This window comes from Pituophis catenifer, unplaced genomic scaffold (genome assembly GCF_029215685.1).
Source record: "Pituophis catenifer annectens isolate HBS135680 unplaced genomic scaffold, rPitCat1.0.hap2 SCAF_6, whole genome shotgun sequence".
NCBI classification, from domain to species: Eukaryota; Metazoa; Chordata; class Lepidosauria; order Squamata; family Colubridae; genus Pituophis; species Pituophis catenifer.
This window is the reverse complement of record NW_027256886.1, coordinates 68,118,728-68,190,816: the sequence shown is the minus strand read 5'-3', so window position 1 is coordinate 68,190,816 and position 72,089 is coordinate 68,118,728. Positions and strand designations below refer to the sequence as shown.

Here is a 72,089-nt window from a genome sequence, read left to right as displayed (position 1 = left end):
AAAAAGTAACTTTGAGGGAATTGAAGCCTCTGCGCTTTCTTTCTTTCTTTCTTTCTTTCTTTCTTTCTTTCTTTCTTTCTTTCTTTCTTTCTTTCTTTCTTTCTTTCTTTCTTTCTTTCTTTCTTTCTTTCTTTCTTTGAACCCTAACATCACCAGAACAAGCGGACAATATATTGACTGTAAGCATGGGAAAAAAGCAAGAGATGGTGAGCTGGTTGGACCTGAAATCCCATGGTACAGGAGTGGGGGGGGGGAACAGGCGATTATTGAAGGAGCAGATTGTATTGAATATATATAATTCTGAGATAAATGCAGGTAGATGGTCTTCAAAAAGACAGATAGTGACCTCTTTGTCACAGCTTACTCGGTGTGACAAGGGGGCAGTAGATTTGGCAGCATATGAACATCTTCCACAACATGATAATTATTTCAGAATTCTTTTTAAGTTCAAACAACAGCTCTTCCCAAGCCTGCTTATGCGAATGAGAGGATTCTTGGCTTATTATCAAATTTTACCTACCCGAGTTTTTTCTAGTGGTGAGGTCATCCCGCTAATTCAGAGAGCCCCTAGGGAGAGTGTGGCAGTGCATGGGACAGCTGTTTGGGAAAGTGGACTGAATAGGGAAAGCAAGCTGGCCGAGGTAGGGAGGAGATTTAGCGTTACAGAGGAAATGTCGGTTAGGGTTTTGGACCCAGCTGAAGTGAAACTTCCTTCAATTGGCTTGGATGAGACATTCGATTCTGCCTGTTTGGAAACTTTTTCCTCACTTTCACAAATGGAGCAGCAAGAAGTACTTAAAAAACTTAAAGAGACGAGGAAGCTGCTGAAGCAGACTATTTCCTCTGCTGCTCCTTTAGCGTCGATAGCTCTACCCCCTTCAAGGCATGATGCAGCTCCGGAGAGTCAGCAGCCTATAAACCCAGGAAGCCTGATGCCCACGTCTATACAGCACAAGGTACCAGAGACAGTAGATTTGATAACACAAAGTGTTGTGGGACAAACATCAGAGATGGAAGGCACCCAGGAAGGAATCCCCCAATCCCCCTTAGTGGCAAAGATGATACGACACAAACGCGGTGCCTCATGCAAAATCATTTACCGTGGAGGCAGAGATTAATAGAGCCCATGGACCTGCAAGTCCGAAAGTAACAGGCAGTGCAATGACGCCCAAACAGACTTCTATTGAACTCAGGCGATTAAATGGGTGTGTGTGTGTAAATGAGGTAAATGGGGTAGGAGAGATTATCCAAGAAGCCTGACTAGGAAATAGCGAGCAACCACGTCCTTCAAGAGTGCACTTCCTCTCTTGGAATGTGGCAGGATGGAGAGGAAGTTGGTGCACAGATGACTGTATTAAATTTTTAAATAGGTACCATGTAATTGCCTTGCAGGAGACATGGGTTAGCAGCGATGAGACCCCAATTGAGCTCCCCGGGTTTAATATTTGGCAACTGCCAGCAAAGAGAGTAGCTAAAAAAGGAAGAGCCTCAGGAGGATTGGGTATCTTGGTAAAAGCCGAACTAGGATGGAAGGGAAATGAGATATGCTTGGAGGATGGCCCTCTATTTTTTCAAGCAATCCATTTGGCATATGAAGGGAAGTCAATGATATTTGCAAATGTGTACGTCAACCCAGCAATGGGGGATTTGTGGGAGGCTCTAGAGGTAAAAATATTAGATATACGGAAAAAATTCACAAAAACACCTCTAATTTTGGCAGGAGACTTTAATGCGCGTGTGGGTCCCTCGTTGGAACCTTTTATTGAAAACAGTACAATTCCAGAGGGATATTTACATAACCAACAATCATGGGTCTCCCAAGACAGGAAAAAGAACAAAGATGGGGGGAAATTTCTAACTATGGTATACAACTGTAACCTCCAAATTGTAGGCCAGTACTCGGAGCTCAGAAGGTACCCCATAACTTTTTTTGGCCCCAAGGCATGTAGTTCTATTGATTATTTTTGTGTCTCTCACAGCCTAGTAGCAGGGGCAACTTCGGTCTTGACGTTACCAAGGCCAGAAAGTGATCACCTTCCGATTGCGACATCCCTGGCAATCTCTTCAGATTTAAGGAAAAGGAATCAAACAATCCAACAAATAGGCCTCAACTTAGAAACAGCCCAAGAGAGAAGATTAACATGGAAGAGGGTTGATAGCAAAGCAGAGACTGAATTCATGATTTCACCATGTATGGAAGCCTTAGCGCATATATGCGCAAACAGTACGGGTGAACAAGAGCCTATAGTTTGTTTTGCGGAAATATGCCATAAATTGAAGCATTTTTCCATGACCACCAAGCCAGTGGGCCAGTCTGATTCTAGTAACTCAACATGGTTTGACAATGACTGTAAGGAAAAGAAAAAACAGCTTAGGAAATCACTTAGGAGATACTTAAGCAGCCCAAACATGGAACTACAGAAGGAGTATATTACCATAAGGCAGAAATATAAGCAGCTACTGAAGAGAAAAAAGGCCTCCTATATTGACAACTTATGGGCTGGTCTAGAACAGGCAGCAAAGCTGGCCTCACCCACACTATTCTGGTTGGAAGTCTCAAAAATTATTAGAGATAGAAAACCAATAAGTGACCCAAACATTAGTGCAGAAAGATGGGAGAAGCATTTGGCCACTCCAGCAGCAGTGGAAAGCTCTGATGAGCTTATATCCTCTCCGAGCTTGATACAGGAATATGAAGACTTACCGCAGTGGGAAGAAGTGTCAATCACGGAGGTGAGGAGTTTAATCTCCTCCCTGAAGACAAACAAAGCTCCAGGACAGGATGCGCTCCCGGCATCGTTATTTAAAGATAACATAGCCTGGTGGGCACCCGTCCTGGCGGGTCTCTTTACTTTTATCAATAGAACAGGGCAAATTCCTGCCAGTTGGCATTCATCAATAGTTATCCCCTTACATAAAAAAGGCTCTAGAGATAACCCAGATAATTTTCGATTTATTAGTCTAATCGATATTTCAGCAAAAATTTACGCTAAGCACTTGCTTCATAAATTAGAGGACTGGATAATGAGAAATAACATCTTAGCTGAAGAGTAGTCAGGTTTCAGGAGCGGAAGATCTACTATGGATAATTGTTTTGTGCTGGACCATCTAATAACAAAGTTTAAGTCTTGGAAAAAACCTCTGTATGTGGCATTCATAGATTTGAAGGCAGCTTTTGATACAATTGATAGAAAAAATTTATGGGATAAATTAGAGGCTATGGGAATAGAAAAAAAATTGTTATATTTAATTTGACTGTTATACACGGAAACCCAAGTAAGAGTTCGAGTGAATAGGTCAGGATCGGTAACAAATGCAATCCCATTAAAAAAGGGCGCCAGACAAGGTTGCATTTTAGCCCCAACACTTTTTAACTTATATTTAAATGTCCTCCCAAAATGTCTGGAAGATACATCACTCCATGGGCCTAGTATAGGAACAAGACAGGTCAATTGCTTGTTATATGCCGATGATATAATTTTGTTGTCGGCCTCACAGGTGGGGCTACAAAGGTCACTTGGGAGGTTGGCAGCATATTGTATAAAAAAATCGCCTGACAATTAATATAGAGAAATCAAAGGTAATGATATTTAGCAGGCAACAAAATATAAGGAGATGGGTTTTAAATGACAGAAGAATAGAACAAGTTCAGTCATTTACCTATTTAGGGCTAGTATTTCAGACAAATGGCAAATGGAATAAGCAGGTAAAAGCCGGAGCTCGGAAGGCCATGGCTCGGATGGCTCAATTAAACAAACTTATTTTAGAGAAAACTCCATCTTCATTAATCCCAGTGCTAAAGGTCTTCCAGGCGAAAATCGAACCAGTACTTACCTATGGGGCAGAAATATGGGGGTCAGTTAAGCTGCCTGGGCTGGAAACCCCTCAAAATAAGTTCCTGAGGAGAATTTTGGCAGTGTCCCCCAGAACCCCAGCATGTGTAGTAAGGGCAGAAACAGGAGTCCATGCGACTGGCACTAGGGCCTTGTTGAAGACTGTTTATTATTGGTTGAGAATAATCGAGATGGAGGAAGGGAGGTTACCAAAATTAGCGCTAATGGAGCAGATTATCTCAAGTAATAAAAATAACTGGTTATCAAGAGTTCTGAAGCAGGTATCTAGCTCTGGTATCCCTTTAAATTGGCAGCAGTACGACTATAGGCAGATCCGAAATTGGATTGCACAGAGATTTAAGGACATAAGTGCCCAATCGGATATTGCACAGGTGACAGCAGTAAAAGTTTGCCCCTGGTTATCAGCCAATAAACAAATTTTCAAAATAGAAAAATATTTAGCTGTGCCTTTGTTTCCCGTCCTGAGAAGATTCTTTACAAAATTGAGGTTGGACCAACTTGGAACAAATATGCTCTGGGGTAGATATAAGGGTATTCCTGTAAGGGAAAGGGTCTGTCTATGGGGGACGGGGGAAGTCGAAACAACGTCCCACGTAATTTTTGATTGCCCCCTATATTCAGACCTGAGGGAACATCAACTGGGCAGGATCTTTTATACCAGCACCCCTAAGTCTAAAGAGCACTTTTTGCGATATTGTTTGTTAGGTTCCAACTTGCAGTTGGTAAAATGGATTGCTAAATTTGTGGTAAAGTTGATGGGAAGGAGGACAAAGTTGGTGCAGCAAAATGCGGTAGATTGTAAGAATGATCACTTGATCTAACAATGTAATTTTAATAGCAGTTAACACTGATTGAGTAGATACAGGGGCGACATTATAATATAAATTTAATTATATTTAAATGGTACTTTAAATTATTGTATTTTATCCCGATTTTATTTTAGATCGTATTTTATTCTAATTGTATTTTAATTGCGAGTTATTCCAATCTTACTTAATTTGTTTTACCAAACCTTTGTAATGATTTGTCTTTGTAATTCTGCACTTGATATGGCCCAAAGGGCTAATCAATAAATAAAATTGAATTGACTGCCAAAGCAGCCATAAAGGCACTCCGCAAACTCTTTGCCACCCATGGGCTCTCCGACACCCTAGTGTTGGATAACGGGCCCCAATTCACAGTCACCCAGTTCGAGGGGTACTTGGCAGAATTAGGCATCCGGCACACACTCTTGGCCCCATTCCATCTGGCCAGTAATGGATTGGCTGAGAGATTTGTAAGAACAGCCAAAGAGGCACTGGCACGGCTGGATGCGGGAAACTGGCAAGCCCGAATAGACAAATTCTTAGCAGTCCAACATGCCACCCCTTGGTGGGCTGCCATGGGGCACAGTCCAGCCGAACTCCTCATGGGTAGAAAGCTCAGGTGTACCTTGGACCGATTGCACCCTAACTACTCCCCGGATAGGTTTAGAGGGGCTGACCAGAAGTTACGCGGGTTTCAGATAGGAACACTGGTGTTCTCTAGGAATTACTCAGAGGGGCCCCTATGGGTGGCCGGGGTGATCTCTGAGAAAAAGGGGCCCAAATCATACACGGTGGACGTGGGAGATGGAAGGATCTGGCATAGGCATATCGATCAACTTAGGAAGAGGGTGGCCGGACAGCCAGAAATGTACGCAGAAATACCAGGCCCTGACTACCAAAGTTTTCCTACAACAGCTAAATCAAGCCCGAGAAGGTCAGAAGACTTAGCTGGGGACTCAGGGATCCAGCGCCGCCTCAGCGAGATGCCACTCCCAGCCGGAGACTCCAACGCCCCCGACGAAATCCAGGAGGTTCCACTGGCAGAGCCGGGAGAAACAAAAGGTCCCTCCGACCGGTTCGATGCCACACCTCAGACTGAACTGTGCAGGTCAACTAGGGCCCAGAGTCGCCCTGGTCACCTGTGCGATTTTGTATGCCAATCTATAGACTAAGTGCCTTCTGGGAGAGGAAGGGTGTTATGTATATAGTTTTGGCGGGAGATTTAAACAACAATAGGTAACTTGTGATTGGTCAGCTGCCCAGCTGGCCGGGTATATAAGGAGGGCTGTTTGCCTGTAACTTTTGCTGAAGTCTCACTCTACATTAAACAGCTGTTGTCACTACCTTGCTTCTGCCTCCTCAATCGCCCAACTCAACAATATTGCTTTACATTTTGGCAAATATCTTCAATATTTGATAAATAATTTTGATTTTATGGACTCCTTAGAAGGTTTTGAGGGACCTCAAGAGGTCCTGGGACCATACTTTAATAAACATTTCTCTAGTTCATTCTTATTTTGCAAACAATTCATAAACTTAATTCCTAAAGCTTAATATACAGGCAGTCCTGAGGGTACAGTGGGAAAATATAACAAAGGAATACAATCTAGATACATAGCCTAATTATCACTAATTGATTTCTATACATTCAATAAAAGGTAGTAAAAAAGTAGTATAAAACTATGAATTGAATTTCTTTGTCCACAAACTGTACATCTCTTTCGTTCTCTTTCCTTTTGTCCTGCAGTCTCCTCTCCCAGGAAGGTTTAAAGGAGATTCTCCAAAAACTTGAATGCCATTTTACATGGGAGTTGCAGAAAAAGCATATTAATCCTGATGAATTGGAGGAAAGAATTGCTGAGGAGATCCGGTTCTTAATCAATAAATCCAAAGTTCGAAATTACAACCTTCTTGCCTATGTGAAATTCCTGAACAACAAGAAGGACGAAGCCCTGGAAAACCTGCAGAAAGCTGAAGAGGCTGTGCCCATAGAATACCCTGAGGATGTTGAAAAGGGAAGCCTGGTTACCTGGGGCAACTATGCCTGGGTGCATTACCACATGGGCAATCTTACTGAATCCCAAGCCTACGTGGAGAAGGCAGAAAACACCTGCAAGCAACTTGGAAGTGAGTCTCCTTATAAGGTGGAGCTCCCACAGATCGACTGTGATAAGGGTTGGACGTTCCTCAAATTTGGAGCCAGGAATTATGAAAAGGCCAAGGAGAGCTTTGAAAAAGCTCTGGAAAAAGAACCCGAAAACCCAGAATTTAACTCGGGCTATGCAATCACGGTATACCACTTGGAAGATCATTTTGCCAAAAACCCTTCACGGAAAGAGTCATCTCTGGAAGTTTTGAAGCGCGCATTAAAACTGAATCCTGAAGATGTTTTTGTTCTTCCTCTACTTGCAATAAAGCTTCAAGAATCAGACAAAAAAGAAGAAGGAGAAAAGTGGATTAAAGAAGCCCTTCGAAAGCATCCAGGCATTCCTTATGTATTAAGGTACGCTGCCAAATTTTACAGGAAGAAAGGAGATGTAGAGACATCATTGCAACATTTGGAGAAAGCTTTGAGCTTGACCCCAAACTCTGCATTCTTGCACCATCAGATTGGCCTTTGCTATAGGGCACAGTATTTAGTGATGAAAAATGAAAGCCGATATGACAAGTGCCAAGTCAATGATAAAATGGACGAATTGACCAGATTATGCATTTTTCATTTTGAAAAAGCAGTGGAGAATAAACCCGAGTTTTTCTATGCTAATATTGACCTTGCAAAGAGGTATGCAGAACAAGGAGAGCTACAGAAAGCTGATGAAATATACCAGAAGCTCTTTACCATGAGGAACCTAACTTCCTTGGAGAAGCAACAGGCCCATTTTAATTATGGGCGTTTTCAAGAATCTGACAGAAGGTTGCAATCAGAAGCCATCAAACACTACTTTGCAGCGCTGAAGATTGAAAATGACTCTATAGAGAGAGACAAATGCAAGTGTATATTGAAGAAATTGATGGACAAGAAAATCAGGCATGGTGAAGCCGATGCTGAGAATTTCGCCATCCTTGGATTTATTCATCAGCTCAATGGGGACAAGGAACAAGCAATGAAAGCCTATGAAAAAGCCTTTGACCTTGATCCTGTGAATGAAGGATATTTCAATAAAATTAGGAAGTTGAGGTTATCTTTATAAAACAATACATGCCAAAGTGGGAATTTTTCCAGGAATACTGGTTTTAAAAATGCATGGAAATATGCTGCCAGTCTGCTTTCTCCATTTGGCAGAATATAGAATAGGATAGCATAGATTAAGGATAGAGTAGAGTAGAGTAGAGTAGAGTAGAGTAGAGTAGAGTAGAGTAGAGTAGAGTAGAGTAGAGTAGAGTAGAACAGAACAAACAGAGTTGGATGTGACCTTGGAGGTCTTCTAGTCCAACCTTCTGGAGGAAACTGTACACCATTCTGGACAAATGGTTGCCCAATCTCTTCTTTAAAAACCCCAGTGTTCTAGCACCCATAACTTCTGAAAACAAGCCTTCCCATTCTAGGTAGGGTCTCTCTTTGATAAGATTGTCTTGACTTCAGGTTCCTTGGAGAATAGGTTGCCTTCCTCTTCTTTGTGACAGCCTCTCAAATATTGGAGTACTGCTATCATATCACCACTCGTCCTTCTCTTTGTTAGACTAAACATACCCGGTTCCTCAACTGTTCATCATATGTTTTAGCCCCCAAAATACTTTTGTTGTTCTTTTCTGCACTCTTTCTGAAGTCTCAACATCTTTTTTGTAATGTGGTGATGAAAATTGATGTATCAATAATATAAAGTATCAGCCAAGTGTCAAAAATGGATAAAGGAATATCAAACCAGAGTTGGGGATGTGAAAAGGAACAAGGGACCTCCTAATCATGCACGGTGGAGTTGTAACAAAGCAAGGAAATTTTGGGCGCAAATACATATAATGATGCAAAAGTTATTGTGAACTAATATTATACTGGAAATAGCATTCTTTCTATTGGGTTTTATGTACATTGAACTAGGAAAAAAAATATCTGATTAATGTATGAACAAAGATAAAATAATCAAATGCCCCTGCTCCCTATAGAAAATTGGATTATAAAATTGAGAGAACCTGCAGAAATGGCAAAGCTGACCAAAATGCAGTAATGATCTTCTCGAAAGACACAGAAAAGAGAGAAAGAGAGAGAGAAAGAAAAAGAAAAAAGAAAGAAAAAGAAAGAGAGAGAGAGAGAGAGAAAGAAAGAAGGAAGGAAGGAAGGAAAGAAAGGAAGGAAGGAAGGAAAGAGAGAGAGAGAGAGAAAGAAAGAAAGAAAGAAAGAAAGAAAGAAAGAAAGAAAGAAAGAAAGAAAGAAAGAAAGAAAGAAAGAAAGAGAAAGTAAGTAAGTAAGTTATATAGTATATAGGGGCTAAAATAGCATATTGTTATGTAGAAATGTATAGTGCACAGGGGGGAGAATAGAGGGGTGGTAAAGTATGATATAATATAATGTGGACGGATTTCACCTTGGGGAAGTCATGGGAAGAGGGGAGGGTTATGGGGGTTAGGGAGGGATGGGGGGGGAAATGGGGAAAAATTGGTTTTTGTAAAACTTTTTCAATAAAAAAAAAGTAAGTAAGTAAGTTATGGTTCCATATTCTTCTTTATATTTTGGTTCTTTATACTTTATTCTTTTACTGTATTGTACAACCTAATAAATAACTAGTGTGTGTTATAATGGCAAACATTCGAATGTTGGCATGTTTCAAAATGTTTCATCCAGTATATTTTCAGCTGGCTTCATGTTGAACGGCCTGATTTTACCAGAACTCTCTCCATGTACTTTTCCAAGTTTACATATTATTCAGTTCCTTATTTATTTAACAGAAGGATCATTGAAGAAACATGGGGGGGGGGGTTTGTTCATTAGAGATTATAGTAGATACAACGATGATGTAAAGTGAGTATGGGCACCTATAAACATGGACAGGGCAAATTTCCCCCCATTTGGGGATTTTTCTTTTCAGTTATGTAATATATTTGAGAATATATACTGGAATCCTCTCTCTTATTTTTACCACTACACTGGAAGTTTGGAGGGGATTCTGAGGGCCACGAGAGCTTTTCCTGCACTTGTCCTATACATCTGTTCTGAGAAAATGCGTTTGGAACTAAAACTTTAAATATTTTAAATACACATATATTATACATATAAAAATTATCATGCTTACAAAAATACATATTTCATCGTATCAACTTACAAATGAGCAAGTCACATCCCAAAACGGATGTCGTTCTGCTTATCAATCAATCAAAAGCTTGATTTTCCATGCATTCAACACTAGGGGGCAGAATGTTCCTATCTCCAAGGTCCATTCCAACTCTATTATTCTGTTACGTATTTGCATTTTTTTTTTTTGTCCTTTCATAAGGTCGCCATTCATGGTAAAATGACCTTTCATTTTTTCTGTTTTCCACATTTCCAACACAGATTCAAAGTAGTTCTGTACATCTTAGATATATCTACACTTTTGAGAAGAGAAGAGAAGAGAAGCGTTTCATATTTCTTCATATTTTTTCCAGCTCAACCTTCATAACCTTTTTAAGGTTCTAACCAGGCCAGCTGTACAGTACATCTTTTTCAAAAAAAAAAAGAAGAAGAAGAAGAAGAAATTAAGCTAACATTTGTGCCAAGGCTCTGAAACTCTGCCAAAATAAGCAGAATTACACATCACACTGATATTATGCGGATTGAACAAACTGGTTAAAACTCCTGTTTGTGTTTTATAAGAGAGCAATTAAACCTAAGGTACCATGGTAAGGAATGCTGGGATTTGTAGTTTTAATGAGACTATTGCCCCATCAAATCTATGAAAATGGTCAGCGGAAGCTGTGCAAGAGGTGAGGTCAAAACTTGCAAGATGGTGGACAGACATTGTGATGGAGTCCCTATTTGAAAGGATATACAGTAGAACCAGTGGTGAAATATAAAATTTGCTACTACCAGTTCTGTGGGCGTGGCTTGGTGTGGGGGGGTAATGTGACTGGGTGGGTGTGGCCAACTTTTTTTTTTTAACTTTTAAAGGCATTTTCTCTAGAACCTCTTCGACCGAAGAGGTTGTAAAAAAACGTTTTTAAAAGGCTCTGACGATCCCAATTGAGCTGCGTTATCATCAGAGGCTATTTTTTTTACCTTTAAAAGCATTTTTTCGGCCGAAGAACAAATTTATTTATTTATTTATTGGTTCGATTTATATGCCGCCCTTCTCCAGAGACTCAGGGCAGCTTACAATGCGTTAAGCAATAGCCTTCATACTTTTTGTATATACCTGCTTAGTAGGGCTTTTGGCCCCGCCTAAGCGGTGTTCTTTTTATACAAAGTCAGCTTATTGCCCCCACAATCCGGGTCCTCATTTTACCTACCTCGAAAGGATGGAAGGCTGAGGCAACCTTGAGCCTGGTGAGATTTGAACTTGCAATAATTGCAGGCAGCTGGTGTTGCTTTTAAAGTAAAAAAAAAGCCTCTGATGATTGCGCGGCTCAGCTGGGCATGGGGGGGGATTGTTGCTACCAGTTCTCCAAACCACCCACCGCCATCGCTACCGAATCAGGCGATCTGGTTCAAACCAGGAGCATTCCACCCCTGAGCAGAACCTCTGGTCACAAACGCTTCTGACCACGACCAAATCAGGGTCCGACCAAAAAATTCACAATTTTTTTTTTCACGTCCGATTTCCCCTTCCACCCCATTTTTTTTGTAAGCACCAAATTTCCAAAATTAGGTTCAGGTCTCAACCAACTCGGAACAAATTATGGTTGTGACTAGAGGTTCTACAGCAATGCAATCCCATCTCTGCTCAGGACCAGCAGATCTTCAAAAGACTGGGATCTACATCACAATGCTGCGCCCACCATTTTGCCCAGCCATACATGGACACCATTGAGAATAGTTGTAGGGTTTTTTTTCTTCACATACACGTCTCATCCTAGAGCACGGGTGTCAAACTCAACACCTGCAGGGTGCTTAGATCTGGCTCGTGGGGCTGCCCTGGAAATAATGAAGGACCAACTCACGGTGCCTCTGTCAGCGAAAACAGAGCTTGCTAGGAGAGGGTTGCAGGAGGCCATCACGGAGCTTGAGAGCCTGTTTTCGCTGGAAGAGGGCTCAGGCCACCACAGACACCCCCAACACGCAGGCGGCGCAGTTCTAGATTGTCCAAGCCCAAAATTTCGAGCCTGGTGGCATAAGGGATTCCTCTGAGGAATTTCCCTCGTCTCATTCACACACTCACAAAGCAACACTCCCCTCCCCACCCAAAAGAAAAAATCTCTACTCACCTAGCAGAGGACAATCTTCCCCAATACCCAGTTCAAGCCTCAATTAGGGTGTTCAGGTCCGGCTGGAAACAGAATCTGCCGACGGCCGACCAGGTCGAAGTCACCGGTTTAAACTTGCCGGGAGCGCTCTTGACGTCGTCTCTGGTCCTCGCCGGTTTCTTCCGTCCACCGTTGGTGAAGGCCGCCAAACCACAAGGGGGTTGGCTGTATGGGGGGCCAAACGTGGCAACCTTGAAGGAAAACTTTGCCTTCAAGCCCCACGTGCGTTGGGCGCCAGAAATATAAGGTCCGGCTATACGCTTAAGCTCTAAGTGAACCAAAAAGAAAGACTTAAATGAAGGCTTGAATAAGAATCAACATTTAATCTTTGATCAAAGACAAAAGGCTGGGTAAAACCATTCCAAACACATACAAAGAGATATGTATATGGGAGGGTTCACATCTTCAGAGAAGATGTAACCACGTTTTATACCTTTAAAGCATCAGTTAGATCCCCAATTCTGGCCCCTTAATTTATGTTTGTGTATTCTTTGTTGCCCTGCAAAGGAATCTAAACTTCCAATTAGTCTTATCTTTGTTTACTTAATTGGCCACTTAGCCCCTGGCTCCTGAAGACCAGATCTTATCCAGATCAGACATAAATTAGGATTGAGATGTAAATTACCCCTTTGTTGATGGCTGGAGTTCCAACAGATACGTACCATGTTTTTAGGTGGCACAGAAAGAGATTGATATGAGCAGGTCAAATGGCAGGGACATACGTTTGACAAATACCAGATACATTTCAGAGGCCTAATGACAATATGTTTGTAACAGGAGATACAAATAGAAAGGAATAATATATGTGATACAAAAGCACAATATATATGTTACAGGAACCTAATGATTACAGAATAACAAGCTTTTACTAAATCTAGTATATCAGTATTTTATATTCTATATTATTGTTTCCCTACATTTCACTCTTTTTATTTAAACGATGGAATGCTTTCCATCATGCTGTGAAAGAGGTACATATTTAGTAGGGATGGTTTTAAGGATATCAGTATTTTAGTATATCAGTATTTTATATTCTATATTATTGTTTCCCTACATATCCATATGTGTGCTATTTTCCCAATTTATACTTTCTACTGTTTTCTATTAGTTTTTAATACAATCACCATATTACCAAATATTTTATCTCTATCCATCATCTCTTACTCTTTTTCAATATTTATTGTCTTTTTGGTGACTTTTTTATATTTCTCTCTTGGTATTCTGTATTTCTTTCTAACATTTTTGCACCAACTAAATGTTACTATATCACATCTTTCAAGAACAAGAAAATTCCACTCATCATACCTTTAGCATTGCTGTTTAACAACAAATCAAATACAGAATTTCTTTACAGAAAAGAATCTTCTAGAATGCTGAATCTTCTATCGTCACTGTACCGGAACAACACAAGCAAGATCAGAAGAAATAGAAACTGATTCTACATCTGGGTGGGCTAATACAGCAACTTGCAGTTTCCTCTTCTAGGAACAGGAAACGAAACTCTATTCCTTTCCTTTTAAAAGCGAGTAGCAACAAAGCAATGCAATATTTCAGATCTGATCATCGGAAAGAGAAACCCATTATTTTCAGAGAAGCAAGCTCTCTTTAAAAAACTTCTAATCTGGCAATATGAGGTAAGTGAACAAGAAGTAACATTATATTATCCTTCTCAATTATTTTTCTTATAAAGTGTTTAGTGTTTAAAAGCTCTTTTTCATCGTGTTTTCTTAAAAAAATACACAGTTTGTTTTATAAATGTATAATATCATAAAAGAACTTAAAGCAGTTATCCAGAGTATAAATCAACTGCAATGAATCCAATTTAATCGGTATCATTAGGTCTCAGAGCCAATTACTAAATAGTTTTCATGCACAATTTATCATTTCTAATATAAATGATAGCTTCTGTGAGCATAGGGAGGGAGATTTGAACAGTTGTTGGGAAAATGGTGTTTTTCTTTATACTAGACCTCTAAATAGATTAAATGATAATACTCTTCAGGTAGTTCTTAATTTATAATTCATTTAACAAGGGCTCAAAGCTATAACAGCCTTGGAAAAAGTAATGCCCTTTAGTCCCACTTATGACTGTCAGAAATATCACACACACACACACACACACACACACACACACACACACACACACTTGGTCACAATTTGGGAGTTTAGCAACTAGCTGACATTTACTACCAGTTGCAATATTTTACAGTGGAGTGATCACAATCAGGGTAGATAAAAATTGATGGGTTTTTTTAAATCAAAAAAATCAGATTTTTAAAAAATTAAATCGGATTTTTTTATATTTTTATCAAATTTATTTTAATAAAATGCTTTTGAAATAAAAACCTATCTAGAAAAAGTTGGTGAGCACTGCTGCTAGATGGGTAGAGGGCTAATCCTATTATGTCCTGAGGGTCATGTCTTAATCCCATCAGGCTGGAGCTGAAGGTCTAATTGTCTTGTAGATAGGCTGGCCGAGTCTTAATGTGCATCAAATATCTGCTGGGGGCAGGGAGCTGTTCTTTGTCTTTAAAAACCTGTTTCTCCTTTTCTCATCCAGGGAAATATAATATTCTGCCTTCTTAATATTTCCTAGAATATTTAATTCTTCTAGGAGGGGTGGGTGCTAATTGTCTTCAAATGAATCCAAGCTCTGCAATATTAAAGATTCTGACTACCAGCAAGAATGAGTCCTCATGTTTTAAGAGCACCTGTCATTTCAGATCCATCGTGGCAGCAGCACCTGTTAGCGGGCATCCACTCACCTGCTGCCTGCCACGCTCCTCACCTCCTCAAATGCACCCTGATCGCAATATTTTTTATTAATTTCCAGCAAAAAAGCCCATTGAGGAAACAAAAATTGCTTAATGACCTTCATGATTCACTTTACAACTTGTTGTAAAATTGGGTCCAATCACATGGCATCTCCACTTATGACGGCAGATGGAAATTCATGCCCCAATTGTCATACGTTGAGGACTACCTGATTTATTGAGGGCTATCACAGCTACCTTTGCTTTGGGGAGGAAGAAAATCTGTATTTGCATGTCATCATTACCAGTGGTGGGTTTCAATTTTTTTTACTACCAGTTCTGTGGGTGTGGCTTGTGGGCATGGCATGTCTTGGTGGGCGTGGCAGGGGAAGGATACTGCAAAATGCCCATTTCCTCCCGATCAGCTGGGACTCGGGAGGCAGAGAATAGATGGGGGCCAGGCAGAGGTGGTATTTACCGGTTCTCCAAATGACTCAAAATTTCCGCTACCGGTTCTCCAGAACTGGTCAGAACCTGCTGAAACCCACCTCTGATTATTACCCATATTTAACTGAATCATGATTTATTAATAAAGCAGTTTTCTACCTGTATATGAGAAGTAGAACTTAAAAGAAGTAGACAAGGTTCACACAACATACATACTGGGCTCCCTTGTTCAGTGTGTTGTGTAATCACTTTTCTTGTTAAACTACAGGTAGTCCTTAACTTACAACAGTTAAGTGAGTTATGACCATTTTTCACACTTACGACCATCACAGCATCCCCGTGGTCACGGGATTTACATTCGGATGTGACTCATATTTATGACGGTTGCAGTGTCCCATGGTCTTGCGATCCCCTTTTGTGATCTTCTGACAAGCAAAGTCAGTGGTGAAACCAGATTCACTTAACAACCATGTTTCTAATTTAAGAACTGCCATGATTCGCTTAACAAATGTGATGAGAAAAGTCCTAAAATGGGGCAAAAATTTTAAAAAATGAGAAGAATAATATTGATTTACATTTTGGCAAATATCTTCAATATTTGATAAATAATTTTGATTTCATGGACTCCTTAGAAGGTCTTGAGGGACCTCAAGAGGTTCTGGGCCATACTTTAATGAACCTTTCTCTAGTTCCTTCTTATTTTGCAACCAATTCCTAAACACTGATCATACCACAGTCATAGAGGTTTTAATACATTTTTGGCAGGCATAAAGCTTAATATGCAGGCAGTGCTGAGGTTACAATGGGAAAATATAACAAAGGAATATAATCTAAATACATAGCCTAATTATCATTAATGATTTCAATAAAAGGTAGGAAAAAAAGTAGTATAAAACTATGAATTGAATTTCTTTGTCCACAAAGTGTACATGTCTTTCATTCTCTTTCCTTTTGTCCTGCAGTCTCCTCTCCCAAGAAGGTTTAAAGGAGATTCTCCAAAAACTTGAATGCCATTTTACATGGGAGTTGCAGAAAAAGGATATTGCTCCTGATGAATTGGAGGAAAGAATTGCTGAGCAGATCCAGTTCTTAACCAACAAATCCAAAGTTCGAAATTACAACCTTCTTGCCTATGTGAAATTCCTGAACGACAAGAAGGACGAAGCCCTGGAAAACCTGCAGAAAGCTGAAGAGGCTGTGCCCATAGAATACCCTGAGGATGTTGAAAAGGGAAGCCTGGTCACCTGGGGCAACTATGCCTGGGTGCACTACCACATGGGCAATCTTACTGAATCCCAAGCCTACGTGGAGAAGGTAGAAAACACCTGCAAGCAACTTGGAAGTGAGTCTCCTTATAAGGTGGAGCTCCCACAGATTGACTGTGATAAGGGTTGGGCGCTCCTCAAATTTGGAGCCTGGAATTATGAAAAGGCCAAGGAGAGCTTTGAAAAAGCCCTGGAAAAAGAACCCAAAAATCCAGAATTTAACTCGGGCTATGCAATCACGGTATACCGCTTGGAAGATCATTATGAAGAAAACCCTTCAGGGAAAAAGTCATCCCTGGAACCTTTGAGCCTTGCAGCAAAACTGAATCCTGATGATGTTTTTGTTCTTCCTCTCCTTGCATTAAAGTTACAGGAAACAAACAGAGTGGAGGAAGGAGAAAAATACATTAAGGAAGTGCTTGGAAAACATCCTGACGTTCCATATGTATTAAGGTACGCTGCCAAATTTTACAGGAAGAAAGGAGACATAGAGACATCATTGCAACATTTGAAGAAAGCATTAAGCTTGACCCCAAATGCTGGATTCTTGTACCATCAGATTGGCCTTTGCTATAGGGCACAGTATTATGTGATGAAAAATGAAAGCCGATGTGACAAGGATAAAATGGAGGAATTGATCAGACTTTGCGTTTCTTATTTCGAAAAAGTGGTGGAGCGTAAACCCAAGTTTTTCTTTGCTAATATTGACCTTGCGAAGATGTATGCAGAACAAGGAAGGCTACAGAAAGCGGATGAAATATACCAGAAGCTCTTTACCATGAGCAACCTAACTCCCTTGGAGAAGCAACAAGCCCATTTTAATTATGGGTGTTTTCAAAATTTTTACAGAAGGTCACAATCAAAAGCCATCAAACAATACTTTGCAGTTCTGAAGATTAACTTTGAGTCTTCAGAGAGAGAGAAATGCAAGGGTATATTAAAGAAATTGATGGACAAGAAAATCAGGTATGGTGAAGCCGAGGCTGAGAATTTCGCCATCCTTGGATTTATTCATCAGCTCAATGGAAAAAAGCAACAAGCGTTGAAAGCCTATGAAGAAGCCTTGGACATTGATCCTGGGAATGAAGAGTATCTGAGTGCACTTATGAACTTGAAGCTTTCTTTGTAAAACAACATATACATAAGTAGACTTTTTTCCCAGCAATACTGGTTTTAAAAATGCATGAACATATGCTGCCAGTCTGCTTCTTCCATTTGGCAGAATATAGAATAGGATAGCATAGAATAAGGATAGAGTAGAGTAGAGTAGAGTAGAGTAGAGTAGAGTAGAGTAGAGTAGAGTAGAGTAGAGTAGAGTAGAGTAGAGTAGAGTAGAATAGAATAGAATAGAATAGAATAGAATAGAATAGAATAGAATAGAATAGAATAGAATAGAATAGAATAGAATAGGAAATTGTACACCATTCTGGATAAATAGTTGCTCAATCTCTTCTGGAAAACCTCCAATGTTGGACACCCACAACTTCTGAAAGCAAGCCTTTCTATTGTCAGGAAAAAAATACTTAATTCTAGGTAAGATCTCTTTTTGATAAGTTTTCATCCATTACTTCTTGTCTTGACCTCAAGTGCCTTGGAGAATAGGTTGTCTTCCTTTTCTTTGTGGCAGCCTCTCAAATATTGGAGTACTGCTATCATATCACCGCTTGTCCGTCTCTTTGTTAGACTAGATGTACCTGGTTCCTGCCACTGTTCATCATATGTTTCAGCCCCCCAAATATTTTTCTTGTTCTTTTCTGCACTCTTTCTGAAGTCTCAACATCTTTTTTGTATTGTGGTGATGAAAATTGATGTATCAATAGTATAAAGTATCAGCCAAGCTGTCAAAAATGGATAAAGGAATATCAAACCAGAGTTGGAGATGTGAAAAGGAACAAGGGACCTTTTATCGTGCATGGTGGAGTTGTAACAAAGCAAGGAAATTTTGGGTGCAAATCCATATAATGATGCAAAAGTTATTGTGAACTAATATTATGCTGGAAATAGCATTCTTTCTATTGGGTTTTATGTACATTGAACTAGGAAAAAAAATATCTGATTAATGTATGAACAAAGATAAAATAATCAAATGCCCCTGCTCCCTATAGAAAATTGGATTATAAAATTGAGAGAACCTGCAGAAATGGCAAAGCTGACCAAAATGCAGTAATGATCTTCTTGAAAGACACAGAAAAGAGAGAAAGAGAGAGAGAGAGAAAGAAAGAAAGAAAGAAAAAGAAAAAAGAAAGAGAGAGAGAGAAGGAAGGAAGGAAGGAAAAAAAGGAAGGAAGGAAGGAAAGAAAAAGAGAGAGAAAGAAAAAGAAAGAAAGAAAGAAAGAAAGAAAGAAAGAAAGAAAGAAAGAAAGAAAGAAAGAAAGAAAGAAAGAGAAAGTAAGTAAGTAAGTAAGTTATATAGTATATAGGGGCTAAAATAGCATATTGTTATGTAGAAATGTATAGTGCACAGGGGGGAGAATAGAGGGGTGGTAAAATATGATATAATATAATGTGGACGGATTTCACCTTGGGGAAGTCATGGGAAGAGGGGAGGGTTATGGGGGGTTAGGGAGGGATGGGGGGGAATGGGGAAAAATTGGTTTTTGTAAAACTTTTTCAATAAAAAAAAAGTAAGTAAGTAAGTTATGGTTCCATATTCTTCTTTATATTTTGGTTCTTTATACTTTATTCTTTTACTGTATTGTACAACCTAATAAATAACTAGCGTGTGTTATAATGGCAAACATTTGAATGTTGGCATGTTTCAAAATGTTTCATCCAGTATATTCTCAGCTGGCTTCATATTGAACGGCCTGATTTTACCAGAACTCTCTCCATGTACTTTTCCAAGTTTACATATTATTCAGTTCCTTATTTATTTAACAGAAGGATCATTGAAGAAACATGGGGGGGGGGATGTTGTTCATTAGAGATTATAGTGGATACAAAGATGATGTAAAGTGAGTATGGGCACCTATAAACATGGACAGGGCAAATTTCCCCCCATTTGGGGATTTATCTTTTCAGTTATGTAATATATTTGAGAAGATAGACTGGAATCCTCTCTCTTATTTTTACCACTACACTGGAAGTTTGGAGGGGATTCTGAGGGCCACGAGAGCTTTTCCTGCACTTGTCCTTATACATCTGTTCTGAGAAAATGCGTTTGAAACTAAAACTTTAAATATTTTAAATAGACATATATTATACATATAAACTTTATCATGCTTACAAAAATACATATTTCATCGTATGAACTTACAAATGAGCAAATAACATCCCAAAACGGATGTCGTTTTGCTTATCAATCAATCAAAAGCTTGATTTTCCATGCATTCAACACTAGGGGGCAGAATGTTCCTATCTCCAAGGTGCCTTTCAACTCTATTATTCTGTTATGTATTTGCATTTTTTTTGTCCATTCCCAAGGTCGCCATTCATGGTAAAATGACCTTTCATTTTTTCTGTTTTCCACATTTCCAACACAGATTCAAAGTACTTCTGTGCATCTTAGATATATCTACACTTTTGATTAGAAGAGAAGCGTTTCATATTTCTTCATATTTTTTCCAGCTCAACCTTCATAACCTTTTTAAGGTTCTAACCAGGCCAGCTGTACAGTACGTCTTTTTTTTTCCCCAAAAAAAGAAGAAGAAAATAATTAAGCTAAACTTTTGTACCAAGGATCTGAAACACTGCCAAGATAACCAGAATTACACATTGCACTTATAGTATGCTGATTCAGCAAACTGGTTAAAACTCCTGTTTGTGTAGTATAAGAAAGCAATTAAACATAAGGGAGAATCAGTGGCAGAGGTGGGTTTCAGCAGGTTCTGACCAGTTCTGGAGAACCGGTAGCGGAAATTTTGAGTAGTTCGGAGAACCGGTAGTAAGAATTGTGACTGGTCCCGCCCCCATCTATTCTCTGCCTCCCAAGTCCCAACTGATCGGGAGGAAATGGGGATTTTGCAGTAACTTTCCCCTACCACACCCACCAAGCCATGCCACGCCCACCAAGCCATGCCCACAAAACCAGTAGTAAAAAAATTTGAAACCCACCACTAATTAGTGGACTTTCAGGTACCAGTCACCAATTCTCAGGAGAATAGCAATCTCTTTGTGCACAGTTCATGGGAAGGGATACTGGGATTTGTAGTTCTAACAAGACTGTTTCCCCATCAAACCTATGAAAATGGTCAGCTGTGGAGGAGGTGAGGTCAAAACCAGCAAGATGGTGGACAGACATTGTGATGGTGTCTCTATTTGAAAGGATATATGACAATCCCATCTCTGCTCGGGACCAGCAGATCTTCTAAAGACTGGGGTCTACATCACAATGCTATGTCCACCATTTTGTTCACCTGTACGTGGACACCATTGAGAATAGTTGTGGGTTTGTTTGTTTCTTCACATACGCATCTCATCCTAGAGCATCTTCTACTGAGCAATTTGGCCTCAATTTCTGAAAATTAAAGACTTATACAAATGGGGCAAGGGACTAAAACAGCTGTTGGGCCATCTTGTTTTTGAAATTGTGGAAGGACTATCCCCCTTTAAGATAAACTTCTGCCTCTACAGTTGAAGGTTTATTCCCTCCTGAACTCCAGGGAGAGTTGACCCCTTATGAATGCAAAGTAATCTGGACATGGTGGAATGAAGAAGTGAAATGGTTTGATTTCTACAGGAAAATGATTAGTCGTTCATTTAAGCGCCTTATCAGACTGCTCAACTTGCAAAAATGGGAGGGGGAAGGACAACAATAAAAGCAGAATATAATCAGTCATATAAACGGAAACAAAAGTCCTAGCAAGGCAACATAAATTTTTGGGGAGCCCCTTCATATGTCCTCACATGATGTGCTCATCAATACTCTGGCCTCAACATCCAAGGGAACATCCATCTTAAGTGCCCTCCTAAAGAGTAAACAGGGTACGGATTGATTGAATGGATGTGCCACTAACTTTAGAATAAGAATGGATGTGTCACTTAATAATTTAGGATATTGTATTGTTGTAAGAGTACGGAAACTCTTTTCAAGACCTGTTGACTGGATTCATAGGCTTTGCTAAGTTTCAAAAAGAAACACACCCTCTCCACTATTATTTGTACACCATGGTTTATACCACACTGCATAAACCCAACTGTCAATAAACCATGATTTTCAAAGTTAATTTAACTAGTCCAAATGTGATCTTGCTTCTATCCCTCTGTTAATGCCATATAGGATTACATTGGCTGGTTTGGCTGATGTCACAGTATGGGCAGTGGTGAAATCCTGCCAGTTCTGTCCGGCTTGCGCAAACCGGTAGTGGTGGCAGCACGAGGCTCCACCCACCCATCCGGATGTCATTACTTCCTGGTTTTAACCAGGAAGTAACCCATTTTTTATCCTCTGCACCAGTGGTGGGTTTCAAAATTTTTTACTCCTGGTTCTGTGGGCATGGCTTGGTGGGCATGGCTGGGGAAGGATACTGTAAAATTTCCATTCCCTCCCCGCTCCAGGAGAAGGTTACTGCAAAATCCCCATTTCCTCCCGATCAGCTGGGACTCGGGAGGCAGAGAATAGATGGGGGTGGGGCCAGTCAGAGGAGGTATTTACCTGTTCTCCGAACTACCCAAAATTTCCACTACCGGTTCTCCAGAACTGGTCAGAACCTGCTGAAACCCACCTCTGCTCTGCGCATGTGCAGAGGGTCAAAAATCAGATATGACAATGGCGCAGCGCGCACACTTCCAAACCAGTAGGGAAGGTAAGTCGATTTCACCCCTGAGTGTGGGCTCATATTTGATTGTCCACTAGGACTCCAAGATCCCTCTCACAGTTACTGCTATTAATTCAGATTTCACCTAATCTATATCTGTAATTTTGGATTTTCTTGCCTAAGTGTAACACCGTACTTTTCTCTATGTTCAATTTCATTTTGTTGGTTAGGGCCCCGTGTAACATACCTTCTAATTAATGTCAAAGAACAATCTTTCATCTGGATTACATATTCACTGGAAATTGGCTCTGGAAGGCTGAAGAGGTCAGTGGTTTACTATTCAACACATCTGAGACCCATTCATTACTGATGGAAATTTTCAAAGGAACCTCTCTGCTTTTTCTAAAATACTATCCAATATCAAATGTTTCCAGCTGATTTTTTCCCATCTATCAAGTTTAATGGAAACTGGAGAATGTTCATCATTATTGATGCTGGTGTCAAGTTTCTGACTGCATTCACACATTTAATTTAATAATTTAATTTAATTTAATTTAATTATCATATTTCTATGCTGCCCTTTATTGCATTTTTAAATGCAATAAAGTTTCCAGGCATGGCTGCATTAGCTGCAGTGGAAAATCCTGATAGCGATTGCTGGAGGTAGGAACCACACATTTAATCAGGTGCCTTCTGGATTTCCTAATGGCGTTATGTTAACCTCTAATTACTTTTAGCGTGTGAAACAGAGGGCTTATTTAGAAAGCACACCACAGGGCTGCCAAAACTTCCTAGGTTTATCCCTATGCTACCCTAATGAGTGTTGGCTTCAATTAGTTTCAGCCAAATCCTTTGGGGCAGTGTTTCTCAACTTTGGCAACTTGAAGACATATCAACTTCGACTCCCAGAGTTCCCCAGCCAGCAGTTCCACATTTTCAAAGTTGACATGGTTGAGAAACACTGCTTTGGAGTATCAGATACTTCAGAGGTCACTGTGACCCCTTTTTAAACAAGTGTCTATACGTAGGAATTCTTGTTTGTGAAATGACCATGTTGAAATGACACTGTTATAGCCACGTTTATTTCCTAAAGCAGTCTTTGTGACTTCAAATGTTTGGACATTTCTCAGAGGTAGATGTATTTACAAAAATATAAAAACAGATAGGAATCTTATGGCTCATTACGTTTATTGCAGCATGGGAAAGTTTGCCATTCTTTCGCAGCTGTATGCTAAATACTGGTACTTGGTGGACTTGATGGAAATCTGTTCAGAGTCTCTAGCTCAACTATTGAATATATTATCTGATCTGCAACAGAATTTGGAAATTGCTGTATCAGCAACTCCACCAGTGTTGCTAAAGCTCGGTAGGAACTTAAATTCAACTTTGAACATATTGGGGGAAAAAATCAAAAGAAAAATGGCAAAATTGTCCTCCTCTCCTCTTTTCTTCTTCCAGTTGAGGATATTTTGCCAGCAGCTGATCCAAATGCTTATAAACATATTTTAGAAATATAAGAGAGAGGAGGGAAAGAGGGTTTAACTAACTATTGGATGCTTATGCCCCCAAGTGTGTTTATGTGTATATAAACATACATAAACACACTTGTTTACAATAAATTTGTAGAGAATTTTAATCAGGATTTTCTCAACAGTAGCAGCCTCATTGAAGATATCCAGTTGCATGAATACACTTCGTGGTTCTGAATTATGTATCTTTGGTGTTGTCATTTTCAATTTTCACTGTTGCTTGATAAAACAAATTATTCTGCAGTCTGATCCTTCCTTTAGAAACCAAACTGTTTGTTGAATTCATTTGCAAACATAGCTAAACAGTTTCTACATAAACTGATTGTGTCCCTTCATCGGTTTCAATGCAAGGTGAAGTAACCCACATTTTCATCCAAATCAACCTACTGAAGTTCAGAAAGCACTTTCCAAATTGTTGATTAGATTTAATTACTGGTTCTCTTGTTGATACTTCCAAATAAGCTATAAGGTATTATCTGTGATGGATCTCAACCAACATGGAGTCCTAGTTCTAGCTCCTTTATACATATGTTAAATTTCAGAAATTGTGGCTGTTCTAGCAAGAAGAGATTCTGAGACTTGAGTGAGGGGGCTAATTGTAGCACAAGAATTCACACCATACTGTAGTTTGCTCCTCCAAATCTTTAATGCACATTTCCCAAGAGAAGACATGAAGAACGTTTTTGCAAGGTCCTTTATTTCTGGGATGGTTTCGAGAGCATCATTGACCAAGGTGGTGATGCAGTGACTATTTTGAAAAGAATAGGGCATAAATTTAGGAGCCTCTTTCACTTCTGATGGGTTTGTGTTGAAAAACTGACAAAAATAAATTTTAGTAGTATGTAAACACAATGAGTTTCCAAAGTTTGATAGTACTGGGAACTGCAGGCTACACACAGTCAAACAAATAGTATATTTTCTGTCTCTGCTATAGCAACTTGCAAAGTCTTAATGGACAATGGAGAGGTTATGAGATTATCTGTTTTTTTCCAAGATGAAAGTGGCAACTTCATGCTTTTCAATAGGAAATCATCAATTAGAAACTTCAAATGTTGAAGATGTCCCATTAAATGCCCGAATTGAACTAAATAATTCTTTGCTGTGTCCAAAATATTGTATTCTGTATTTTCCTGATTCAGTGGTCTTTGGGATGTGCCATTCTATTATAGATGTACTTTGGCCCATCATGCCTTTCTTCCAGATCAACCTAATGGAAAAAAAGAAGTTTCATGAATGAAAGTCTTAATGCAGGTTGATTTAATCAAATGCAGATAAATCTCAAGTTTCAATACGATTTCAACTCAGGGTTTAATCATATAATCGCATTTTGCAGTTTCTGAAAAATTGCTGCATTTATACCCATACAGCAGCGCTACTTAGTTAACAAAATAAATTCAATCAAAAACTAGCAAACAGTCTCTCAAAATTCCATGCTTTGAAGACATAATCCATTCTGTGGACTCTTAAAACACCTTCATTAGTGGAATACTGATCTGAACAGACATTTTCTATAAATTCTTCCCTTTCCAAATTCAGATTTCCATAGAAAGAAAAATGAAGATGCTACCAAATTCTGTGGGATAGAAAAGGTTTTCTCATAAAAATTTCTATAGCTAAGGTGAACTTGTCCATTGTTTTGCCAAGTACTAATCCAACACTTTCTGTACCAGAACACAGTAATATGGGGATGATGAAAGTCAAGAACAAAGTCAGAGAAACCATGTTTGATGTAGCATTATAGGTAAAGACAAATTGGATTATATGTAGAAGAAAGATAAGCAGAGACAAGAGGTGGAGTCAAGAGTGGAATCATTATAGCCTATGATTATAGGAATTCATTCATTGTGGGGAAAGGAGGAACAGTACCTGCCTTGTACTTTTAAAGCCAATGTCTTCAGAGAAAGAGTGTAAAATAAAAAAAAAAAACAACCTTGGAAATTATCTTTCATTTATGCTCAAAGTCTTTAACAGCATAATATGTACAAATGGATGATTGCATCATATATCAACAGCATAAATGGCTGGATTATTATATTTACACAACTCAGCCTCTCACTTCATCACCTTCAAAGCTCACAGAAGAACTGGAACAGCCTCCACATTAAAGAATCATCATTATATCTTATCTACATAATGTTTATATGTTTTGTTTCTCCCCCTCCCCTACAATTAACACTAGAGCACATCCATAGAACCTGGGAATAGATCAGTGATGAAATGCGAACTGGTTTACTACCGGTTTGCTGACTGCGCATGTACAGTGCGGACCAAATGCGAGGTGCGCACGTGCAGTGCACCCCAAAAGGAAGCATGCGGTAAGTCAAACAGCTTGTGAGGGCGGGTGATCAGCTGTGGCGTGCAATCTTTTTTTTTTAACTTTTAAAAGCATTTTTTTCTACAACCTCTTCGGCCCAAGAGGTTGTAGAAAAAAATGCTTTTAAAAGGCTCTGACAATTCCAGCTGAGCCGCGTGATCATCAGAGGCTTTTTTGTTTACTTTTAAAAAGCCTCTGATGATCGCGTGGCTCAGCCGGGCATGGGCGGGGGGGCAGGGATTTTTGTTACCGGTTCTCTGAACCACCCACCGCCATCACTACCAGATTGGTTGATCCAGTCTGAACCAGGAGTATTTCACCCTGGAATAGATGCATGCCATGCCTTTTGCCAGATCCTATGATTGCACTGATTCGGGTGCAATTGGACGTAGAAAAGTGTTGAAATCATTCCTCCCCATAGTTGTCTACTTTCAAGTATTATTTGACCAGAAAAGGAACTTTCCAGAGATGAATGAACCTTTACATTTCTTTCTGTGCAGGTCCTGATCCTGATTTTTGACCTCCCTGCACTGTTTCAATATTTAAAAAAAGACCGAAGTGACATCAAATGATTCTGCGCATCTGTTTTTGGAAAATGTAGCATATCTGCTGAAATATATAAAGTCTTGACGGGATTGCTTACCGAGTATCCCACGAGGCATCATCATGCAGCACTTGCCAGCTTTTAGAAATGTTATCATGTTTCTCCACCGTAAGGAAAGTAAAATTGGCCTGGAAAGAATAAGCAGTGATAGAGACATGAAATACCCACCCGTAAAATAGCTCCCCAGAAATATATCAATTATGGATATATATTGGATAAGATCAGAGGATCTCCTTAGATTGTCTAATGGTTTATTATTTAAATCTCCTTCACAGTTGTATCTTTTGCGTTCATTTGTTTCCTCTTCCCCGTCCTCCTTCTCCGTATAGGCGATTATGATGAGAAAGAGGAAGGGAGGAAGAGAGAAAGAGAAAAAAATAAAATAAATAGACATTGCATCTCAGAATTATTCGGTCAAATGCAGGAAATCTAAGGACTCGCTGAATTTTTCTTTGCAGTTTTTCCATTGGTTTCATATCTCACCATATTTGCAGAACTCCTTGGATTTGCTCCTACAAAATGCACTTCAGCAACCTCTCCCTGGGTGAAAGAGATGGAATGAGCGTTGAGAAAATCAACTGTAAATCACATCCATGGTATAAATCAATCAATTCTGCTATGGCACAAGAACTTCAGAGCTTTTCCTATGCTCAAAATGAGCAGCTTTCCTGATGGCCATTCAACTCTTCAAATACAAATGGGTAAGGAGATGTGTATATATCTGTGCAGGTACACATCCTACTAGGCATTTCTTTAAAGAGTGGAAATATCCTTAATGCTAGAAACCTTGTAGTATGAATGCAGGCATATATACAACAGCATTCAGAGCTTCAACATAGAAGATAATCACCCTTTCCTGAAATGTCAATGAAAGGATACAAATGGCGCACAAAGTGAAGTGGTCAGTGTATTGACTCAATGGCTGGTGGCTGTTCAGGAATAGCCTGGAGCAGCAACTATGAGTTCAGGAGGAACCCCAAATTATTCACTACTCTTGAATGGAGAAATGCAATCCTCCGTCATTATAACTAAGTGTTTCACCCACCAAGCTAAATACTGTAGCCTCCAGAGTCTAGGTCAATACACTGATAGCTTCAGCTATGCAGCTTGGGCTTGAGATGTACAATTAGGGATCAGTTACAAGACTTTTACTGGAACAACCTTCTCTACAGCTATAATTATAAATTACTCTCAAATATTGCTGTCCAGCTAAGGTGATTGAGGAAGTTATGACCTCAAAGTTCCAGATGCATTTGGATGAAGCTGACCCATTTCAATTAGACTTTCATCTAGGACCATGATGGCGAACCTATGGCACGTGTGCCACAGGTGGCACACGGAGCCATATTAATAGGCACATGACCTCAGCTCTGGCGCACATGCACGCGCTGGCCAGCTGATTTTTGGGCCTTCTGGGCCCACTGGAAGTCAACAAACAGGCCGTTTCCAGCCTCTGGAGGGGTAGGGAAGGCCGTTTTTGCCCTCCCCAGGCTCCTAGAAAGGCTTTGGAGCCTGGGGAGAGCGAAAAAACAGGCCTACCGGGCCTACCGGGCCATCACGCACAAAAGCAGGGGAAGCGCAGGAGGGTCACGCACACATGCGCAGGGGCGGGGCGCATAGAATTATGGGTGTGGGCACAACGCGTGTGACCCCCACGCGCTCCCCATGCTTTTTTTTTTTTTTTTTAATTTGATTTATATGCCGCCCTTCTCCGGAGACTCAGGGCGGCTTACAATGCTTTAAGCAATAGCCTTCATTCTTTTGTATATTTTATACAAAGTCAGCTTATTGCCCCCACAAACTGGGTCCTCATTTCACCTACCTTAGAAAGGATGGAAGGCTGAGTCAACCTTGAGCCTTCGGAGAGATTCGAACCAGCAGAAATTGCAGGCAGCTGTGTTAATAACAGGGTGCACTAAACCCTTGTACTATCAAGGCTCTTTTGGCACGCGATGGCAAAAAAGTTAGCCACCACTGATCTAGGATATGATATTGAGACTGCATTGGTTGCCTCTGTGAATGACCTATACTGGAAATTACACTAAAATGGAGAAGGGGTTCAATCCTACCAATTGTTCTGAATATCGCGAGATAGGTGGCAAATAAATTTGAAAAGTAAATAAAATAAATAAATACATCAGTAGCATTTAATATCATCAGCTATGGTATCTTTTTGTCCATCTGATGAAGTCGAAGATGCTGGTTTCCAATGTGTTTGATCCTTCTTCTTGGGTTATGTTTAGAAGCTTTCTAAGCTTTTAATTGACAATTAGGATCCTTATTTATTTTATCAATTTTGTATAGCTGATCATCTCAACTAATGACTCTGGAAGATATCAGAGTCAACAATTACTAGTACAGCCAGGAGATGAGTCCCTTCATATCCTCTGGAGCCCCAAGCCCACAACCTGGCCTCTTAAGGTCTTACAAAAAAACAGAAGGATTGGCACCTTCCTTAGGATGGATGCCACAACAGAAAATGTACAATCCTTATTTTCATTTTACTGTCATGTTTATATTTTGCACTTTCTTTGGTATACATTTCATGAGAGATCTGATGCAAAGGCTCTCTGTGAACTTCCATACTTGAGGTTTCCTAACCCTGATCCTAATTTAATGTCCTCACTGCTGCACCACTGGAAATTCTTGGAACACCAAGACACTGTTATGTAGTGAGCTAGTATAATGCCCCTCAAAATGATATGATTACAAGGTTTAAAAATACAGCCACATAAAATGGTTGGGGGGGGGAGGGAGGAATATACATACCACTTTGTATGTTGGTTGAACATCTTGTAGAACATCACCATACTTCTGACCAAGTGGCTTTTTATCAATAACAGGAGGCAAAAAATTCAGGTTTGTTATGTTTAAGATGGGTGGCTCTGGAACTTTTGGTAAATCTTGAGTGGTATTCTGAAAAAAATGTAATTCAGTTTGAAATGAAAGGTGCTTTAATCTTAACCAGGAAATAAAGCAAAGGGAAAAAGGAGAGGGAATATATAATAAAAATATTCTGCTGCATGGAGTTGAGAGATCCTGTTCAATATTTCTGTATCCTCTTCCAAATCTTCAGTTCTATTTTTCTTCTTCCCTTGTTTTTTATTTACGGGCTCCTTGAAATGGGTCTACAACAGTGGTGGTTTGCCCCCGGTTTGGACCGGTTCGCAAGAACCGGTAGCAAAACTGCTGAGAGGCCCCGCCAACCACCCCAGATGTCGTCATTGGCGATCTGCGCATGCACAGAAGCAAGGTGCGTGCGTGAGCGAAGTGAGAGTGAGCATGCGATCCCATTGCGAACTGGTAGTAAAAGGTAAGTAGAACCCATCCCTGGTCTACAACAACTTGCAACAGCCAACACGTCATGGTTAACTCACCATGGCCAATTCACTGCTGGACAACACGCAATGGGGCAGAAATTACACTAATATCGAAGAAATAATGGAATAGAACAGACAAACTAGCGGCTCACAGGCCAGATGCATCACGTGCAGGCCACGCCCACCCTGGCTCCACAAAGGCAAAAAAGGTCATGAAACATCACATGATGTCACATGACATGATCGAGTTTGACATCCATGGAATAGAATCATTAAAGAAAGAATACCAAAGGAGGGACAAAATGAAATGTAAATGACAAAAATTAAAATAATTTTCAATTATTTTAAATAATTAAATTGAATTGTTGAATTGTCTTGCAGTGAGTTGTCCAGTGGTGAGTTCTCAGTGGTGAGTTGGCCATGGTGAACTGGTGGTGAGATGGCTGTGGCGAGTTCTCCCATTCTGCCTTGAAACACACAGGCCTAGTTTTAAACTTCCATAGCAAACTATAGAAGCAATATTATTCACACTTTGCTGTTTGTTTACTCTGGGAATGTACTTGGCAAAAAAAAATAATTCTCTTGAATAATTTTTGCATGGATTGTAGTCAGTAGTCAGCATAGATTAACAATACATTTATGGCAGTGGTGAAATCCAATTTTTTTTACTACCAGTTCTGTGGGCGTGGCTTGGTGGGTGTGGCAGGGGAAGGATACTGCAAAATCTCCATTCCCACCCCACTCCAGGTGAAGGATACTGCAAAATCCCCATTCCCACCCCACTCCAGGAGAAGGATACTGCAAAATCCCCATTCCCACCCAACTCTGGGGCCAGCCAGAGGTGGTATTTGCCAGTTCTCCGAACTACTCAAAATTTCTGCTAGCGGTTCTCTGAACTGTTCAAAATTTCCACTACCGGTTCTCCAGAACCAATCAGAACCTGCTTGATTTCACTCCTGATTTATGGGTGATGGGAGGTGGTGGGATAGACAACAAAATCACTTGTTTGGAGTTTATATTGTTGGAACATCTCCACATCTGAATGCAGCTCTTTTGAAACCATCTATCATATGTGCGTCTCTACAGATTGCAATCTATTTCCACTTGTAACTAAGAATCAGGAATTCTTTAACACTGCATAGTTGCAATTTGTTATTACCGCAGCAAGAGCTCTGGCCAGGCCTTGAAATAACTGTATATAGGCAGAAAGGGTGTGTGGTCCAAAAATGGTGGACCCTCCTTCATATCGTTGAACCTACAAAGTGAGACATGAAGATCTATGAATTCATGATTGCCTCATAATCCTAACAGAAAACTAAATTTTCTACAAAGTGTAGTCACAAATCATTCATGCTACTTATTTTTGTTTTAAGAATATTACTGGTTAATTACCTGATATTCTTCATAAGTAGTTATGTAGTGGGTGTAAAGGCCGCTCAATCCTGAAATTATAATATCCATTCCTGCTTTTCCTTGAATTTCAAATTCCTATGCAACAGAAAAAGAGTGAAGGAAGGAAGGAAGGAAGGAAGGAAGGAAGGAAGGAAGGAAGGAAGAGAGGGAGGGAGGGAGGGAGGGAGAAAGAAAGAAAGAAAGAAAAAGAAAGAAAGAAAGAAAGAAAGAAAGAAAGAAAGAAAGAAAGAAAGAAAGAAAGAAAGAAAGAAAGACCATTCTGAATTCAGAGCACAGATAGCATTTATTCATGTGTTCAAGTTTTATACCATGGCTAGCAATTTCAAAAAAAAGGAAAATATGATGAATAATTAGAATAGACTATTTTTATTAGGGTCATTGACCACAATGGCAAACAGAAAGAAACATGTTAGAATTTAATAGGCTATCCTTAAAATAATTACAACAGGCATTAATGTCTGCAAAAAATCCCTCTACTCCAAAGAAACCTGCTGGCAAATAAAATAGTCGTGTATTATAAAGCCAGGAGGAAAAAAAATATTTTCCTTTCTGCTTAAATGAAAACTTGTAGATACTAAGCAAAGATATCAACATGTAAAGAACTAGTATTGAAAAGAATCAGGTATCCCAAACTTTGCCCCATACTTAAACAGCAAAGAGTTCACAAATTTGCCATATTTAAATTACTCTAAAATATCTTGTTACCGAAGGGTTCAAATATAAATATAGTCAAGGTCCAATTATAAAACTGATTTACTGATCTGACCAAACAAGTCTTCCTCAAGAAGACAGTTGTTTTCTCTCTCATCTAATCTAGGCTATGGATTTAGTCATATTGATCCATGATCATAGAATACATGAATAAGAAGAAATTCAAAATTCTAAGAAGATATTCTGGAGAGCCAATAAGATTGTCAGAATATGAATATTCATGGATTGGAATAGATCAGCCAATGGGGACTGAATGGAGACATGGTAACAAGGTCAACCAATGAATAGGCATGGTAACAGGCTCAGCCAATGCAGTTTATTTGGAAACAGAAACTTAAGTCTGAAGTCTGGGCGTGGCTTAGGCAACTGAGTCTGTGCAGAAGCTTAACTGCCCTGTATAGAGGAGGCTCTCTTTGTATTAAGCTCTGTGATCAGCTCTGAAATCAAACAAGCCTGGGCTTGTCTGTCTCCTGAAAATGAAACTGAAAACTGATCTCTCTACTTGTTACCAAGTTGAAAGAACTCTGCTATTGGTACTGTAAAATTTACTTCATCTGTTATTATGTATATGAAGAGAAGTTAATGAATCCTGCTGAATCAGTTATCTGTGTGTGCTTCTGATTTAATTTCTGCAACAAACTCTGACAAAGATATAATATTTTAAGGTTCTAGACAAAGAAGAGGAGATCCTGGGTTCTAGGCCTCTCTTAGGCATGGAAGCCAGCTAGATAACCTTAGGCAAGTCACTCCCTCTCAGCTGAATCAGCATCAGACTGTGAATTAAAGAACAAAATTCATTCCATCGTGCACAGATAATTTTATTGCAAGAACTGCAGCAAGCACAGTGTAAGACAAGCAAATCCTGCAGAAACTGGAAGAACAACAACAAGAAGAGGCATAAGATTAGATTCTGCAGGGAGACAAAGAATTGGACCCAGTCGGATGCAAGAAACATCTTGCAACTCAGTCCCTTCATCGTTCTTTAGATTCTAATCCCTAATAAGCAAAGCTCTGAAAACAAAAGTTTCTGAAGCAGGCTACTGAAGTAGTGCTGTAATTTCATGCACAGGTTGTGGATTTGTGATGTTTGTGATTTGAGTGGGAGATTGGTTGCAATGCAGTGTGAAATAAGCACCTGAGTGGGAAAGGAGGTGGGGGAGGGAGAATTACCAGAAAAAACTAGAAGAGAGATAATAATGAAGAATTTATTTAATAGCGTTTCCAAGAGTTTATTATTATGATTATGGCAGGTAAATTTGGTCAATGTTAATTTATTCCCAAAACAAACTTAAAAGAAATTATTTCCTTTTCTTATCAAATGAAACATTTTTAATCACAAAAAGTATTACCTCAGTTTAATTAAGTCTTGTGTATTAAACAATTCTGAAGTCAAGGAGAAATTGAGAAGCCATTAAAAAAAGGAGAGAAATTCATCTAAAATCCATCCATTCTAGAAATTGAGAATAAATCTATTTATTTATTCAATTTGTCTGGCCAATCATAAGACAATTTTTTTAAAAAAATTACCATCATGATACAAAAATTAAAATGCAAACAGCAGGGCTTTTGAAATTCCTCAATAAACATACGAACGGAGAACCTGGAGTGGATTTCTCCTATTTTTTCCACAGGAAGAAAATATTCTCCAATAGTTGTTGGTTTTTTTTTTCTTTTTGCAGTGACACTAATCCTGCTATTTAAAAAAATCAAGGAGTTGTTAGTAAGCTAACTATGTAATGAAAGGCAAGACATTCTTATATGTTCACAATATCGTAGTCCTTGGCTCATAAATACAGGTTGGTCTCGATTTACAACCACAAGTGGGACTAGAAATTCCATTGCTAAGTGAGATGAGTCATGTCCAATTTTATGAGCTTTTTTGCTGTGTTATTACGAGGAACCACCATAGTCATTAAATAAATCACACAGTTGTTAAGCAAATCTAGCTTCCTCCGTTGTCTTTGCTTGTCAGAAGCCAGCTGGGAAAATGACCCCAGGACACTACAACCTTCATAAATACATGCCAGTTGTCAAATTTGATCATGTGCCCATGGGGATGCTATGACAGTTGTAAGTATGAAAACCTGTTGTAAGTCACTTTATTTCAGTGCCATTGTAACTTTGAATGGTCACTAAATGAATGGTCATAAGTCAAGGACTACCTGTATGTGCAGCAATGTCATACTCGACTCTTAAGAATTTCTCAACTTCTTCCAAAGACAAAGCGTCTTTTGTCAAGTTGAATGAGTCCTTTAAAAATTGCAGGGAAAGGTCTCTACCACTGTTCAGTAATTGCTTTCTTATTCTAAAATCACCAACTTACTTTTTTCACAGCTTCACGGACTCTTCGGCCAGACATTGTCCTGGAAGACACACACACATACACAAAAGGAGTATCAGTTTCCATACCCTTTGATTCTCAAGGAAGGTTGTTAGATTATTCTCGTTACGAAAAACTTAAAGATAATCATTAATATTTCTGAATAAGAGAATAAATACCAAAACGGTTTCCTATCTCCTCTTATTCAATGCTAACCAAATAGTTGAGTCATTATTCACTTGTCACATTAAAAAAGGGGGAGGGACTTAATCATGCTATTCAAGAGTCAGTTAATTTAGGGGGTTGTTCACCAAAGAAAGTGGTAGATTGCACCTTAAGCACCTTAAATTAAATCAAGAATATTGTAATGTCGATCACTGGCTTTAATTTTGCCCTGTTAAATTTATAGTACATAAGCAGAGTATTGCCTGCAATCTATTGCCTTTCAGATATATGTGGGTTTCAGTTCAGTTTTAGTTCCCCAAATTTCCATCTATCACACCAATTCAGCTGGTCTCGTCTGTCTTTCTATATTTCCCACTATCTGTCCTCTAGAACAAGCCTTTCCCCCTAAATAAACCTGCTTTCTTTTTCTAAGCTAACCATAAAACACGAAGCATGTGCATGAATTATATTATAAAAGACAGAATATGAATTCATACGTAAACTCTCCTGGAACAGCCACAAAGGCTGCAGATCCAATGGTAAACATCTGGATATCAACTATACTGGACTGCCACGGGTAAGGTTTGGTAAGCTTAAGCAATTCAAAAGAGAAGAAGAAATTTTAGCCTTTCTATTAAATAATATCATCAACAATAAAACCACATTTACTCTCCTTTGTCACTCAAGGGATTTGTGAAAGATTAGAAGTGGGTTGGCAAAGTGAGCACATGGAACTCTCAAACCAACCCCTAGAACAGGGATGGGTTTCAAAACTACCGGTTCTATGGGTGTGGCATGACTTGGTGGGCGTGGCAAGGGAAGGTTACTGCAAAATCCCCATTTCCTCCCGATCAGTTGGGACTCGTGAGGCAGAGAATAGATGGGGGAGGGACCAGTCAGAGGTGATATTTACTGGTTCTCTGAACTACTCAACATTGCCACTACTAGTTCTCCCTGGAATTGATTCGTTACTGTTTTCCAGCAGAACACTTTAGAAATACAATACACAAATTGTTTGATGGATTTAGCACACCTAAACACAATAAATCTTGAATTCCAAATTTCTGAAACTTCAAAAAATATGTCCACTATTTCGCGGAAGTCATGAAGTTTCTACTTTGTTGTTGTTGTGGCTTCCGTTGCCCAAATGATGATGATGACAGTCTTGGGCCCTAAAGAGTATAGCAACAGCCAAATATGAGTATTTTGCCAATATTCTGCCTTTTCTGGAGCTGATCAAGTGGCTAATCTGATTGTATTGTTGGTGCCATTGGCGGTGGATGGGTAGTAGGGATTTTAACAGTTTTATTAAATAGTGGATTTTTAACTTTTTAAACTGTTGTAAACCATCCAGAGTCAAGTATGGGTAGGTATATAACTTAGCTGAATGAATGAATGAATGAATGAATGAATGAATGAATGAATGAATGAAAATAAATAAATAAATAAATAAATAAATAAATAAATAAATAAATAAATAAATAAATAAGCAAGCCGTGGTGGTGCAGTGGTTTGAATGCGGTATTGCAGGCTAAGTCACTGCTTACTATCAGGAGTTTGATTCTGACTGGCTCAAGGTTGCCCCAGCCTTCCATCCTTCTGAGGTGTGTAAAGTGAGGACCCAGATTGTTGTGGCCAATATGCTGATTCTGTAAACTGCTTAGAGAGGGCTGTGAAGCGATATATAAGTCTAAGTGCTATTGCTGAATGAATGAATGAATGAATGAATGAATGAATGAATGAATTCTGAACAGCCCTGTTTTTGCCTTTAATACAATATTTTGTTTCCAATATTTTGCGCCAGTTACTAAGTAGAATGCAAAACTCCCATGTTGTGAAGCATAATATTTCATGCTCGGCTTTGCTTTCTTCTACAACCTCCTCAGAACAGAATTCTGCACAGGAAGATGATAAGAGAAGACTGGAAGGTACCAAGTGCTTCAAAGGAGATGGCATTGCCTCTTTCCTTCCATTTGTTTGCTGCTTGCTTGCTTACACGTATTTGTATGGATCATCTACACTACAAGTTCTGGATAGCTCACACCCATAAAATAATAAATACCTAATAAATAAATGTGTCCTTTTTATGATCTTTCCTAAAACAATACATCTGAGCAAGGGCTGCACTTCTTGCTGCTCCTGTGCAATAAATATAATCTGTGAGGCAATAATTAGTTTAAACCTGTGGTCACCAATAGGTGGTCCGTGGACCACTGGTGGTCCATGAGAAAATTTTGGTGGTCCGCAGAAAAATAATTTGCATTTTTTTATATTGCACTAAATCAGGGGTCCTGAAACTACGGCCCCTGGGCCGGATATGTGCAATGAATGTTTCTGTTGCTGCAGAGAGTCTCCCCCTTTGGGGTCTTTTTGTGTGGGGCAGAGGGGGGCAGAAATTCTGACTTGGGGTCTGCTTCAGCCTCCTGGTGCGGGGCTTTGGCCGAAGGCTGGAGGGAAGGGCCGCTGGTGGCGAAGAGCCAGAGGGCCTTGTTCCAGTGGGACTGCATCATGGCCTGGAACTGGCTAACCATCTCAGCCCGCGGAGCCTCCAGGCACCAGTACCTGGCCTTGTAATCCCGCAGGTCTTCCCTCTGCTTGGAAAGCCTATGCTTGTAGTCCTCAGTGAGGTGCTTCTGCTGAGCCTTGGTCAGATCCAATTTGAACTGAGCCAGCTGTTTTGCCAACCCTTTCTCATGGTGGCTGCTTAGCTCCAACAACTGCTTCCTGTTGGGGCCCTAAGGAGCCCAGGCGGGCAGGCGAGGAGTGGCTGGGAGGGGAGGGGCAAGTAGAGGCTGTTGAGGTGTCCCTTGGCGTGAGTGACATTGAGTTGACCACACCCACCCAATCACATGACCACCTAGCCATGCCCACCCAGCCGGTCATTAGGCAGATTATATTAGTGGTCCACGGGATTTAAAATTATGAATTTAGTGGTCCCTGAGGTTCGAAACATTGGGAACCCCTGGTTTAAACAATGAGCTTGCTTCTCCCAGTAAGACCTAATGGTGCATACCTCTCCTACAGGAAGTAGAATAGGCTTAGGTTTGTGGCATTCTATCGATTCATTGGATGGTCGAACAAGGAAAGCATCACGGATAGAATCCCAGAATGGATGGCCTTCAGTGGTGCCTGTTTTTTTTAAAAAAAGCATGTAATAGTAGAATGTTTTCCACCATGTTAAAATACATTATTGAATTAATATAAAATATTTAAGAACATCTAATTGCATTGTAGCAAATGCCATTAAAGAAGAACCAGTTTGGTGCAGGAGTTAAAAAGAAAAAAGGAAGGAAGCTGGGAATCTAGGAGTTGTAGACCTGCCATAGGATGAGTTTGGGCCAGTCCTCTCTCTCATTCCTAAGAAGAAGATGATGGGAAACCACTTCTGAAAATGTTGATTTAAAAAAAACCCACAGGAATTTGTCCATGTAGTTGCCAGAAACCAAGACTAACTTAAAAGTTTGCGTGCTTTTATTTTGTTTTGGAAAAAAACAACAACCCAGTATAATGTATACAACCTATAACTATCAAAAGGCATTTAACAGATTTCTAATTTCCTTTTGCCTTTTGACAAACAAACAAGAAACTCATCTAAAAATGTTAACAAATATAAACCATTTGTTTTGACTGATAGTGAGGACTAATTGTAAAGTTAAGGATGACTGATATTTACAGCAATCTAATTTTTTAACAGAAGTTGCAGATGTGAGAAAGATTGTTGGGAGCCTAGGAAAGAAACAAAAAATGGAGTAGACTTCCAATCAACAGATAATGGGCAAGACACTTGGCAGTTTATCTCATCAACCTATCCCAGCAAGCAAGAAATCTGGGGGTAAAGTGCTACAGATCATTCAAAAATACTTAATCACCTCCTTATGAATGAGGATTGGAAATTCCTCTTATAATTTCTAAGAATTTTTAATGATGCCCAGATTAGCATTAAATATGCTTTATTGTAATTAAATATGCTTTATTGTATAGGTTTTGCTATCTTGATCTTCCCTAGTTTCCTAGGTAACTAATTAAATAAACTTCAGGGCAGAAATACAATGTAGGTAGTACTAACATTCAGATAACTGGAACATGATTTGTTTTCAGTAACTTCGCTGATACTCCAAACCCATGGGCTGCTATGCCATTTTATAAGAGTGGACTATTAATACATTAATATTAATAATAATTAATATTATGTATTAATTACATCTTTAAATCATGTATTCACTGATTATTTTATCTCAGTTCATTTTGTTTTGTTGATGACATTCTTATCTTGTGTCCTTTGCACTGTGGTGATAGAAAGCTTGGAAACTACCCTACTGAACAGTGTTTTATTGCCTGGTGAAACTAGACAAAGAAAGCAGCAGGTCTTGTTCTACCTAGAAGTAAATTGGATGATGCTACTAATAAATTAGGAAGAACCCCTTCTGAGCCTCATCTTTGCCCACATTGCCCTCTCTTATCTGAGTCTTCCTTAAGCAGCATCTATTAGTCTTGTATCCCAAGGTCTTTCCCACATACCATTACAGGGACAAAAATCCACGCTGTAGAAATTTCTAGAATAAAACGATTTTAAATATTTAAATACAAGTTCACAAGTTTTTCAAAATCTATTTCTTCATATTGCAGGGTCAAGGCAGAATGCACACTTTTAAAAAAAATATATTATTAGATTTACTTTTATTTTTCGGTCAACTCAAGGCAGTGTACATACCTAATGCTCTTATTTTCCCCACAATAACAACCTTGTGAGATGCATTGAGCTTAAAGAGTGTAACTGGTCCAAAGTCAACCTTGGTTTTGGGAGGCCTACAACTCACAGTCTCATTTTTAGCCCAGCACCATAGCCATTTCCCCAAGCTGGCTCTCCAAATTTGTCTTCCAGACTCAGATGCTTTGCAGAATATGGTGGCTGAGAATTTGAGAATCTGTAGTCCAGGGGTGAAATGCTCCCTGTTCAGACCAGATCAGGTGATCTGGTAGTGATTGTGGCAGGTGGTTCGGAGAACCAGTAGCAATGGCGGCATAAGGCTCCACCCATCTTCCCGGGTGTCGTTACTTTCTGCTTTTAAAAAGTAAAAAAAAAAGGCTCTGATGATCACAACTGTAGTGTGTGATCATCAGAGCCTTTTCTTTACCTTAAAAGCATTTTTTACAACCTATTCGCCTGAATAGGTTGTTAAAAAATGCTTTAAAAAAGTTTATTTAAAAAGTTAGCCACGCCCACCCAATCACATTACACCCCCCCACAAAGCCACGCCCACAGAACCAGTAGTAACAAATTTTACATTTCATCTCTGCTGCAGTCCCATCACATATGCAGACGAGTAGCTTGGGGAATGCTGTGTAACAGAAAGAGTATCAGTAATAGTAATGTCAATATTTCTTTCTACTTGCCTTGAGTAAAATTGAACATTCCTGGTCCATCTGTGGTACCTGCAGCAAAGCTGTATCCCAAGGCTGGTTTACATGTTTTACCCTTTGGAAAAAACAATGTAAAGAGTTAAGGTCTGCATTGTAAATACTTTTATATTGTTACCATCTGCCTGGAACATCACCATGGAGATACACTACCGTGTGTGTAGAGTTAAGTTGAACAGTGATGTTACTCATGTCCACCCATTGATGAACTGAACTGATGGGCCCATCAAGCTTTTTTGAGGCCTTCATATATATTTCCTGAAATACAAATGAGAACCAATCATCACTCGAATCTGGTGATAATTTTATTACTGTACGTGAGCACATATATATTGTTTAAGTGTGGATCTGTATGTGTGAATATGTGATAAGGAATTTCTGGACTTCTGAACTGCAACTCCCAGGGACCCTCATACAAGCGGAAGCTACTATGATTTGCAGTTCAACAATGGGCATCATTTCTTCAACAAATCTAGCAGGCAGGAGAGACATGAAATACCCACAGCCAAACTCTTACCCTGACAGAGTAAAACTCTTCCTCAAAGGAGAAGTATTTATTTATTATTTATTTATTTATTTATTTTATTCAATTTATATACCGCCCTACTCCCGAAGGACTCAGGGCGGTGAACAGCCACAAAATAAAATACATCATACAAAAGTTAAAAACCATTTAAAAATACATTAAATAATTTAGGCCCAAGACAAATTTAAAACACCCAATTTGTATAAAACTTAAAAAACAAATTTAAAAGAGAGAGTCAAGCCAGACCAGCCTGCTGGAATAAAAATGTTTTGAGGGCGCGGCGGAAAGTGCATAAATCTGGGATCCTCCATATCTCCAGGGGGAGCTCATTCCAGATGGCCGGTGCCCCCACAGAGAAGGCTCACCCCCTGGGAGCCGCCAGTCGGCATTGTTTGGCCAACGGCACCCTGAGGAGCCCCTCTCTATGGGAACGTACTGGTCAGTGAGAGGCTATTGGTGGCAGAAGGTGGTCTCGTAAGTACCCTGGTCCTAAGCCATGGAGCGCTCTAAAGGTGGTAACTAAAACCTTGAAGCGCACTCGGAAGACCACTGGGAGCCAGTGTAGCTCGCGCAGGAGGAGGGTCACATGGGAACGCCACGTCGCTCCCATAACCACCTGCGCGGTCGCATTCTGGACCAGCTGGAGCCTCCACGTGTTCTCAAGGGGAGCCCCATGTAGAGAGCATTACAGTAGTCCAGGCATGAGGTGACAAGGGCGTGAGTGACCGTATGTAATGAGTCCCGATCCAGACGCAACTGGCTAATCAGGTGAACCTGATAAAAAGTCCTCCCAGCCACAGCCGTCAAATGCTCTTCTAAAGACAGCCGTGAGTCCAGGAGGATGCCCAAGTTGCGAGCCCTATCCGTGGGGGCCAACGACTCGTCCCCAATGACTAGTGATGGCACCAACTGACTATATTGGGATGTCGGAAATCACAGCCACTTGCTCTTGGATGGGTTGAGTCTGAGTCTGTTTCTCCCCATCCAGATCCGCATGGCCTCCAGGCACCGGGACATCTCTTCAAGGGCATCATTGGGGTGATCCGGGGTGGAGATGTACAGCTGAGTGTCATCAGCGTACTGGTGGTACTTCACCCCGAAACCATGGATGATCTCGCCCAGCGGCTTCACATAAATGTTGAACAGAAGGGGCGAGAGGACCGATCCTTGTGGCACCCCACATACAAGGGGCCTCGGGGTCGACCTCTGCCCCCCTGTCAACACAGACTGCAACCGGTCGGAGAGAAAGGAGGAGAACCACCACAACATGGTGCCTCCCACCCCCAACCCTTCCAACCGGTGCAGCATGATACCATGGTCGATGGTATCAAAAGCCACTGAGAGGTCTAACAGGACTAGGACAGAGGAGCAACCCCTGTCCCGAGCCCTCCAGAGATCATCAACCAATGCGACCAATGCCGTCTCCATGCTGTACCCAGGCCTGAAGCCTGACTGGAATGGATCTAGATAAGCTGATTCATCCAGGTACTGAGGCAACTGTGGTGCAACCACACTCTCAACAACCTTCACAACAAGGAGAAGGTTGGAGACTGGACGATAATTTGCCAACACTGCTGGGTCCAGGGAAGGCTTCTTGAGGAGAGGCCTCACCACCGCCTCTTTCAAGGTGGTGAGGAAGACACCCTCACTCAAAGAAGCATTTATAATCCCCTGGAGCCAGCCTCGTGTAACCTCCCGAGAGGCCAGCACCAACCAGGAGGGACACGGGTCCAATACACATGTGGCCGCACTCAGTCTACCCAGTATCCTGTCCACGCCTTCGGGAGTCACAGGATCAAACTCTTCCCAAATAGTATCCCCAAGACCTGCCTCCGTCATCCCTCCTGGATCTACCCAGTCAGAGTCCAGGTGTTCCCGAATCTGAGCGATTTTGTCATACAGATATTGTACAAAGTCCTCAGCCCTACCCTCCAAGGGGTCCTCCCATGCCCCCTGGTGGAGCAGGGAGCAGGTCACCTAAACAGAGCGGCTGGGCGATTATCTGATGACGCAATAAGAGCGGAAAAGTAATTACTTTTCTCCGCTTTTATCGCCACCAGGTAGGTCTTAATACAGGATCTTACCAGTGTTCGGTCGGATTCAGAACGACTAGCCCTCCAACTGGTCTCTAGGCGTCTTTTCCGGTGCTTCATCTCCCTCAGCTCCTTGGTGAACCAAGGAGTCAGGTGAGACCAGCGCCGGGTCAGAGGCCACAAAGGCACGACCCGGTCCAAAGCTCCAGCGGCCGCCCTATCCCAGGCGGCCACTAAGTCTTCAGCCGAGCCGTGTGCCAGAGCTTCAGGAAGTGGCCCAAGCTCCGTCTGGAACCTGTCAGGGTCCATCAGGCACCTGGGGCGGAACCACCTCGTCGGTTCCGCCTCCCTGCAGCGGGGTGTGGCGGTTCGAAGGTCTAAGCGAAGGAGGGAGTGATCTGACCATGACAAGGGTTCAATTGCTATATCCCCTATCTCAAGATCACTCAACCACTGGCCAGAGACAAAAACCAGGTCCAGCGTGTGTGTCCCCGTGTGAGTAGGGCCATAAATTAGCTGGGTCAGGTCCATGGCCATCATGGAAGCCATGAACTCTCGGGCCGCCTCCAACATCTCACCGACTGATGGCAGGTTAAAATCTCCCATGACCATAAGCCTGGGGGTATCAACCGCCACCACGGCTATAACGTCGAGCAGCTCAGGCAGGGCCGCTGCCATGTGGCAGGGAGCCAGGTACTTGACTAGTAAGCCCATCTGCACTCTATGACCCCACTTCACAAGGAGGGACTCACATCTGGCCGTCTGAGGAATAGTGGCCTCCCTCAGACCAAGACCCTCGTTGATAACAACCGCCACCCCCCCCCGCCCCTCCCCTGTGACCTTGGCTGATGGAATGCACGAAAACCGGGTGGGCACATATCAACAAGGGGGACTCCCCCCTCCTGGCCCAACCAGGTCTCCGTAATATCCACCAGGTCCGCGCCCCCCTCCTGAATAAGCTCGCAAATGAGGGGAGCTTTATTTACCACGGACCTGGCATTGCACAGCATCAGCCGAAGGCCCGGGGCCCGAGGGTCCGTGCAACCTGGGGAACGAGAGGAGCATTGGAGACTGGAGCGCACCACCGCTTGCAAACAGCGAGCACGCACTCCCACAACATGATGTGGCCTCCTACTCCCGCCATAACTTTGGTTTTTCCCCAATATAACTCATACACCCATGATTTCTTACTACCATGTTTCCATGAAAATAAGACCCTGTCTTATATTTTTTTGAACCCTGAAATAAGCGCTTGGCCTTGTTTTTAAGGAGGTCTTATTATTTTGGGGCCTGTGGAGCAATACGGGGCTCCTCTTGCCATTTTACCTGATTTCCAGCTCTGTCTCCCTAACCCTAACCAGAGGAAATGGTGGGGACCAGCTGCGCATGCATTTAAATATTTTCAGGAAGGGCTTATTTTCGGGGAGGGCTTCTTTTCAAGGGGGCTTATTTTAGTCCATGCGCTCAAAAGCCCGACTGGGCTTATTATCCGGGGAGGTCTTATTTTCGGGGAAATAGGGTAGTTAGGAAGTAAGAACTCTAAGCATATAAGATAAGGTTAGAAAATAGCTATGACAGGTGTCAACTTCCTCCTATCCCCAAAGGGTAATTTAGTTGGAGGTATGGGAGTTGTAGTAGTAACGGAAGAATAGTTTGTACCCTTCCTGAATCCTACAATCCATTTGAACAAAATTTAGGTCCAAGGCTTCATAGGAAACAGATGCAAAGTTAAGATAGCTTTTCCCAGGTCTGTCAAATGCCATACAGCAATGAAATTTTACATTGAACATGATGTTATCTATCTATCTATCTATCTATCTATCTATCTATCTATCTATCTACCTATCATCTATCTATCATCTATCAATCATATTTGCATATCTGTATACATTGTATCATTGCTAAATAAAGTTTTTTTAACAGAAAAATATTCTAGTTAAAAGGAAAGTTGGCATATTATTAGAAAAGTGACAACCTCTATCATCTATATTTACCTAGAATGTTAAGATTCTAGCATATTTTCTACAGTATATTTTCCTAGAATGCTCTCCTAGAAAATATAGAGGCTAGCACTTAACAACAACAATGTTTTTCTAAAATGTTACGATTTTAGACATACCTTTGCATTTGAGTAGACGTGTGTCCCAATTATTTGTGTGCTCTGAAACATGTCTTTCCCAGGACCTGTAGCAATGCAGAACTTAGCCTAAATTGGATTTCAGAACAACAAATTAGAAGGGAAAAGATATGTGGCTGATTAGCCTTCAATTCTAAATTCCAATTATAAATTATAATTATATACAATTATATTCACCGCCCTGAGTCCTATTTGGAGAAGGGCGGTATAGAAATGGAAACAAACAAATAAATAAATAAATAAACCCTTTCAATTTCCCTTTAACTTGCCACTAATCAAGCAGCAGATCAGAGCCAGTTATGGTTAAGGCACCAGGTCAGAGACTACAGGTAGGCATCCATGAATTCTAGTTCTGATTTAGGCATAAAGCCATTTGGTCCAGTCACTTTCTCTCAGCCCTAGGAAGGAGGCAATGGCAAACCTCTTCTGAAAAAATTGCCAAAAAAAGTGCAGGGGCTTGTCCAAGCAGTGTCTGAGAATGAAACATAACTGAACAGAAGCAAAATAAAATCAGTGATTCTTGCCTTGGTTTGGGTTGATACCATACTTTGACCTGGATTGTGCCTTGTGAACTCTGGACTTTTCTTATCTCATGAACCTTCTTGTATTGTGGATTTAATTTTGCCTGGTGGGTTTATTTTAATTGGGAAAAATTCCAAGTGCCTTGTGGACTCATTGGCCATTGCTCTGTGAACTAGCATTAGTCTGCTTGTGACTGGATGTTATTGGGACAATTTTGGGTTTTTGATGAAGGAAGTTGCTGGGGAATATAAATAAACCCACTAAACCACAGTTGTGTGTGTGTGTGAGAGAGAGAGAGAGAGAGAGAGAGAGAGAGAGACAGACAGACAGACAGACAGACAGACAGACAGACAGACAGACAGTACATTATTGAAACTGAATTTGGAAAATTAGTATGTGAAGTATTGTATCATTCAGTGGGCAAAGAATTTTGGATATAATATAATGAACAGTGGGGAAAAATATGGACAAAGGATTTAAAATTTATATTAAATTATAATTTAAAAGAAACATTTCATAAGGTGATGTACAGTTGGTATCTAACACCAGATAAATAGTCAAGAATGTATAAAGGTACTTCAAATGAATGTTAGAAATGTAAATATAAAGAAGGAACTTTTTACCATTTATGGTGGACTTGTGATAAAGCAAAGAAATATTGGATAAAGATTCACATCTTAACACAGTAGATTCTTAAAGTCAATATAAAGATAAAACCAGAGACTTTTCTCTTGGGCTTAATGGATGAAGAGCTTGGGAGGAAAAAATGAAACTCTGATGTTACCTGTGCTGACAAATTTATGCATAAAAATGGAAGGATAGTTTGATTCTCCCAATGGACAAATGGCTGCAAAAGCTGATGGAGTTAGCTAAACTGACTGCTTTAGTTAAAGAAAAGAATAAGCTTTCTTTCTGCTTGGAAACTGCTTTCAAATTTTGTGCTTGAAGTGGAAAAAAAATGAAACTTTGATTTTTGATTTTGTTGATTAGATAGATTTGAAATGGCTCGTATATATTATTATAGGAATAGGAATAGGAATAGGAAAGAATAGAATAGAATAGAATAGAATAGAATAGAATAGAATAGAATAGAATAGAATAGAATAGAATAGAATAGAATAGAATAGAATTCTAAAAAGTTGAGGTTGTATGTTATTACCTTATTCTAATGTACCAAAAAGAGTCAATTTTTTTCTCTTTCTTTTCCCTTTTACCCAACACTTTTTTCCTCTTTCCCTTCCCCTACCCTATTTTCTCATTATTATTTTTCTTTGTATTTCTGTATTTTGTATTTTGATAAACCTGAAACATCAACATTGCTGTACATCAGTGAAGAAGTGCTTCACCCTGTATGATATCTGCTTCTATCCTTTAGGCAGAAACCTATGCACCTCTTGTCTCCCTATATATAGAATTTTCTGGCTTATCTCTAACTTGGTCTATTATTATTATTATTATTATTATTATTATTATTATTATTATTATTATTATTATTATTATCATCCTCATCATCATCTTTTTATCTTGCCTTTTTATAGATACTTAAACCTCCTATGAACCGGAAGAAAATGACCAGCCCAAAGTCACCCAGTTGATTTTGTGCTTAAAGCAGGACTAGAACTCACAATCTTCTGGTTTCTAGCCTTAACATTACAACAAACTGGCTGTCTTATTAGATGCAGCAAAATAATGAGAAGGAACTAAATTGCATATCAAATTGGCATGATGTCTATGGAGATTCTCAATCATCCAGGCCATGGTGCTGGAAGGTGCTTTTTCAAGAGGCAACTGGACTTTCTGGTTTTTCTTTGAAGACGTTTCGCTTCTCATCCAAGAAGCTTCTTCAGCTCTGACTGGATGGTGGGGAATGAAAGGATTCACACACCTTGCAGACAGCTGGTCATTTGCATTCTTTTAGCAAGTCGTTAAAGCCACCTGGACGTTTATCTGTGTCCTCAGGGTCACCTGAATGGTGCAAATGGATGTGGAGCTTTCTTAGGATTGTTGAAAGGATTGTGTTATAGACTGGAGATAGATGATCTTGTATCCCTCCCCTTGGTTGAGAGAGGGCTGTTCAATTTTGACATAGATGGCCTGTTTTACCCCTCTTTCAAACCAGCGGTCCTCTCTCTCCAAAATGTGGTCTTGAACGAATACATACTATTATCCAACAGTCAGTGGGTTATGATGTAACCAAATGCACAATGGAATGATTATGTTCAATATTTATCAGTGGGAACTTAGACCATCTTGAGCATTTTGAAGAGTAATCTATGAGGTAAATTATCCTGAAACCAAAACAATTAGTTGCTCTCTTTGAAAGACAGTCTTACTGGAGTTGAATTTATAAGGTTCTTGCTAGTTTCCTCCTGAGTACCTCTGGTATGTAAGAGGGAAGTTATATGAAACCTCATATAATTTCAACCACAAAATGCACAAACTTTTGATCCAGATCTAATACTTACCCCACCTATAAGGCAGTAATTCCCCATGTTTTCACATGGCTCTCCAGTGTTGATGCAGTGTGGGCCCTTTGTATTCGGAGACACATCACCCAAGTTAGACGATGTAAAAGCTGCTACAAAGGGACCCTGAAAGAGGAAGAAAGTCATATCGGTGACTCCCATTGATCCCACAACATTTATAGCTCAGAATCATCAGCATTTGATGGAGGTAGGAGTATTAAAATTGCAAGATGTCAAGGTGAAAAGAAAGAAGCCCTACTCTTTATAAATGCATATAGGGTCGATATATGTAGAAAAGTTGTTGGGATTGGCCTGTAACACCAGTGGTGGGTTTCTACTGGTTCGGCCCGGTTCGGGAAACCGGTAGTGATGGCAGTGGGAGGCTCCACCCACCCACCGGGACGTCATCACAGACACTCTGCGAATGGAACCTACTACTGTGTAACACCACACCTATCTTTGTGTGAATATTGATACAAGTACATGGTAACCTGCAGACATTGCCACAAAAAAACATCCTCAAGTCTCATGTAAGAAATTTGTGTATTATTCTTGGTAGCATATATGATTTACAAAAACATATATGATTTACAACCATTTGTTTAGTGATTGAAGTTACAACAGAACCGAAAAAAATGACTTATATCTGTTTTTCACACTTACAACTGTTGCAGCGGTTTTGATCACGTGATCAAAATTGGGCTGCTTGACAATTGGTTCATATTTATGGCAATTGCAGTGTCCTGGGGTCATGTGATCAGCTTTTGTGACCTTCTGACAAGCAAAGTCAATGGAAAAGTCATTTTCGCTTAACAATTCGCTTAAGGTGTTGCTAACTTAACAACTGCAGTGATTCACTTAACAGTTGAGGCAAGAAAGGTCATAAAAGGGTTAAAAAACCAACCATCTCACTTAGCAACAAAAATGTTGAGCTCAATTGTGGTTGTAAGTCAAGGAGTACGCTTCCCTTATGAGACTAGACTAAAACAGTATAACAATATTTGAGGAAGTTTGATCAAACAGATACTTATCAAAATGACTTTTAATGAGCCCTGACATTTACTGCAATGTTTTCATTGCCTGCCACATTCAAGCAATATTCTGTGCTTTTAGATTTTGTGAGTAATCACATGGAAATGAAAGTTTGCTTTCTTGTATTTATTTCATTTCACTTGTACTGCCATGCTTTGTTGTTGTGGTTCGTTGCACAGTCAGCCAGATGTTCAGACTGGATTTGGCATTTTTATTCACTTATTTAGTCCTTTCCAAGGTATCTGGGATACAATTATTATTTATATATAAAGTCTGGGTGGCTTACAAAATCCAAAAACAATAAAAAAACAATTAATAACATACAATCCCACAGGAAACCCAGACCAAAGCAATCAAACAATAACAAATCAATCCACACCAAAGGACCAATAAGCACATCACCCACAGGTCTGGGAATAAAACCAAATGTTAAGGCTTTCTAGAACTCCAGAAGAGTGAGCTACTCTCCCACATTTCTCCTGCCAACTGAAGAAAGGAACGCACTTCTCCAATTTAGGCTCCTCACCTTAACCTCCTCAACTGTACTGTGAGTATAATCTCCAAATTTCTTAGTCAATAGAACCTGGAATTCTAGGAACTGAATTTGCAATGCTTCCAGAAAGTAATATAGTTGAACTTTATCAACTTTTGTTGATAAAACCTAAAGTACTAAAGTATCTTGGACAGGGTTTAAAACCTAATGGGGAATAACCATTTGAGGCTATTATTCCATGTATTGCATGGGAAAAGTCCCAGATGCAAATCCCAAGATCTTCACATAGAAATATAACATTTCCTGTATAAAACTGTGGGTAGCTGTCAGTCACTGCCAACCACATGGGGCTATTTGAACTACTAGCTACATTTAATAGAAGGGCTGACACAATTTACTAGTGTCAGTACAAGGAGCCTGAGTGGCGTAGGAGGCTAATGCCTCCTACTAAGGCAGCATTTAACATCCAGCTGCCTGCAATTACTGCGAATTCAATTCTCACCAGCTCAAGGTCGACTCAGCCTTCCATCCTTTCTAAGGTGGGTAAAATGAGGACCTGGTTTGTGGGGGCAATAAGCTGACTTTGTATAAAATATACAAAAGTATGAAGGCTATTGCTTAACGCATTGTAAGCTGCCCTGAGTCTCCGGAGAAGGGCGGCATATAAAAATAAATTTAAAAAAAAATTAAAAAAAAAACTGTGTTGTATACAATGATGCACATTAATTGTTCTTACCTTTCCTGGAAGATATCCTTTATTCTTCTCTTGTTCAAAGAGATAAGCTGCATAGCCAATATTGTCACTATTAACTAAAACGTTGGTGTTATTCATACTGACAGGATGAACAGCAAACCAGCTAGTAAAAAAATTAAAAAGGGAAAGTTAAGAAAGTAACTGTTAGGAAAATATTTACTTACTTACTTACTTACTTACTTACTTACTTACTTACTTACTTACTTACTTGTATGCCATCTATTCCCAAAGGCCCTAGGCAGCTAAAAATATATGATTTAACACGACCTATCCCAAAATCCTGTCTATCACTAATCCATTTATTTTTATTTATTATTAAATATATTCGCCGCACTTCTTGCAGTGATTCTGAGCAGCTTACAATGTGATAAAATATGCAAATATCCAAATTATAAATATATGAACAGGTTAAAATTACAATAAATTCAAAAGCCTGGGTTTGGAGTGGAGAGATGCGGATGGGGCCTTCTGTATTACTGCACCGACCACCTCCAGCCAACAGCTTCTCCTTCAGGACTTCAAGCCAATTGACATAGCCAGGTTTTAAGGCTTTTCCTGAATGTTAAAAGAGATGTGGCAGCTCTCAACTCCTGTGATGAGTAAATTTGCCATGCATGCTACATATGCCACCTGTATAATGTAAAGCATTCTTCTGCACTTTTCTGTGCAGACCAGAAGAGAATATATTTATAAATTAAATACATTCCAGAAATTTATTTTTTTGAAGTACAGGAGGGATGAAGTGGAATGAAACTTTACTGGGAGGGAGTTCCAGACAATGGAGCTGTGATGGAAATGCCTGTCTCTGAGGCACTCTCCAATAATAATCCTGCAGGGTTGGGACCTGGAAATCATTGACTCATTGGATTGACATCTGATTGGATGGATAGAGGAATGCCAAAGGAAATGGTTTCTTAGATACCTTAGATAAAAGTCCTATTGGACTTTAAAAATGACAACCAACAGATCTCATCCAGACCATTGGCAAACAATGGCGCTCCTGCAGCAGAAAGATCACTCAAATATATTTGAGCATATCCATCACCGCCTGAGCTACAGGATTTTGCACCATCTGCAGCTTCCAGAATGTTCTTCAAGGAAAACCCTATTTAGAATACATTATAATAATCCAACTGGAAGGTGATTAGGGCATGAAAGCTTTCAGATTCAGCTATCCTTACTCTTTTTTGGGGGGGGAAACATTAAGCAACATATTAATGCTAAAAGAAACCCAAGCTTAATATAACCCTTTCGACATTTTGTGGGAACATTTTTTTTATTTTTAAACAAAAAAACAATAACCACTCTTTTAAAACTCTGTTCTTGAAAGGGAAGCTGCTAGCATGCAGACTGCTAGTAAGCAGTCAATGATTAATAACCAGCAAGAATACATGTTTAACGTCACTTCCAGTAAGTTATACTTCCAAAACAATGGGGGTATGGTCTTACTTTACTTCCTTTGTTCTTCATCACACAAGTCAGCTTCTCTCAACTTTTTTTCCTTACCTACCTTCAACTTCACCAACTCATCAGACAACGTATGAAAGAAGACAAAGGGGATGAACTTGAAAAAAGAAGACCAAGGTTCAAGACAACCTTTGGCCATTCAAGCTCACCTGTATGTTTGAACCAGTCATTCTTGCTGTCTTATCCCAACCCACCTTACTATCCCAGCCTTTATGAACTGTTATATATGTAGGCTGTAAGCCCTGCTGGGAATAAAATGAACCAATACAGTCTGCCTGAGTTGACTTGCTTCTTGTTTTCAACTTCTCACCTAAACATTCCAATCTCTTGGCCATTATCTGCAACCATTTTCAGCACCGTCATTTCTTTGTCTACGTTTGATGAATACCTGGAAAACATGGAGGAAGTTGGGGGAGGGACGAGAAAAGAGAGACTTTCACAGCAACTAGACTAGAGCTTCTCAATCTTAACAAAGATTTGTGGACTTCAACTCCCAGAATTCCTCACCAGCTTGAAGAATTCAACATTCTCAGCATTCAGCATTCTGAGCACTCAAAATTCATTCTCAGCATTATCAACATCCTTAGCAACATCAACATTAATGTCTCTTGGACATTCACATCAGAGGTGGGTTTCAGCAGGTTCTGACCAGTTCTGAAGAACCGGTAGCGGAAATTTTGAGTAGTTCGGAGAACCGGTAGTAAAAATTCTGACTGGCTCGTCCCCATCTATTCTCTGACTCCCAAGTCCCAGTTGATCGGGAGGAAATGGGGATTTTGCAGTATCCTTCCCCTGCCATGCCCATCAAGTCACACCCACCAAGCCATGCCACACCCACCAAGCCATGCCCACAGAACCGGTAGTAAAAAAAACCCACCACTGATTCACTGATTCACATATGTACCACTTTTACCTATATTCACACTCCTAATGTCATGGAGGTTTTACTATAGATAGACTTTGTCAAGTATGTGCCAATTTCCATTTTTATGTTGATTCTGGTTGTTCGTTTAACGATCTATGTTGCTTTACCATTATAATTTATAATTTCTATCATGTCATTATTATACCATGGATGTTCTGTTGTCTGTAAACTGCTGAATAACGTAAGTTCCAGGTGGTCTAAAATGAATGAATAAATGAATGGCTGAGGAAGGAGTCTGTCTCTTGAACCTTCCAGCATTGCCATTCCTATGATCAACAGTTGATAGTGGCCTTCCCTCATCAAAGAAATGGAAGAAGGAGGGGAAAAAATAATACCCTCTAAATATATTTTCCTCTCCTTCTGGGCATTTTGGAAAGAGAACAAAACAGTAATTCATTATACAGTATTTCAGATAGGGCTGCTATACATTACCTATAGGATTCTGTTTTTTATCGAGCAAGTTCTAAACAAACAAACAGATAATTGTTCAGAGCATTTATCAACCATGATAAATTTAAGCTCTGTGGACTTCAGTTGTCAAATTCCCCAGTCAATATGTTGGAGAGAATTGTGGCAGCTGAAATCCAAACAGCTTAAAGTTACTAAAATTGAGAAACGCTCCCTTTGAGCAAGCAAATCTTAATCCAGGGTTGCGTAGATGTAAATACTATGTCTTAGCTAAATTATAAGATTCACAATACATCCATTACAATAAATGAAAATGCCTCAATATTTTCCTTCCATTACCGGCGTCTTTCAGAAACTGGATTCTGAAGGTAAGAAAGAGGACTTCGGTTGATCTGACTGTTCTCTACCAAACCTGTACCGATAAAAATGTGTCCTTGCACCATATTCTGATGGGCCATGTCAATACTCTGAAAATTAGAAAACAGGGATTAAAAACATGGAAACTGAGACATTTTGATTTGCATCCAGCTTTTTAGCACAAGACTAGTTACATAACAGAAAAATCAACCTTGCGGTCCCAGAAGATCTCAAAGATATTATCATGGAATAGAGCTATTATATAGCTGGTGGATGCTCTCTGGAGGACTCGGGACAGGGGTCATTCCTCAGTTCTGGTCCTATTAGATCTCTCGGCGGCTTTTGATACCATCAACCATGGTATCATGCTGCAACGCCTTGAGGGGTTGGGAGTGGGTGGCACCGTTTTACGGTGGTTCGCCTCCTACCTCTCGGGTCGTACGCAAGCGGTGTTGGCAGGAGGGCAGAGGTTGGCCATGAGTGCCCCAGTGGTTGGTCCTCTTGCCCCTTCTGTTCAACATTTACATGAAGCTGCTGGGAGAGATCATCTGTGGTTTTGGGGTGGGGTATCATCAGTACGCTGATGATACCCAGCTTTTTATATCCACCCCAAACCAGCCCAGTGATGCCCTCGACGTGATGTCCTGGTGCCTGGAAGTGGTACGGATCTGGATGGGGAGTAACGGGCTTTGACTCAACCCGGCCAAGACCGAGTGGCTGTAGATACTGGCATCTCGGGCCGAGCAAGAAGTTCCAACGCTGTCTATTGGGGGCGAGGTGTTGCCCCCCGTAGACAGTGCGCACAACTTGGGCATCCTCTTGGATTCACGGCTGAGTTTGGAGGTCATATCACGTCCGTGACCAGGGGGGCGTTTGCCCAGGTTCGCCTGGATTGACTACTGCAATGCTCTCTATCTGGGGCTGCCCGTGAAGACTACCCGGAGGCTTCAGCTGGTACAGAATGCGGCCGTGTGGGTTGTTGCGGGAGGGACTCGATACTCCCATATTACACCTCTCCTGCGCGGCTTGCATTGGTTGCCGGTTGCCCTCCAGGTGTGATTCAAGGTGCTGGTGTTAACCTATAAAGCCCTTCATGGCTTAGGCCCAGGCTATTTGTCAAACCACCTGCAACCAGCGTCAACTTCCCATCGCCCGGTGAGCTCTCACAGAGAGGGCCTACTCAGGGTGCCATTGGCTAGACAATGTCGGCTGGCGACCCCCAGGGCTAGAGCTTTCTCTGTGAGCGCCCCCACTCTTTGGAATCAACTTCCCTTGGGGCTCCGGTTGGCCCCTGACCTTCGCCCCTTCCGCCGTGAATTGAAAACCTGGCTATTTATGTCCCCCAGCCTAGACTGATGGGGTAGTATATTTTAAAATTTTTTAAACTTTTCATATTTTTGTGTATATTTGTTGATTTTAACAGTTGCTTGGTTGATTGTTGTTGTGAGCCGCCCTGAGTCCTTGGAGATAGGGCGGCATACAAATTTTATAAATAAATAAAATAAAATAAATATAAGAAAAGTAGCTGGGAGAATGCATGGGATAATTTTACTCCTGGATGGCCCTCATGTACCAGCCTTCCTTCCAAAGGAAAGAGTGGTTGCTTGAACACAGATGTTTTGTAACATAGAATGGGAATCATGGACTGAACATTAAATAATATGAGAAATAAATAAAATGATATTTCAAAGAAATGCGCAGAGATAGGCTGCATCCTATCCCAGAAATAAATGTAAACACATCCTAATATGCCACTAGATAGATCAGAACCAGGTATCATCAGCCTGCAATTGAATATTAACATCACAATCCCATGTGTATTTAACACAAAAACCATTACAGGGCAGCAAGTAACACCAGAACCACACAACTCAGAGTCATGTCCCAGGAAGCCACAACTGCTTAAGCCCCATTCTAGTTACCCTCACTATCCTACAATCTGAGACCTCTGTAGCAGTGGTGAAATTCAGCCGGTTCTATCCGGATCGTGCGATCCGGTAACGCTGGTGGTGGGAGGCTCCACCCACCCACCCGGATGTCATCACGTCCCGTTTTTAACCCTCTGCACATGCGCAGAAGGCTCTGCACATGCATGGAGGAGGCGCGCGTGCTCACATTTGTGAACCAGTAGCAAAGGTAAGTGAATACCATCCCTGCTCTGCGGCCTTGCGCTCCACTGCCCCAGCCGATCTTTGTTGCTCCCACTGCTAAGGAGACATGCCTGGCCTCGCTGGCACCCAGGGCTCACTTTATGCATTTTTAGAAAACACAATAGCACTTAGACTTATATACCGCTTCATAATGCTTTACTAAGTGGTTTACAGAATCAGAATATTGCCCCCAACAATCTGGGTCCTCATTTTAGCCCACCTTGGAAGGATGACCCAGTGAGACTTGAACTGCTGGCAGTCGGCAGTCAGCAAATTAGCTTGCCACACTGCATTTTAACCACTGCACCAGCATGGCTTCCCAAATCAGGTTAAAGGGGCTGTAGAGTGTCAAAATGCCCCTTTCTACCACTTTACTAGGTCACGGGGCTGGCTTTGCACCGCAAAAAATAAAAGTGAGGGGAGGAAGGCTGTTTTGGATTTATTTTCTCTTTTTCCATTTTTCACTGTGCAAAGCCAGTCCCATATGGTTCAGGAAGACAACCAGAAGGGCTCTGGCTACTTTAAGCTGCTTTATGCTTCCCCACCCCGCTCTCCATTTTTGCAAATCAAAGCCAGCACCATATAGTCCAACAGCCAGGCTGGGCATACCTCAGCAGCAGCAGGAACAAGAACATGGTGGTGAAGGTTAGCACAGAGTGGCAGGGTCCAAAATGATATAGAAGTGGAGGAACATAGATGGATGGGGGAGTTGCAATGTCCCTGTGATCATAAGTGCAAGTGAGCTGCCAAGTGCCCAAATTTTCATCAAATTTCTCCTGATTCTGGGCTTTTTTCTTTTCTGGCAGCCAGCAAGTTCCTGCTGCCAGGTGAGAGACTTATATAGATCTATTTCTAGCTCATTAGCCTTCATCAGTAAGCCACACCCACATCTCATGTATGATTCATCAGTAAGCCACACCCACAGGGAGAATACATTGCCCCTGTATGATATACCATACAATAAATAAATAAAATAAAGTCATCAAATTGACAATAGAGGCGTTGCAATGGCCATAACTTTGGGTATGAGTCGCAATTCCCTTCATTCAGTGCCATCGTATCTTTGAACAGTCATGGAATGAATGGTCATAAATCAAGGACTACCTGTAGCTATTTTCTCTAGAGTATGGAGAAAGAAACTGTCCTCTTAAAGGAATGTCCAAAGGAGAATAAGAATCCCTTTCAGCCTCAAAAAATACCATTACATGAAGTTAAAATGCTAAATTGGATGTTGCCTTACATTAACGATCCCATTGACAATGGCATTCAGTGTTGGCCTTATAAGACCTCCAGATGTTATCATGAGGAGGGTGTATTGGGCAAAGCCTCCAGGTCCTGAATGGGTATGGGTTCCAGTCATTATGACATTGTTCTGATTGTAGAGATCTCCGTACTTATATTTTAACTGCTTCAGTGCCTTAAAAGAAAGGTTTGAAAGAAATATATTGTCTTGCATTGTTCCATTTTACTTTTATATAAAATATTTTCAATAGGACAAGGAGAGGGAAGAAGAGAAGAGAAGAGAAGAGAAGAGAAGAGAAGAGAAGAGAAGAGAAGAGAAGAGAAGAGAAGAGAAGAGAAGAGAAGAGAAGAGATGAGATGAGATGAGATACTGGTCATTCCTCACCTACCTCTAGCCTTATTCTTTCAGACATCATTCCTATTTCAGCAACCATATGCACTACTCGTTTGGTGGGATTCTGTCGCTCTGCAAGGATGAAAGTTCTACAATATTGTCGTGAGAGGATGCCACCACCTTTCTGATCAGGATTGCCATACCCCATCTACATTGAAACACAACATGTCATTATTTATTCATTTGTTTAAGATTAAAAACTGCTTTGGTGGTTATTGACTTTGAGTGACTAAGTAAAAAAAAAAAAAAAGGAATATAAATCCTTACATTCTGTACTCATATTGTTATACTCTATATACTCTATATACTCATATAGGAACGATAATTAGTCTCTCACATCGTGCCATCATCCTGAACCAAGGAACATCAAGCAAACTCATATATGCCCTGATTTTACTGTAAGAGGAAATCTAATCATCTCAATCCCATTTTGGAACAGCCAACCTTTTTTAGGATTATTGCCAGATTAAACGTGGGAGAAATACTGTTCCAAAAAAAGTGGGGTGAGGGAGAAATGCAGAAGACCTTGCAATCCCTGATGGTATTACCTCTTCAGCAGCGGTGAAATTCAATTTCTTTTATTACCAATTCTGTGGCCGTGACTTGGTGGGCATGATGTGACTTGGTGGGCGTGGCTTGGTGGGCATAGCAAGTGAAGGATACTGCAAAATTCCCATTCCCTCCCCACTTCAGGGGAAGGATACTGCAAAATTCCCATTCCCTCCCCACTTCAGAGGAAGGATACTGCAAAATTCCCATTCCCTCCCCACTCCTGGGGGAACAATATTGCAAAATCTCCATTCCCACCCCAATTTGGGGCCAGCCAGAGGTGGTATTTGCCGGTTCTCCAAACTACTCAAAATTTCCGCTACCAGTTCTCCAGAACCTGTCAGAACCTGCTGGATTTCACCCCTGATAACTAGGCTGTGAGCTATTGAGGCCAGGCAAATACTCACCAAAGGTACTTCAGCTATAGGACCAGTACAATCCGCCCGACCAACACCGATTAAGTAACCCTCAGAACCTTTAGAGAATTCAGGAACAGCATCTGAAAAAAACATAGATAGAAGAGCCTTGGTAGTACAGTGGTCTAAAGCACCCTGTTATTAAGACCAGCTGCCTGCAATTACTGCAGATTCGAATCTCGCCAGGCTCAAGGTTGACTCAGCCTTCCATCCTTTCTAAGGTAGGTAAATTGAGGACCCAGTTGTGGGGGCAATAAGCTGACTTTGTATAAATATACAAAAGGATGAAGGCTATTGCTTAGCGCATTGTAAGCCGCCCTGAGTCTCCGGAGAAGGGCGGCATATAAATCAAATTAAAAAAAAAAAATTAAAAAAAATTAGGCATTCCTTCCAAGACAGGAGCAGGGTTATGCAGAATTTCAAATTTAAAAGCCTATCTAAAATCTTAAACCTAGGTTGACACGGGTGAAAGAACACTGCTTGAGGGGTCCAAAATTAAGTCCAATGAAATGAAACACAGCACAGCACCTTCAGGATGAGAAGAAGTGTGTTTCCTCAGATGGGAGATTTCAGTCGTGGTGACTGCAATAAGCCATTTTGTGAGGAACAGTATTTTGATTCTAAAAGCATGTAAGCAGAGGTGGGTTTTTACTGGTTCGCCCCAGTTCGGGAGGCTCCACCCACCCAACCGGACATCATCACGGACGCTCTGCGCATGCTCCCAGTTTCGAACCAGTAGCGAAGGTAAGTGGAACCCATACTCTATGGGTACTCTATGTTGGTACCCTCAAAAACACCGGTTAAAAAAACAACTAGTTTATTTTCTTTGTCACCTTTCTTTCTTTCTTTCTTTTTCTTTTTTTTTTGGGGTTGTTGTTGCAAATTTTATTTCCAAGTTTGATAAGCAACAAAATCAATGGTGGAATGGAAGATTATGACATCTGTCTCTCACTATTGTTAATAGATCCCGAAGAAGCCAGTATGTTTGCTTTTAAACTGACTGCGCCCCACTGTCCTTATGCTGGACTTTGACCGTAATAAAGATCTGATTGGTTTCAGATGCTGTCTTGCTTTTTCTTTTCTTTTGGGCAAAAAGGAAGAGAACACAAGGAACCAAGGGAAAAGTATAAATAGTGCCATTTTTAGAAGAAAGCTTTAAGAAATTTTGAGTCCCTCAGGAATAATGTTTCAAGGCACTTACTATCCCTTAACTTATTTTTTTTAATTTAGCTTAGTTTCCCCTTTTTCTCTTATTTTACCCCATTATGTGCCTTGCTATATCCATGCCTGTCACCAGAGTACAACCTTCAACACTGCATATAAACATTCCCTTTATTTGGCAGTTGGCAATGTAACAATTACCATCGGAAAAGAAATACAATTTGAGAATTAATTGTAAACACCTAATCCTTTTCTTCTTTTATGCCAGGACCATCCTTTCTTCAAAATCTTCTGGCCCAGTATTTTCTCTTCATTGTCATCTCATCTGTCTTCTTTTTTAATGAGCATATGGGAACATGAATACTCTGGGGTAAAAAAAAATCTTATGAGGGAAAATGAATGGACCAAAGTCATTCCAATCCCATCCTTGGTAGGAAATCTCTCAAGTGCAATTGATAATAACTTCATAGACACCACTATTCCATCACTATTACAATACTGACAGAAGACCTCCAGAGACTTACCACTCGGCTGAACATAGAGGACTAAGAGGGATATGACCACTGCTAGCACTACCATCACGAGGGCAACAGTAACAATGCCAAGAGCAATTGCTGATTTGGATTTCATCAATGGAACAGCAACTATAAAAAGAAAAGTAGAGGAAACAAGTCAAAAGAAGTATCGGTAACCTAGGTAGATGTTTTATATATCTTTGGATAACCTCAAATATTTTGTACTCATGAAGAAGAAGACCACACAGTCTCATAGGCGGAAGTCAATCTCAATAAGACAGGTGGTTAGGGCTGCAAGGTGGATTACAGAATATCCATAACTCTGTAACTCATACTACCACTGATCCTTAGGCAACTGTTTCACATTATCCAACAGTAGCAATAGCAGTAGCACTTACACTTATATACCGCTTCACAGTACTTTACAGCCTTCTCTGAGTGTTTTACAGAGAAAGAATATTACACCAGGGGCAGGTTCCAAATCCTGTTGCTACGGGTTTGCTTGTGTGTGCGCGCAGCACTTCTGCACATTCGCAGAAGCGTCCAGGCAGGTGGGCAGAGCCTTCCACCACCGCCGCTACCGACTCACCTGATCCGGTGCAAACTGGTAGCAACCCACCACTGTAGTACACCAAACAATCTGAATCCTCATTTTACCAACCTCGAAAGGATGAGTCAACCTTGACCTGGTGACACTTGAACTGCTGGCAGTCGGCAGTCAGCAGAATTAGCCTGCAATACTGCATTTTAACCACTGCGCCACCATGGCTCATAGGAGATCCTGTCTTGATTTTATTTTTACATATGCAGCATGCCCAGAGCCTGGTTAGCTACTATCTTGTGTTCTCTCTCTGTTTTTTAACCAACCAAAATCAAAAGCAGAGGAAAAGAATGCACAAAATTATTGAAAAGAGGAGAGTTAGAAAAAAGAAACAGAAAGGTATAAAATGTATATTTACAGACATGCATATATCAAAACAGATGAAGATGAAGCTCAAAAACAGCCACCAAATGAGAAGAGAGGACTCACTGGAAAAGATTCTGATGTTGGGAAAGATTGAAGGCAAAAGGACAAAGGGACGGCAGAGAATTAGATGGTTAGACAGTGTCACCAACACAATGATGTCACCAAAGCAATGATAGTGTCACCAACGCAATGCATGAATCTGGGCAGATTCAGGGAGACAGTGGAGGATGGTGGAGCCTAGCCTGCTATGGTCCATGGGGACAAATATATCAAAACATTGAATATATTCAATTACAGTAAGGTGACCAGATTTTAAGATTGGTAAAGAGGGACATCATTGTGGGCGTGGCTTATTTTGTGGGCATGGCTAGCTGGTCATGTGACTGAGTGGCCGTGGCTACCTGGTCATGTGACCGGGTGGCCATGGCTATGTATATAGGGACTACTCAGAGGGCTGAAAAAAGTCATTTCTGACAGGTCTTCGCACTTTTGACTGGTCCTCACACTTATGACCATCCTCACATTTATGCCCATGCAGCATTCTTAACAACCATGTCACTCATTTCACAACTGCTTCTCTTCACCATGGTGATAAGACTGGGCAAAAAACGTAAAATGTGAGGACAGTCGTAAGTTTGAGGACTGGACAAAAGTGCGAGAACCAATCAAAAATAACTTTTTCAGCCTTCTGAGTAGTCCATATGCACAAAAGGACTAACCAGAGGGCTGAAAAAAGTCATTTCTGACAGGTCCTCGCACTTTTGACTGGTCCTCACACTTATGACCATCCTCACATTTATGCCCATGCAGCATCCTTAACAACCATGTCACTCATTTCACAACTGCTTCTCTTCACCATGGTGATAAGATAGGGCAAAAAACGTAAAATGTGAAGACAGTCGTAAGTTCGAGGACTGGTCAAAAGTGCGAGGACCAGTCAAAAATAACTTTTTCAGCCCTCTGAGTAGTCCATATGCATAAAAGGATACAGCAATAGAGAGGGATGAAGGAAGGGAAGGGAAATTAGAGTAGGAGTGAGGATAAGAGGGGGAGGAAGAGAGGAGGAGAAGGAGAAAGGAAGAGGAAGTATGGAGGAGAAGAAGAGGGGGGAAGAGAAAGTAAGAAGGAAAGAAAAGAGAGAGGTGGTAAGTTTGAGGAGAAAGATTGCTATACAATAAAAAAGATGAAAGGGAAGAAAGCCAACCCCAAACAAATATAAAGATATTAAGATAAAGAATGAATGGTTAAACTTTAAAGAATAAAAGAGAACAAATATGAATAAATAGCAGTAATTAGAAACACACATACAAACATACAATTTATTTTCTTTGAACAGAGTATTTGGCCGGTTCACAAATTTAAACAGTGTTTAGTCACTTCAATTAAATTTACAATTTCTATATTTCCTTTTTGCCATATTTATTCCTCATCTATTTTTTTAAAAAAACCAATATTACCCTTCATCCTCATCTCTAATCTTAATCAAATTCAATTTTTCCCTTCTATTCTATATTATACCCCTTTCCATTGTCATCTATTTTTATATCCATCCTCACATTGGTTAATTATGTAATTATGTAATACAGTTGTTTAATACAAATTCAACATTTTAATATAAATCAATTAGTTATAAAACTATCTTTTTTGTATTGTTGGAAGAAACATCCTTCTAGGTTCTGCTCCAAGTGGGGAAAACAGACACTGGAAACATGGAGACTGCTTGGAAAGATGGTTTAATGGTGGACAGGATCACATGGCTTGAGTTCCTGAACAGAAAAGGGCTGATACAGTAAATCTTCGGGTTTTTATGCTCTCTCTGGCTCTGCATTTCTTGGGGCCCCGAAAGAGTATCCTGATTGGTTGTCAGACTCCCAGGGGGTGGGAGCCTTGCTGGCTGATGGTCACATGTGCTTCCCAGGTCACATGTGGTGAGTTTCTGCTGCTATTGTGTAGAGGGCTAATCCTATCTTTGGCAATTCCTACTATGGCTCTGCCTGAAGGAGGCAGATCTTTGTTATGTAGAATAGACTGGCCCAGGCCTTAATGGCCCATTGACAAAGGGTGGGGGGCAGGAAGGTGGGAGCTGCTTTGTCTGTAAAATATGCTTCTCATATTTCTCATCCAGGGAAATATAATATTCTGCCTTTTTCATATTTCCTAAAATATTTCACTCTTCCAGGAAAGGGGTGGGTGCTAACTTCCTACAGTATATTAATCAATATGAACATGAATATTCCAATTATTTCCATGCAATCCAATTTCTTACAAATCAATTAATTATATTTACCAATAATAATAAACCAAATAATTTCCCCCATATATTCCTCTGAACCACAACTTAACCATTTCTGCTTTCAACACAATATACAATTAATAGTATCTCAATTATTACAATTCCCTAGTTAAATACAGCTTTTTTTTTCTTTTGTGTTTTAAAATCTTGAACTCTCCTCCTAAATTTCCCATTGTTTGCAGTTTTTCACCTACCTTTTTTGGGGAGGAAAAATAAAAATAAAAATAAATCTCTCTCTGCCTCATTTTGTCACGTTGCACCAAAGATCCTGGTTTCGGTTTCGTTTCTGCAGCTTAGCTAGGGGGAAAAAAAAACTGCTTCAGGAACTCTTTACACTGATTGCCTGTAGGGCGGCCCTTTGAAGCCCCGGGCAAGAGTTTAAACAGTTTTTTTTTCTTCTAGCCATCAGCTGGGGCTCAAGAGGCAGCGGGACTCAGGAGGCAGAATGAAAAATCGGGACTTTTTTGAAATGACACGGGACAAATTGCTAAAAATCGGGACTGTCCCGCCAAAAGCGGAACGTCTGGTCACCTTAAATTACAGTCATCCTTAGTTGATTTATATTAATCTATTCAGCAAACCACCAAATAGCTGGAGCTATTTGTTTGTTTTTCTGAGGCTAGACTCTTTTGATTGTGATTTTTTTTTTTAGTTTGGCCCACGAGTCGATCCCCATGTGATAACAGATAGAATATAAATAAAAAGAGAGCTATTGTCTTGAACTGGAAAATACAAAAGCACCTTTACCTGATGAATGGTTGCAGAGGATCAGAAGAAAGCTGGAAATTCCTGTATTTCACTGTGCAGAATTTGGACTCTTCTCCTTGTTCTTCATGGATACTGAAAGAAACACAGAACTATCAAAATGACATGGTAGCGTGTGGGGACAGTCGAAGTGGTTTCTAACGGCATTCCACTGAGAAAGAAAAGTTTTGCATGTTACTCTCACTTTTATAATATAGAAATTTTATCATACTGTTATAATCTAGCAATGCTTTTATAATCTAGCAATTGAGAATAGCATTATCTAACGAGGATTCCCTGATAACCTCTGCTTTATCAGTTAATACTGGGGAAGAAAAACAAGTAAGCAAGATCATGTATCACTTCAACCTTGAACTCCTAACCTCCTGAAATTTGTAGCATTTAGACAGCAAAGTCCATGTGTATGTATGTATATGTATGTATATGTGTATTTATGCACAAATATATACATCTATATATGTAAAAGTGAAATACCACTCACACATCATCACGAAATCTCCAGAAACTTTAAAGCCTAAAAACTTGAAATTTGGCCCATATGTTTCTCATGGCTTTTAGGTGCTCACTAAGAAAGGATTTTTCGAAATGACTATCAGATCATTGGTATTTTTTACATTATTATTAACACACTCTAATGCTAAGGAGTTAGACTTTCTACTCCCCTTCCCCACCTCAAAAGAACTCTATTCCAACTGCCACTTGGGTGTGGGCTTGGCCAGCATATGACTCATCTGACCTGCGGGCTGGGATTTTAAACATCCTACTCTCCATCTGAAAGGGAGAGAAGGGGATAAGATAGGAGAGGCCTCTGTGGGGCAAGCCTGAGGGAGAGAAGGGGATAGGAGAGGATCATTGGAGCAGCCTCAGTGAGAGAAAGGGATAAGACAAAAGAGGCCTCTGGGGCAAGCCTGAGGAAGAGAAGGGGATAGGAGAGGATCAATGGGGCCAGCCTGAGGGAGAGTAGGGGGATAGGAGAGAGGAGGCTTCTGTGGGGCAAGGAAGGAAAAGAAGGGGAGAGGAGAGGCTGATCATAACTACTCATTAATTTTCAAGCTGTAAGTGTCAATTTATCAAGCCCGATCACATAGTTTTGTAGCGGCACATAGGTATCCAGCTAGTGTATGTGTATATATATACATTTGGTATAAAATGGTTTGTAATGAATGCAACTGCTTGAGGGCTCCTAGATTGGAGCTGAAAGGTGAAAGGGAAGCAGTATGCTCCCTCCCATATTGGGGTAGACCAGGTGCTTCAACAGAAAAACACTTTATATATATATAAAGCACACACATACATGAATATACACACACTACACACACACACACACACACACACACACACACACACACACACACACACTGTGGTGGCTTAGTGGTAAAGACCTTGGAATCCAGCCTTGGAAAATTGGAATCCAATGTAGAATCTGGTGCAGGAGAACCATGCAAATAAGAATAGCAAAAAAAAATATGCCTATCATCAAAAGAGAAGCAAAGAAGAGATCATGGGCTGTTTTTTTATTGCTCTTTTAACCAGATGATGCCCAATAAAAATGCCAGGGTCTAGCACAACAATGCAATGCAGATCTTGCAAATCAACAGAATATGGGGCTAGCAAGCGTCCAACTCTTTTCTGAGCAGCACCCCAGAGAAACTCCACAGGCTTCCCCTCCCAAGAGCTACAAAGGAGGCCTTCATTTAGGGACTGTAATGATATCTGGGAATGACCTTGAGAAAAATGGGGGAAGAGATGATGCCTAGTGAATGATCAGATGGGGAGGGAGGGAGCTTAAAACTACATAAACTGGCAGAGAAAAAAAATCAGAAAGGAAGCTGCCTAGTTTATCAGGCTGCAAAAAGAGAAGGTAGAAGATTTGTACTTTCAGACTTGCAAGATTTTGTTAACGTAGCCTTATCATAGAGTAGAATAAGCTCATCTGGTTGTGTTTTCTGTTGGTTAACCTGGGAAGGCTGGAGGGCCAGTGCCTTCTTCCCCAGGATCAGAGGTGGTATTCATCCGGTTCAGACCAGTTCGCGCAAACCGGTAGGGGAAATTGCAGGTGAGCCCACCCTATGCCGTCCTATTTAGGCACATTTTTGAGGCCGAGCGCATGTGCGGAAGGTGCGTGCGTGAGCAAAATGCATGTGCAGAAAGCCAGGCACATGCACGGAAGGCGTGGAAACGAAGCGCACGTGCACACGTGTGGCAAATTGGTGGTAACAAAATGTGAGACCCACCGCTGCCCAGGATGTTTTTTTTTTTTTAACTTTTCAGATTGGAAATGTAACCTTGTAACCTTGTGAAAAATGTTGACGTGTATTTACTGATGAAAACGATATACATACACAACTGACATCCTGTTTAAGCAATAAAATAACATGAAAACAGATACCGCGTGTTGTAACCAGCAACCTTTGTGCTGAAGGCTAAGAATTAGTGATTGCGAAGATAAGATTTTTCACTGTACAAAATGCCATTAAGTGTTATCAGACTTTGTTCTATAGGACATGACGGATTTGATAAATTGTGCAATGATAATAGCTGTTTCGAACGTTTGATTCATTACCAACAAATCAATGAAACTTGAATGTTATCAAATACTGTATTGTTTGCTGATACAAACTCCAGGCTAGAAAATAAAGTTCAACGGATTTAGAAGGCATCAGATTGAAAATGGTTGGGTTCATCTATTGATCCCAATTCAACTAACAGTTAACTATGATGGCTATGATATTAATAACTTGCAATCATATTGCCCGTGGTTTGAATGGGACTTTAGATGTGAACCTCATGCATACTTCATATTTCATTGGAAGGAATTGAAATTTCATGCCCTTGTAATCTCTGAGGCTACCGGAATTTTCATGACCTTGAAAATGTCCTATAAATAGCAGCTGGGAAGAATACATGTGCCCAGGGGTGAAATCCAGCAGGTTCTAATAGGTTCTGGAGAACTGGTAGCGGAAATTTTGAGTAGTTCGGAGAACTGGCAAATACCACCTCTGGCTGGTCCCAGAGTGGGGTGGGAATGGTGATTTTGCAATATCCTTCCCCTGCCACGCCTACCAAGCCACACCCACAGAACCGGTAGGGAAAAATTTTGAATTTTACCCCGCATGTGCCTATTTGCTGATTGGCACTATCCAGTTCAGTACAATGCCGATTACTTTTCAGGAACTGCCTTGGTCAGCCACAGACTTTGGAGTCTAATGCAAGTTGCTGGTCATAACCTATAAAACCCAACCTGGCTTGGGCCCTTTTTACAGGTAGCCTTCGACTTACAACCAAAATTGAGAGCAGAATTTCTGTCGCTAAGCAAGAAGGTTTTTAAATGAGTTGTGCCCAATTTTATTACCATTCCCCCCCCCCAAAGTTATTAAGCAAATCATGCAGTTAAATTGTTAAATGAATCCAGCTTACCCCCATTGGCTTTGCTGGTTGGAAACTGGCTAGGAAGGTCACAAATTGTAATCCCAAGACCTCCTGTCACTGCAACCATCATTAAGGACAATGCCTGTTGCCATGAGCTTGAATTTTGATCTCATGATCAATGCGGGGACACTGTAAGTGTGAGGACCAGTCATTAGTCAGAACGATCACTAAACAAATTGTTTTAAGTCAAGGACTACCTCGAGTTACAACAGTTCATTCAGTGACCGTTCAAAGTTATAACAGCACTGAAAAAAATGACTTATGACCCTTTTTCACACTTATGACCACTGCAGCATTCCCCATGGTCATGTGATTTACATTCAGAAGCTTGACAGCCGGTTTGTATTTATGACTATCACAGTGTTATCCCCTTTTGTGACCTTCTGATAAGCATAGTCAATGGGGAAGCCAGATTCACTTAACAACCATGTTCCTAATTTAATAACTGCAGTGATTCACTTAACAAAAGTGGCAAAAAAAGCCATAAAATGGGGCAAAACTCATTTAACTAATTTCTCTCTTAGCAATATAAATTTTGGGCTCAATCATGGTCGTAAGTCAAAGACTATCTGATTTGTATCTTCAGGACCAATAGGATATGCCCCTCTCTACTTGGTCTAACTGTCCCCGCTCTATCTTTTCTTTTTAAAAAATGGTAAAAAATCCCCTCTTTTGTAAGACCTTCAGAAAGAAAAGATTTTAACTGAGGACATCAGCAGATATTGTCTTAATGTTGGGCTGATTTTTTTAAAAAATGTACTAATGTATGTTGCAAGTTTTAATGGATACATGATATATTTTGTAAGTATGAGTTGCAAGCAGCTACATAAGGGAATTGTCAGATTAATTCTTATTGTTCTATTATTATTATAACCCTCCCTTCATATCCCCCCTTCAGATGGGCCTACTGATTGCGTACCTGGCTCCCTGCCACGTAACAGCGGTCCTGCCTGAGCTGCTCGACATTATAGCCGGGGTGGCGGTGGAAACCCCCAGACTTATTGTTATGGGGGATTTTAACCTGCCATCTGCTGGTGAGATGTCGGAGACGGCTCGGGAGTTCATGGCTTCCATGACGGCCATGGGCCTGACCCAGGTAGTTCAAGGCCCCACCCACTTGGGGAATCACACTCTGGACTTGATTTTTATCTCTGATCAGTGGCTGAATGATCTAAGAATAGGGGATATAGACATCAAGCCCTTGTCATGGTCTGATCATTCTCTCCTTCACATGGACTTTCAAGTCACTTCCACCCACCGCAGGGAGACGGAACCAACCAAATGGTTCCATCCCAGGCGCCTGATGGACCCCGAAAGGTTCCTGATGGAGCTTGGGCCATTTCCTGAGACTCTGGCTCACGACTCGACTGAGGACCTGGTGGTCGCCTGGGACAGGGCGGCTACTGGGGCCTTGGACCGCGTCGTGCCTTTGCGGCCTCTGACCCGATGCCGATCTCGTCTAGCTCCTTGGTTTTCCGAGGAGCTGAGAGAGATGAAGCGTCGGAAAAGACGCCTGGAGAGTGATTGGAGGACAAGCCGATCTGAATCTGACCGAACACAGGTGAGATCTTATATTAAGATCTACCTAGTGGCGATAAGAGCGGCGAAGTCTAGCTACTTCTCCGCTCTTATTGCATCTGCAGAGAACCGCCCAGCTGCGCTGTTTAGGGTGACCCGCTCCCTACTTCAGGTGGGGGTACGGGAAGATCCCTTAAAGGGTCGAGCTGAGGATTTTGTACAATTCCTGCATGATAAAGTCGCTCAGATTCGGGAAGGCCTGGACTCCGATTGGGTAGATCCAGGGGAGGAGACGGGGGCAGGTCTTGAGAGCGTTATCTGGGAAGAGTTTGACTCCGTGGCTCCTGAGGACGTGGACAGGATTCTGGGCAAGCTTAACGCTGCCACATGTTTATTGGACCCGTGTCCCTCCTGGTTGGTACTGGCCTCCCGGGAGGTTACACGAGGCTGGCTCCAGGGGATTATAAATGCTTCTCTGAGTGAGGGTGTCTTTCCCGCCGCCTTGAAAGAGGCGGTTGTGAAGCCCCTCCTCAAGAAGCCTTCCCTGGACCCGGCTATATTATCAAATTATCGTCCAGTCTCCAATCTTCGCTTTGTTGCGAAGGTTGTTGAGAGTGTGGTGGCGCGACAACTACCCCGATACCTGGATGAAGTTGTCTATCTGGATCCGTTCCAGTCGGGCTTCAGGTCACGATACAGCACAGAAACGGCATTGGTCGCATTGGTGGATGATCTCTGGAGGGCTCGGGACAGAGGTTGCTCCTCTATCCTGGTCCTATTAGATCTCTCAGCGGCTTTTGATACCATCGACCATGGTATCTTACTGCACCGGCTGGAGGGGTTAGGAATAGGGGGCACTGTTCTTCGGTGGTTCTCCTCCTTCCTCTCTGACCGTTCGCAGTTTGTGTTGGCAGGGGGGCAGAGGTCGACCTCGAGGCACCTTATTTGTGGGGTGCCGCAAGGGTCAGTCCTCTCACCCCTTCTGTTCAACATTTATGTAAAACCGCTAGGTGAGATCATCCGTGGTTTTGGGGTGAGTGTTCATCAGTATGCTGATGACACACAGCTATACATCTCCACCCCAGACCACCCCAATGATGCCCTTGCTGTGATGTCCCGTTGCCTGGAGGCCGTGCGGATCTGGATGGGGAGAAACAAGCTCAGACTCAACCCCTCCAAGACCGAGTGGCTGTGGCTTCCGGCGTCCCGGTATAGTCAGCTGGTACCATCACTGACAATAGGGGATGAGATCTTGCTCCCCAGAGAGCGGGCCCGCAACTTGGGTGTCCTCCTGGATTCACGGTTATCTTTAGAAGATCATTTGACGGCCGTGGCCAGGGGTGCCTTTTATCAGGTTCGCCTGATCCGCCAGTTGCGTCCCTTTCTGGATCGGGACGCCTTGCGCACGGTCACTCATGCCCTAGTTACCTCCCGTATGGACTACTGTAATGCTCTCTACATGGGGCTCCCCTTGAAAAGCACCCGGAGGCTCCAACTGGTCCAGAACGTAGCCGCGCGGGTGATTATGGGCGCAGCTCATTACGCCCATGTAACACCTCTCCTACGCGAGCTGCACTGGCTCCCGGTGGTCTTCCGGGTGCGATTCAAGGTGTTAGTTATCACCTTTAAAGCGCTCCATGGCTTAGGACCTGGGTACCTACGAGACCGTCTTTTGCCACCAATAGCCTCCCACCGACCAGTTCGTTCTCACAGGGAGGGACTACTCAGGGTACCGTCAGTCAAATTATGTCGACTGGCGACTCCCAGGGGGAGGGCCTTCTCTGTGGGGGCTCCAACCCTTTGGAATGAACTGCCCCCGGAGATACGGAATATCCCTGATCTCCGTGTTTTCCGCCGTGCCCTCAAGACCCTGATGTTCCAACAGGCAGGGCTAAACATACAAACATGCAAATGATTTTTTAAATGTTATCTAATTCTGGGTTTTATTTAATTGACCAAACTAAGTAACAATTTTAATTAGCAATTTTATGATGTTTGTGTGTCTATATTTTTCTTGACTGTACACCGCCTTGAGTCCTACGGGAGAAAGGCGGTATAGAAATATAATAAATAAATAAATAAATAAATAAATATTATTATATTATTATAACCCTTTAAGAAAGCTTTAAAAGCTTTCTTAATCGCTAAATTTCTTAATCTGACCTTCAATAAAAATTTAAGATAAATTTCTTAATCTGACCTTCAATAACCCAAGGAAACAGTGTGGCAAGACTAATAAGATATTGCAAGACTAATGTAATGACCACTCCCAAATTGGCCTTTTTAGTGACACAAGATGCTGTTTTAGGACCTCTTTCCAGAGCACGATACCATAGTCTCTTGAGACTGAAGGATGTCAATGCCAATGTAATGCTGAAAGTAATGCTGGGGACTATTTGATTAAGTGAGAGACACACTAACAAAGAAAATACCAAAACATTCAATTCCACAGATACACAAAAACGTACAGTAACACTCAACATGCTGCACCCAGACATGCAAATGTTTTACATACTCAAATAGAGTATGTAAACTGCATGACCACAAAACTGCATAACACATACACCCTTCTCCCTTATGCATACTCCTCCCATAAACATATATACACATTCTTCCCTATAAAAAGCTTAGATCTCAGCACCAAAAACTCTGTAGCCTACCATTTTCAAAAGCCAATTTCTATGCTGTACTCTTGAAAATAAAAAAAAAATTGTTCTATCTATTATCCTCGTCAACCAAGAGTCTACAAATCTATCTTCTTAGCCCCACAACGTACAATCCTTTTCAATCAAGGATTTGTCTGGTTATTAAAGCATATCTTTTCCCCCCTTCTTAATCTTAGAATTCTGGTAACAGTGTACTTTGGAAGATGATATCTAATAATTTGCAGACTTTTTTATTGGTATGCTTATCAGTATTGACGTTGTTGGTTCTGCTGTATTTGCTTTTCTTTTGTTAGCTCAGCATTATAAAATAACATTAATAGAAGTATTTCTATTAAGAGTCAAATAATACCTCTTAAATTGGGTCCAAAAAAAGAACTGAATTCTATTTTATTTTATTTGTTGGCAGGGGTGAATCCTAAAGAAACCAGGACTATTTCCTAATTACTGGGTACATTATGAACAGGAATTTTGCATCACTACTAAAATGTTGTGTAGCAGAAAAGTATCACGCTGTCTTCCATTAAATCCCTGTTCTAAAGAAGCCCAATGATCAACTGTTTACAACTGATGAGTGGCTGACGAATGAAAATTGACAGACACCAAACCAAGTATCTTCATATGAACTGGCCTCTCTGGGTACCACATTTATGTACCTGGCTCATAAATGAAGAAACCCAATTAATTAGAGACCTGACTGAAGTTTATAACTGGAAGAGGAGTGAGCTGCAGTCATATGATCAGTTAGCTTAATGTAGCGGGGGAGGGGGAGAAGGGAATAAAAGGAGGAGGTTTTGGTGAGAAAAGAGGAGATAGAGGAAAAGGAGGAAGGAAGGGAAGGGAGGGTTTTTCTTTGGGGAAAGCTGGAAGGGAAGGATTGGAAGGGAGGCCTGGGGAAAATGAGAAAGAGAGGCCTGAGAGA

The 72,089-nt window shown here is 40.8% G+C and overlaps 3 protein-coding genes across 3 annotated transcripts; 2 read left to right on the top strand and 1 right to left on the bottom strand.

The window, feature by feature from the left end:
* Positions 1-5,235: 5,235 nt before the first annotated feature.
* On the top strand, positions 5,236-7,851 carry LOC139318714 (interferon-induced protein with tetratricopeptide repeats 5-like). The gene is made up of 2 exons (XM_070946296.1): positions 5,236-5,768; positions 6,408-7,851. Exons 1-2 carry the CDS (start codon positions 5,236-5,238, stop codon positions 7,849-7,851), a joined length of 1,977 nt encoding a protein of 658 aa, XP_070802397.1.
* A 5,757-nt stretch (positions 7,852-13,608) lies between these two features.
* On the top strand, positions 13,609-17,678 carry LOC139318299 (interferon-induced protein with tetratricopeptide repeats 5-like). The gene is made up of 2 exons (XM_070945692.1): positions 13,609-13,665; positions 16,194-17,678. The coding sequence occupies exons 1-2, from the start codon at positions 13,661-13,663 to the stop codon at positions 17,623-17,625; spliced, it is 1,437 nt and encodes a 478-aa protein (XP_070801793.1). The 5' UTR covers positions 13,609-13,660; the 3' UTR covers positions 17,626-17,678.
* A 7,013-nt stretch (positions 17,679-24,691) lies between these two features.
* On the bottom strand, positions 24,692-59,647 carry ASAH2 (N-acylsphingosine amidohydrolase 2). The gene is made up of 20 exons (XM_070945667.1): positions 59,542-59,647; positions 57,848-57,939; positions 56,887-57,039; positions 56,496-56,672; positions 53,088-53,215; positions 51,726-51,803; positions 49,931-50,051; positions 47,670-47,795; positions 44,665-44,751; positions 40,140-40,244; positions 39,963-40,044; positions 37,582-37,697; positions 35,066-35,160; positions 34,407-34,446; positions 31,352-31,447; positions 31,119-31,214; positions 29,409-29,555; positions 27,123-27,179; positions 26,679-26,767; positions 24,692-24,928 (listed from the first exon to the last, which is right to left on the bottom strand). Exons 1-20 carry the CDS (start codon positions 59,645-59,647, stop codon positions 24,754-24,756), a joined length of 2,166 nt encoding a protein of 721 aa, XP_070801768.1. The 3' UTR covers positions 24,692-24,753.
* Between the last annotated feature and the right edge of the window lie 12,442 nt (positions 59,648-72,089).

Bases quoted from the DNA above. Each gene is read 5' to 3' on its own strand.
- LOC139318714 (XM_070946296.1), top strand. From the start codon at position 5,236: ATGGGGCACAGTCCAGCCGAACTCCTCATGGGTAGAAAGCTCAGGTGT. The intron at 5,769-6,407 runs GTCAACTAGGGC...TTTGTCCTGCAG, and splicing joins CCTCAGACTGAACTGTGCAG to TCTCCTCTCCCAGGAAGGTT.
- ASAH2 (XM_070945667.1), bottom strand. From the start codon at position 59,647: ATGAAATCCAAATCAGCAATTGCTCTTGGCATTGTTACTGTTGCCCTC. The intron at 50,052-51,725 runs GTGAGAAGTTGA...TTTTTTTACTAG, and splicing joins CAAGAGATTGGAATGTTTAG to CTGGTTTGCTGTTCATCCTG. The intron at 27,180-29,408 runs GTATGTATATTC...TCTTTCACCCAG, and splicing joins TTCAACCAACATACAAAGTG to GGAGAGGTTGCTGAAGTGCA.